The sequence below is a fragment of the Oncorhynchus keta genome, chromosome 25 (genome assembly GCF_023373465.1).
Source record: "Oncorhynchus keta strain PuntledgeMale-10-30-2019 chromosome 25, Oket_V2, whole genome shotgun sequence".
Classification (NCBI taxonomy): domain Eukaryota; kingdom Metazoa; phylum Chordata; class Actinopteri; order Salmoniformes; family Salmonidae; genus Oncorhynchus; species Oncorhynchus keta.
The window spans coordinates 6,281,661-6,353,749 of NC_068445.1; the positions used below are offsets into that span (position 1 = coordinate 6,281,661).

The window sequence follows — 72,089 nt, forward strand, 5'->3', positions numbered from 1 at the left end:
TTGTTCGTTTTTTTTATTTTCATTACATTTTTATTTAATTCCATATCTCGTTAAATTTAGTACATACAACGTTTTCTCTGTAGTAAACCAAGTATGTATGTGACATGAAAGCGTGTAAACCCTAAGATGTTGCATTTTAAAAGGTGAAAATAAAATATTTTCCCAAATTGTTTTTGGTGTGCCGAGGACTTGTTTCATGCTGCTTATGTTTGGGATGATGTCACATCCGCTCATGATACTGTTGAATGTGTTAGGTCCACTCTGCACTCACCATAGGGAGACAGCCTGAGTAGGGCAAGACAAGTGTGGCACACCCATTTGCTCGCATAACACTGAACCAAGCCTATTTTAACCTTTCAGGCAATAAAAGCGAAAATGGAGGAACTTAGACCATTGATACCAGTGTTGGAGGAGTACAAAGCTGATGCAAAATTGGTATTGCAGTTTAAAGAGGAAATCCAGAATCTGACGTCTGTGCTAAATGAACTCCAGGAGGAGATTGGAACCTATGACTACGAGGAGCTACAAAACAGAGTGTCAAATCTTGAAGAGAGGCTTCGTGCGTGCATGCAAAAATTAGGTAGGCTCAGATAACACCGAAACACCCCCATTTGCTTCCTTGTGCAAGGGGCCAATCAGAGCTACAGTAGTTATTCTTCTCACACCAGCAGATCTCTATCTATCTACCACACCTACATGTTCTACCCCTACAGTATATCAGCTTTAACATACTCAGTTATTCTCTCATGTTAGGGAATCAAAGATGCCTTGACTACACCTATTCCTATTCATACTCCTACATGTACTTACATGCCTACTGCAAATCAAATCAAATGTTATTGGTCACGTACACATGGTTAGCAGATGTTAATGCGAGTGTTGTGAAATGCTTGTGCTTCTAGTTCCGACAGTTCAGTAATATCTAACAAGTAATCGAACAAATTCACAACGACTACCTCATACACACAAATCAATGCATCAATGCTTAACAATATTGTTGATGAAAAAAGAGATTGTCCTCATACAGTATGTCAAGTTAGCCACTATTTAAATACGTTAGGATTTAGAGTTGTTAACGAGTGACTTGAGTTACATTTTGCTAATGTAATCCTATTTAGTCAAAATTACATCACTAGCACATCATGTTATGCGTGCCAGAAATGAGCTAATGAGATTATGTTCACTTCTTGACTAAAAGCTACACACCATTGTAGCGGCAGTCATCTAAAAATAGTGACAGGATATAACAACTGACAGATGACCTATTTCAATAATATCCTTGTTGCATTGGGTTGTTCACAGGAAGGAATATAGATACAAAGCCTACCTGTCACCATGTTTCTTTGATTGATGTCAAAAATAAGTGAAAGGCTGAAAGTACAGATGTAGGATCTTAATTTGAGACCGTTTGCAACAAGACATTTGAATTATTATATGGATTGCAATTTATTTACATTTTTGTAGGGGTTGATACATTTTTGGTAAAGGAATATTAAGTCTGAAACTTCCAAGTGGACATTTGGTTACTACAAACAGGAAATTACAAACTTCAGAAGCCTTTTTAAACATCAAATACACAACAATGTTTTTGTAGGAAAGTTATTCTGCGACAGGGTGATCAAATCAAGATCCTACATCTGTAGATGAAAGGCTGAACAACAAATCAATGAATGGTACAAAATGCATGTTTAAAAAAACATTAGGAGGTCAAATGTAAAAGAAATAGACTGGAAAGGAATGAGACCGAGGGAAGACAACATGCATTGAAGTCAGTTTCCTTCGCGCAACTATATGATTCCATTATCAAGCCAGCTACATGCACTGTTGGTAGCATTGACTGTTAGGATGCTGAGTGTACCAATAGGAAAACATAGACCCTGTAGGGAGGGAGAATAGCTAATGTGCCGGCAAATTCCTAGAAATTTAAGGATGTCTCACTCCAATATGAGAGGATTATCCACTTTTGTTTCAAGTGCTCAGCTTTAACTTTCCATGTACTATAGCAATGGGAGATAGTGTTCCGTACTATGTAACTCTTGCTATCTAAGAAGAATGGGGGCTGCTACTTTTTTCTGGATGTGAAGTGAGGGGGAGGTGTGAGTGTGAATTGACTCAAAATGTAATATTGCACTTACTGTGCCTGTTTTTAATATAGCATTTGTAGAGGAGAGTAATTGAGTGTGTGCTTTATGTAAAAACAAAAAAGTATGTTTCCATTATTCATAGTTATCATTTATCTATGCTGTTGAATTGATACTGTTGTACAGAGACCACGAGACCAAAGTTAGTGCGCCAACGTTGATTCTGAGGCACAGAAATAGATTGCAGGAGGACTAGATTCTGGCATACACATGTATACAGTATCTACACAGTTCTTGCTAGAGAGCCCTTCAGCTAAAACACGAATGACAAAACCTGAAGAAATCACTGAACTGATCACTAGAATGCAATACTAAAGCTGGATTTGTCATCATAAACAAGTCATATTGAAAATGTAATTTTCAACATGATTATATATACAAGTATAGTTGGTAGATCAAGGTCAATGACCTATGCAGGCAGACACACACACACACACACACACACACACACACACACACACACACACACACACACACACACACACACACACACACACACACACACACACACACACACACACACACACACACACACACACACACACACACACTGGTTTCCAACCTATAGACAGCATTGATAGTACAGAGATAAATGCAGTATCTTGCATTGTGTCTTTGGCTCTTGCAGCATGTGGGAAGCTGACAGGAATCAGCGATCCAATCACAATTAAGACGTCTGGATCAAGGTTTGGATCCTGGATGACTGACCCCCTGGCACCTGAGGATGACACTAGGGTAGGTCTGCTTCTGCAATACCTATCATATTTATTATACAGTATAAACATAAAACATTGTCAGCGAAAACATGTTTTGTTAATTATGCAATTGTGAGGAACCCCAGGAAAGATAAAACATCAGATGTAAGATGCTAGCTAGCAATGTAGCATAAATCATGTTTGAATTACCCAATTACTCAAGTTTTCACCAAAATGGATCCCATTAGAACCTCACTAATGTGTTTTCATGCCTCACTGTCTGGGATTAGATCAACGGCACCACAACAATGGGAGGTATTTACATCTCCGGGTTGTCATTGCAGTAAGATAAGTCATTCTATGGATAATTGGTGTCTGATATTATTTATACTATGTGGTGTCTGATATTATATATACCTTATGTCTGATAAGAGATGAATCCAAGGATTGGATGAGCATTTTGTTTTACTAAAATATCACTCGATATCATGCATAACTTTTATTCTTGTGTTCGTTAAGGAATACCACTGACATTCATTCTTTCCATGAATCCAGATGAAAGCTATGATCCCTTATTGATGTCACTTGTTAAAGCCACTTCAATCAGTGTAGGTGCAGGGGAGGAGACAGGTTAAAGGAGGATTTTCTTAAGCCTTGGGACAATTAAGACATGGATTGTGTGCCATTCAGAGTGTAAATGGGCAAGACAAAAGATTTAAGTGCCTTTGAATGGGGTTTGATAGTAGGTGCCGGGCGCACCGGTTTGTGTCAAGAACGGCAACACTCCAAATCTGAGAGATCAGAGATAAATTGAGTCATCCGCACTGGCTCTCAATGATTGATAAGGGTCGAAGCCCCGGCTTTGTAGAGAAAGTCTGTCTGGGAAAACGTTGATATCCTTAATTTAATCTCAGGGTTACAGCAGAAAGACCACAAGCGCTCCATGATTTGATATTACAGGAAGGTTTTAGAAGAACATTTGCAATAACACACTGTACCTGAGAATGACTAATCTTTAATGCTGTTGTAATTCCTATCCAGGTGTGGTACATGGACGGCTACCACAACAACCGATTTGTGCGGGAGTACATGTCCATCTACGACTTTATGAATTCCGACAACTTCACGTCTCACCGCCTCCCCCACCCGTGGTCGGGCACGGGTCAGGTGGTCTACAACGGCTCCATCTACTTCAACAAGTTCCAGAGCCACACCATCATCAAGTTTGACTTCAAGACCTCCGTCATCAGCAAGTCACGCCAGCTGGACTATGCCGGCTACAACAACATGTACCACTACTCCTGGGGAGGCCACTCGGACATCGACCTCATGGTGGACGAGGGCGGGCTTTGGGCCGTCTATGCCACCAATCAGAATGCGGGGAACATTGTCATCAGCAAACTGAACCCCAACACCCTGCAGATCGTCAAGAGCTGGACCACCAATCACCCCAAGAGGAGCGCAGGAGAGGCCTTCATGATCTGTGGTACGCTATATGTCACCAATGGCTACTCCGGTGGGACCAAGGTGTACTATGCCTTCAGCACCAACTCATCCACCTATGAGTACATTGACATACCGTTCCAGAATAAGTACTCTCACATCTCCATGCTGGACTATAACCCTAAAGACAGAGCGCTGTATGCGTGGAATAATGGTCACCAGGTTCTGTACAATGTTACCTTGTTCCACGTCATTCGCTCCGAGCAGGAGCAGTAGATAGCTAGCCATGCTGTGACCTTCTAATTCTACGGCAGACCTGGGTTCAAATACTATTTGATTACGTTCAAATATTTTTTAGCATTTGCTTTAGCCTGCTTGGAGTGTAAGATGGGTGGGGTTTGTAGTTTTGCAACAGTTACATTGGTTCCATTGCACCAGGCAAGCTCAATCAAACTTGGCTAGATCAACTGAATTTGAACACAGGTCTGGTCCACAGAATATTTCAAATGTACGCAGATGGAAATGTACGCAGATGGAAATGTACGCAGATGTGCAGATGTAATCGCAGGCGCAGCGAATTACTAAGTGCTTCTAGCTCAGGGTTTCCCAAACTAGGTCCTCGGGACCCTAAGGGTTACACATTTTGGTTTTTGCCCTAGCACTACAAAGCTGATTCGAATAATCAACTAATCATCCGATTTGATCATTTGAATCAGCTGTGTAGTGTTAGGGCAAAAAACAAAACCTGCACCTCTTGAGGTCCAGAGGACTTGAGTTTGGGAAACGCTGTGTAACGTAAACAGTGTAGTAATACTTAGCAATAAAAATAAAAAAATCACACATAATCCAGAAACATTTAAATACATGAAGAAATTAAGAAACATGAGAACGAGCAATGTCAGAGACCGGAATATAAATATATATATATATATATATATATAATGGTGTCTAAAGACAGTACGGGCAGTATATGATTAGAAAACGTGTGTACAGCAGTAGTTATATAGGATGAGCCATGACTAGAATACAGCATATACATATAAAGTGGGTAGAACAGTATGTAAACATTATTAAAGTGACCAATGTTCAATGACTGTATGTACATAGGGGCTGTAGTCTCTAAGGTGCAGGGTAGAGTACTGTGGAAGTAGAGAAGTATCCTGTATGTTACTCAGTAACAATAAATAAAGTACATCATGATATATAATGTGTAGAAGGTATAGAAACAGAATGTAAGAACAGGTACCGAAAAGGTAATGCCTTTCTTGATTTCGATGACTTCAAAAGTCTTATATTGATTATGTTTTTATGGAATTACCCACTCTTGACTTCTTTCATCACAGAGGAATAGTGCAGGCTAATGTATCGTAGTGTAGAATTGAATTACTCTAGAAGCTGAAGGGATATGAAATCCTGGGCCTTGTTTATCAGACTATATTAAACCAAACTGTGGGACACAACACACAATCATGACCACTTTCCCCAGGGGGTCACGTTTCCCCCAAACATCTGGAAAAGCTCTATATAACAATACATTTATGTATTAGAGTGAATTAATTCAGTATTTATAATTACTGGATCAGATAGTAAAGGTTGTCAAATGGAGCAGCCATTTACCATGTAACTCGATACCTGCATCTTTAAAGGTGGAGAGAGACTACTGTAGTGATCATCGTAATGCAGAGCCATGTTTCTTTTTTTGTTGAATTTTTACCCCTTTTTCTCCCCAATTCTTTGTGGTATTCAATTGCTTTAGTAGCTACTATCTTGTCTCATCGCTACAACTCCCGTAATGCCTCGAGAGGGACGAAGGTTGAAAGTCATGCGTCCTCCGATACACAAGCTGTACTGCTTCTTAACACAGCGCGCATCCAACCCCCAGAAGCCAGCCGCACCAATGTGTCGGAGGAAACACCGTGCACCTGGCAACCTTGGATAGCGTGCACTGCACCCGGCCCGCCGCAGGAGTCGCTGGTGCGCGATGAGACAAGGATATCCCTACTGGCCAAGCCCTCCCTAACCCGGACGACGCTAGGCCAATTGTGCGTTGCCCCAGGAACCTCCCGGTCGCAGCCGGTTACGACAGAGCCTGGGCGCGAATCCAGGGTCTCTGCTGGCGCTGCAGTACAGCGCACTCAACCACTGCGCCACCCGGGAGGCGAGCCATGTTTCTTATTTATATTAACATTAACCCATAATGGTATCCCAATGCGTCGGTAGCAAAATATCTATTTGGAACAGGTGTAATGACACCTCATAACACACCTCAAAGTATTCTGTCTTTCCTGCGCAATACGTCCTCTCAGGAACCAACACAACACAACCACTCATTTGCATGGGATCACCTGTAGGTACATTGTAGGATCTGAGTATGATTGATAAATGAGGCCCAATGGACCACAGTGTAAAGAATCTAGTCAATGACAATACCGTATATCTGGGAACACAGACTACAGACAGTTAAGGCAAAGACTGTTGGAAGCACCCGGTTTCATTCATGTTTCTTTGTGGTGTGTATTTTCTCTTTTCGATCTTCTTTTTGCATGGGCATTTTTACCAACCAAAATGGTTCCCTTCTCTGGATGTATTTTGCAACATTATGACGCTGTTGTACAGGAGACTAGTCTAGCATTGCTAGGAGGCAGGCTTTTTACTTTCTTATTGTCATTGGGGTTGATATATACAGTATGTTATTATTGTTGGTATTGATATTTACTGTGATAGCCTGTCTTTGTAGATTGTATTGTATTTGACGAGCTTGTATATTTCTGTCAGGCAACAACAACAAAAAAACGACACTAACGATCACGAGAATGTGCAAACAATGTACCTATGAGCCAGTGAAGTATCCATTGGCAATTTTTTTTATTTGACATCACAAATCTTCTGTGTGTTTCTTCGAGTGATAAATTGTAACATTTTATTCTGTTGAGCTTGCATATGTATCTGCAACAACATTCATATGAATAAACATGAGCTTTGTTCTACAATCGAGTCTTTGTCCTAGAAAATAAACTTCTGAATAAGATGACTTTCCTCAATCAAACCCATTTCTACAATGCATTTGAAAAAATGCAGATTTTTTTTGGTCTCACAGATTTTGAAACAAGTGCTTCACATCTCATTGCATTATCCAAACGACGTATGCAACAGGACACAAAAACGCAGTTTTAACAACCCAGAAGATGAAAGGAGAGGAAAGAAAGCACATTAAAGTAATTTCGCTATTGTTGCTCATCTGGATCCACCATTCCCTCTCCATGGCAACAGAGGTACACTGCAATAACCTCTTCCCTCTGGCAGCACGGAACAGCTGGTCTGGATACAGCGCCGTACATCGCTGACTGAGCTTCAGCCACAAAACACAACACACTTAATTAGCTCTCCACACTTCTCCCAACGCTGAGAAAATGATTGGTTTCCCTCCGACAATAATGATGATGAACAATGCAGAAGCAACAAAGGCCTGTAAAAGAAGACATCACATACCAGAGTCTCTAGCTCCAAGTTGTTGCACACCATATGGGAATGAAGAATCTGGAGGTAAGATGTTTATCTTGACGGAGGTAGCCCACTTTGGTTAGTACAGTATTATTCCTGATGCTCCATGAATTCAGTGCAATCATCTCTTTCTCTAGTAGGAATACTGTGATGCTATAATCCTTCTGAATATAATCATTGTACTCATTCTTTAGCTACTGCATGCTGATTGAACTCCAACGGGCTATTCTAAATTTGCTGTTCTGTACAGTACTATACTATTCCACATCCTCATATTCTGGCTTGTGTCCACTACATATCCTATCTTGTGGTAGTAGTTATGTTTTAGTAACATAGTGCAGAGTGTGGTGTGGGATGCACTTGAATTTGACGCTTCCCCACAGAGAGAATCAATCCGATTCTCAGTCGAGTTTTGACTGATTGCTTTCTCAGCTATCTCTCACATCCCTTTTGTGCCTGTAAATGTGTTGTATGCACAGTTTAATGCAATGAACCAATATTTAAGCTGGAACCAAATCATCAATCAATGTTTCCTCTACCGAACATTTCCCTGTTACACATGGATTTTAAAGGGATATCCTTACACCTTGTGAGTGTCCCATTGCCAGTGTTCTAGTCATTTAGTTCTGAGTAATTACATCAGCACAGATGGTGCATTCACAATAACCACAGCAGGCCTACAAAGGTATTTCCCAGAAATGTTCAACATTGTATTCTGAAGTCTAGTCACTTGTGGTTATACAAATGAAAACCATTCATCCTTCTCTAGGCTTCAAATCAATCTCAATCCAATGTAACATATTTGTCAACGGGATTAAGTCTTGCATCTGTGAAATTCTAGAATTGAATTTGAAATAGATTCTGCTATCGAGATATATGATTGTCAGATTGCCCACAGTGTAAATGAACACGTACATTAGGCGTTCATATAATCAGTAAAGGTGTTACATACGTAGGATCTTAATTCGAGCCGGTTTGCTACAGCAGGAAAATAATCCTGCAGCAACAGCAAATGTTCATTATTATGTGGATTACAATTCAATTACATTTTTGTAGGGACTGATACATTTCCTCGTAAGGGAAAATCAAGTCTGAAATTTCAAAGTGGAAATTACAGACCTCAGAAGCCTTTTTAACTTAAAATACACCACACGTTTTAAATGTCCTCCATTGCAAGAACATTCTCCAATAACACTACGTACAGTATGTATGAATAGAGATGACATACGATACAAAGATGTTATCAATGCCTGATGTACAGTATATCCCCTTCAAGTAAAATGTTACTGTTGTTTTGGAGATGACATATCATATTGTATTCTACAATATGGTGTATTTAAAAGACTTGCCCAGAGAAGGTCAGCACAAACCATAAATCTGTAAAACAGAGTGAATATCTACCCAGAATTTCAAAGCATAATATCCTAAATGTTAAATTCCTAACAATTTACGTATAACTTATAAATGGATATATACCTTGTGTGTAATCTGAAACATCCCATTTTAAGTTATGCACACCAGTTCAGTTGCAATGTTCTCCTGCTTTTATTTCTCAACTATATTCTGCCTCGTGTGTACTTTCTCCAACACTTCAGTCATCCTTCAGCTATCACCTCGCTCTTCGTCAACGTGGTAAAGTGTTAAAGCATATCTCTGTGCCAGTCTCCAGAGCCACACCTCAGATACTACTCATAATGGCTTCCGGGAAAAAAAGAGCATCTGCTCTGTCTATTTTTACCTCATCCACAAATCCCCCTGTGCTGGCTTTGAGGGGGGGGCACAAAGCCTTCTAGACGAGCGGAGAGGCTAAACCAGCTCCAAGAGACAAGAACAAAACAAGAAGTAAAGTCCTCTAGCCACGAACAAAGGAGCTCCATGCAAATTCACCCCGGAATTCACAGTCAATGTCATGGCTTCCCTGAAAGACCGTAACATATTATTACAACTGCTTTGAGGGTGTGTGTGATGCAAAACAGGGGGATTGTGTCTTATGCAGATTTTTGGGGGGTGTCACATTGATGTTATATTTCCGACACAGCGCGAGGAATGAAACGCCTCGGCAATCTTTTGTTCGGGCCTTTACTGTACTTGTGAAAATGTCTGTGCTCGTATATGATATCTATAAAGGTTTGAGTGAAAATCTCAAGAAAGTTCCAATGGTGATATTAGTACAGTAAAGAGCTGATTGATGATGTCTTGTGAGTCAAAGCACTAAGACGACAAAGGCATGCCGACGCAGGCAAGAATGCTAAGGATTCTCATAGAAGAGGAAGTACTGTATGAGCTGCATGCTTCCTGCGCTTAATCTTCGTAATAGCCGTGAAAGCTCCTGCACCAACATGTAACAAATGTCACGCGCGACAATTGAGAACATACCTACCTCTCTCTGTCTGCCACCACATCTCTCGTGATTCTAAACACGGAGTTGGCATCTAAAATAATGTTTCTCTTTTAAAGTCTTTGCTCTTTGTATGTGTAAACATTATGCAAAAAGTGACATGGGACTTCAGACACTGAAGTAACACATCCTTACGAATTGCAAATGTTGGTATTTTGCTGCACTAAATGTTGGCTTACATCTTTAATTAGCAGTCGCATACAAATCATTCATTTTCGAAAATAAGACAACCCAATGCATATTTTATGTTTGTTTCCTACAATATACAGCACGCAATCTTTTCTCCCATTCCTCAAGTCCACACTAAGGGCAAAACGATGCCATGATTGCCTCATTCACTGCCATTTATCAATACCACCGGCTTTTGGTAATGCAGGTCAACAACAAAAGCATGATACATGGGAAATCTTTATGACAGTGGCCTTTACAGTGGCATTAGGAAGCTCAACAGAAGTGACAGCTGACGTTTTATACCTTAGGTGGACGTCCTGTTCTGATCTTCAACATTATGGACCACATCAACGGGGAGTTGTGCAGTTTTTGTGACTACGCAACATTTTGGCCAGGCCACGTCTGCACAGCGGCAGGAAACAAGGCAGCAGTAACTCATTAGACCTCCCCATTGCCTCTCCATTGACTAGGCTATTTGGAACCCCCCCAAGAGCGACAGAGAACATAATATATCATAGCATGAATGGAAATGAACTGATTAAATAAACATGAATTAAACACTGAAACGTTGGATAAACATCTGTCCTGCATCTTTATCAGGAGTTTGGTGAAATACTTTATTAAAATGCATATAGGGATATTCTAATCAGGTAAATAGACAGATCAGTAATGACATTACAGTAGCTCAAGGACAATAATTGTGGTGCACCTTGCAAATATGTACATTGTGAGACAAATGAGGGAGAATAAAGAGTTTTCAGTGAAAGTGAGGTGTTTGATAAGCTTATCTTTCTCGAATGTGTGTGTGTGTGTGGGGGGGGGGGGTTAATGCATCACAAACAACATCAACATGGTAATGTGGTAGGTACTTGGGTGAAATTAGAATGCTAAGATAATGCGAGAATGGGTTAGACCGAAGAGGGTGGAATTTAGGACTCTACAATTGAGCTCAACTCATCTCATAATACACAATTACAGCTTGGACTGACCAAATGGACCCAGTTGGACTAGATGCAAAATGTGATCCCCTCCAAAATATACAAATATGATTGAATACTGAGTATTACAAACAGGCAATACAAGCAGTATTTCTGTTTTGGCCAAAGTCTGCTCATACTATCTCATTTGGTGTGGCTTTTGGATGACATTCTGGTTGAGGCCCAGTATTTGCCTCGCTTAGGCGAGGAGCAGGGCAGTGTGCCATACAAAGGCTAAGGCCCAGATGGTCCCTGGACTTCAAATGCCATATGTCAGAGACTCGAGTCCTGTGGTATGTGCTGGTTGGCACTCTGTATCACTGGTGAGTAATAGGATGAAAAAGGAAAAATGTACAAAAGGAAGAAAGAAAATAAATGTACAGATGGTCATATTATTAACACATTATCTGTTGATGAGAAACTGCTTGCTAAGGCTATAGTGAGAATTAGGTTTAGAATAAGGGTTAGGGTTAAAGTTAGAGTTAGGGCAAGGGTTAGGGTTAAGTTTAGGGTTAGGATAAGGGTTAAGGTTAGGGCTAGGGTTATGGTTAGTAGATAGTTCAAATGTTACTGATAGTCTGTAGACCATCCAAATAAAGTGTTTTACCGTATGTCCTGCCGCCTAAGTAATATCACACATTGTTATAAAAACTGCCAGTTGAGATTATTTTCACACTATTCCATTCAAGTGTGTTTTTACACCTATTTATAAGGTAGGCCATTCCACCAGTATTTCCATTGAGCTAATGTGCCAGAAAAATATCAACAAAGTTTCCAAGCTTCAAACAATGAAAAGGGTTAGGTAATACAATATAATCGTACAGTCTTATCTGTCTTTTGCCACAATGTTCACTCAGAATACAGTGCAGTGAAAAAGGGGCAAATAACAATAGCTAATGCACTTTAGTACACTGCGCTGTTCCATACATTTGACCTTATTTTAACGCCACAAAAACGTAATACTTCCAGGTCAACTGTAATATGAATACCATTGTAAAGCACAATTTCTCCACTTTCCAGCAAAATCAATCACGAAACCTTCATACTGCCCGTCTCTACATGATTTAGGAAGGTAATGGAGCTTTGCCAGGTCTTTAAAAAAATTGCGTAATCACTGCCAGCCATCATGGTTCTCAAAAACCCTAACAGCCACAGTTTAATTGTGACGATAAAGGTAGCACCACCCTAAAAACTCAATTTCAATTCAACACTAACCATGAAATAGGTATGTCATGAGATATTATATAAACTCTTCATAGTGTTTTATTTACATTTTAGAGGAGATTGGAGTATCTGTCCAAAGGACCACTTTAAGCCATACACTCCACAAAGCTGGGCTTTACGGAAGAGTTGCCAGAAAAAAGCCATTGCTTAAAGAAAAAAATAAGCAAACACATTTGGTGTTTGCAAAAAGGCATGTGGGAACATATGGAATAAGGTACTCTGGTTAGATGAGACTAAAATTGAGCTTTTTGGCCATCAAGGAAAATGCTATGTCTGGCACAAACCCAACCCCTCTCATCACCCCGAGAACACCATCTCCATAGTGAAGCATGGTAGTGGCAGATCATGCTGTGTGGATGTTTTCATCGCCAGGGACTGGGAAACTGGTCAGAATTGAAGAAACTGACGGGTGGCGCTAAATACAGGGAAATTCTTGAGGGAAACTTGTTTCAGTCTTCAAGAGATTTGAGACTGGGACGGAGGTTCACCTTCCAGCAGGACAATGACCCTAAGCATACTGCTAAAGCAACAGTTGAGTGGTTTAAGGGGAAACACTTAAATGTCTTGGAATGGCCTAGTCAAAGCCCAGAGAATCTGTGGTATGACTTAAATATTGCGGTACACCAGAGGAACCCATCCAACTTGAAGGAGCTGGAGCAGTTTTTCTTTGAAGAATGGGACAAAATCCCTGTGGCTAGATGTTACCAAGCTTATAGAGACATGCCCCAAGACACTTGCAGCTGTAATTGCTGCAAAAGGTGGCTCTACAAAGTATTGACTTTGGGGGGGGTGAATAGTTATGCACGCTCAAGTTATTTTTTTGTCTTATTTCTTGTTTGTTTCACAATAAAAAATATTTTGAATCTTCAAAGTGGTAGGTATGTTGTGTCAATCAAATGATACAAACCTCTCAAAAAATCTATTTTAATTCCAGGTTGTAAAGGCAACGAAATAGAAAACATACCAAAGGGGTGAATACTTTCACAGGCCACTGTATCTCCACCTTTCACTAATACGCAGTAGCTTTTGCTTTTCCACCCTCCATTATTTTAAAGACCCGGCAACGCTCCATTGCCTTCTTCAATCATGCAGAGAAGGGCAATATGAAAGTCTCGTCATTGATTTTGCTGGAAAGAGGAGAAATTATGCTTTACAATGGTATTCATATTACATTTGATCTGGAAGTATTACGTCTTTTGGGCCTTAAAATACGGTCAAATGTACGGAGCAGCGTGAGGTGTGTTAGCTATCGTTATATGCTCCCTTTCTGATTTTCTCTACTTTTATATATGTTTGATACTGAATGATATCAGATCTTCAACCAAAACCTAATATTAGATTAAGAGACCCTGAGTTTACAAATACAAAAAAATATATACTTCACCATCACACTACACTACCACCACCATGCTTGACTGTTGATATGAGATTCTTACTGTGGATTGCAGTGTTTGGTTTTCGCCAGACATAATGGGAACCATCTCGTCCAAAAGGTTGACTCAAGTTTGCCAAAAAGCACCTGGAATCACCTGGATGATCATCAAGACTCTTGGAAGAATGTTCTATGGACAGATGAGTCAAAAGTATAACTCTTTGGGTGACCTGAGTCCCGTTACGCCTGGCGAAAACCAAACACTGCATTCCACAGTAAAAATCTCATACCAACGGTCAAGCATGGGGATAGTAGTGTGATGGTTTGAGGATGCTTTGCTGCCTCAGGACATGGACGACTTGCCTTAATAGAAGGAACCATGAATTCTGCTCTGTATCAGAGAATTCTACAGGAGAATGTCAGGCCATCCGCCTGTGAGCTGAAGCTGTAGCGCATCTGGGTCAAGCAGCAAGCCAATGATCCAAAACACACAGTCAAGTCTACATGAAAATGGCTAAAAAGCAACACATTTGAAGTTTTGAAATGGCCTTGTCAAAGTCCAGACCTAATCCCAACTGAGATGTTGTAGCAGGACTTGAAATGAGCCGTTCACGCTTGAAAACCCACAAATGTCGCTGAGTTAATAAGACGGTTCTTCATGGAAGAGTGGGCCAAAACTAGACTACAAGACTACTGGAACAAGACTACTGGAGCATTTGGTTGGAGTCATTGCAGCTAAAGGTGGCACAACCAGCTACTGAGTGTAAGTGGGCAATTACTTTTTCACACAGGGGCATCGCATACTTATTTCATTTATTTCTTAAACAAGGGTATGTAACTGTTGTGTTATTTGTTCACTCAGATTTCATTTATCTAATATTAGGTCTTGGTTGAAGATCTGATAAAATTCCGGAAAACAAATATGCAAAAGTAGAGAAAATTAGAAAGGTGGAAAATACTTTTTCACAGCCCTGTATATTAACAGAGAGATGGCAAACAATGCCTTGAGGTAGGAAACACAGTCATTAGTGTTTTAAGGCTTTCAAGAGAAAGGAGACAAATACCTCGGAGTGCGCTCTCATTTTTCTCTAGCTGAGGCCAAGAAAATCAGTGCTAAGAACACTTCAGGCACATAGAGACTACCCTGGCATGTGCGCTATGTGTATACCCAGCCTCTATACTCGGGCGTCAAGAGACTTACCGAGTTCCCCTCAAACAACGTAGTAGACAAGCGCTGCACAGAGATGAGCAATACGGTTCTCAGTGGGGGCAATTTGCTGATAGAGACATTCTGTACTACGGCTTTGATGGGTTTTATTCAAAGCTATGTAGCCTTAGGGTTTGGCATGAGAACAAGGCATGCATTTCCCTTGTTAGTCTACTCCGTTGCGTTCATGTTATGCTGTCCAACATTGTATAAATACTGAACCAGAACAATCATGTTGTCAATATATAACTAGTGTCTCCACAAAGTTGGTTTATTTTTACAGGTTACATGTCATCCATTCTATAGGTTCTGTCAAAGAATCTGATCAAAGGACAGAAAAACCTGCTTTGAAGAAACCCTTGCTCTTTAAATAATGAAAATAGTAATACAAATGAATTGATCTGACTCCAATCCCATTTGCAGGTCATTAGCTTCAAGACAGATCTCATTATCTGACGGATGAAGTTCAATACAATTCATACTCACAGAATGCCTTGACGGACTCACATTTCCCAGCCATATCAAAGAGGCATTCCATCCACATATTTGCACAATGCAGCTCGCAGTTCTGCTCTTCGCATTTCTGTATCTAAATGATAAATGTCATATCGTAATGGCTTTTTCAGTCACTCCAATTTTTTGGTTTCATCCCAGCGCAGATTTTGGATTCTGCATCTTCTAAATCCATATCAAAGGGTCAGAGGTCAATAAATTAGACCTTTATCTAAAAATAACAATAATTAATATGAGCCTATTATAGTTATATATATAATATTATAATAGTAGTGTACTGAAATATTAACCTATTGCTTGTATAGTTTTCCTTTCTTTAAAGGAGCACTAAAGTTCTCTCATAAAATGATCTAGTCTTGAGCAATTAATAGCAATAACTTAATTATAGCAACGGCTCCTTTTGCAGGTCAGGACAGTGCTCAAATGAGCTTAACTCCAAGGACTTTTCAGTGCTCAATTGAAAAGCCAAATGGTTAGCCATACTGTATCCTCATTTTCACAGAATCTGCTCGATGAGATCCAAACCCTAACTAAATCTATGAAAACTATGGTAAGCACTGGTGTAGTGAGCAGCTATGGTGGAATGTCAGGATTAGATTTTCAGGAGATTAACTGTGCATGGAGGAGAAGCTGACAGCTCCATCTGCTTCTTTATTGGAAAACACACACATGCCCATGCACACACACACACACACACACACACACACGCACACACAAACACAAAGTAGGCCTACGCAAGATTGACTGACAAAATAAGTGTGTCTACCATAGAACAAAACAAATAAACACACTGAAAACATCAAATATACTTCAGCTGTAGAATGTTTTACTGACTTGTGAAAGTGCGGTGCTTTACTTGGTCCATTTTGGTGGGAACGGTTGAAGGATGTCAGAGGAGTCTCTAGCAAAGCCATGCTGAGCGTATGGCTCAGTGAGTGGTGGGTACACAGACAGATTTCACAGGTCAGCCACAAAAGGTTAACGAGATGTCAAATGAGGATCAAACCTGAGGTGAGTAGATGCCTGGATGCATTCTTCCAGGGCACATTCCGCCTCACTTCTTTAGTGCTACAGTATTTAACTCGCCTGCTGCTTCTCTGGGAAATGAACCTTGCACCATTACTTTCACTGATGTGTTTATAAAATGGCATAATCTGTAGTCCAAATGGTACATCTTATCTGTAGTATAATCAAACTCCTGGAACCCATATTGGGTTATAGTCAGCAACCACCGTCCATTGACGTTGTAGCGGGATACCAAAGAATCTAAGAGCAGTATATGCTGGAGGTGACATCTGTTTCCGCCTCCACTTCCATATCTACTTTTTCTAATTTTGACTTCAAGTTAGCACTGATATGGCACTGTCCATGGTGCTGGATACATGTGCACCCGGTTTTAGGGCACGACAAGAGATTCCTGTTAGCTTGTTAGATGTTATCATCGTAACCTGCAGCTTCTACAATGGAAGTTACAGCAGATGTGTTAACCAAGGATTGTCTTACATTGCTTTTCCTTGTTGTGACTGTCTTGGCAGCAGAATGTAACCAAGCTGAATGTAACTCTGGCTATTTTGGCTGCCCAGACATCAATTGACCCACTTCACCAACTCTCCACAAGAGCCTCACAACTCATTAGATTACATGTAAATAATCACTCTTTCTGAGTGATAATTCGTTTTGGAGCCATACTATGTAATGGAGTACAATTACTTCACAACAGTCAGCAAAAACATGGTAAACCTAATGCACTCTATGGGAATATCGGCCTAGCCGTTAAGTTATTCATGGTGATTATGGGGGGTGAAAAATGGGAACACGCATGTTTTCCCCTTTATAATTAAGAAATAAGGCACAAGGGGATGTGGTATATGGCCAATGTACCATGGCTAAGGGCTGTTCTTAACGGAGTGCCTGGATACAGCCCTTAGCCATACTATATTGGCCATATACCACAAACCCTCGAGATGCCTTATTGCTATTATAAATTGGTTACCAAAGTAATTAGAACAGTAAAAATAAATGTTTTGTCATACCCGTGAACCACGGCTTTCAGCCTATCAGCATTCAGGGCACGAACCACCCAGTTTATAATGTAAAATATATAATACTATTGTGTTTCAATGTTGACCTTAAAAGCTCTAGTCTATGCTCTGTGAGCACCAAAACACGCTTTTTTAAGGCCAATGAAATCCAGACAAGCTCTGAAAACCTGTCACGCACTTACAAGCCCCAATACAAAGAGACAAATTAAAGCAGTATTAGAGAAGACAGGTCTGACAATCTAGGGAACCTGTCAGAGCTCTCGTGCATGCCTCTCAGTGCCTCACCAATACAGATAGGTCCTCAGATAAGGCATCACCAAACATGATCTGGTGTTGAACACTTACCTACTGTGTTCACATAGGGATCACACATACCAAGAACGGTCTATTTCAAGATGTTTCGATAACACATAACTCGATATGATCAGGTAGTAGAAGATTTTGGAAACACCTCTTCACCCAGGACGAGGAGTACATGCACAGTGCATTCGGAAAGTATTCAGACCCTTTGAATTTCTCATTTTGTTGCATTAAAACCTTATTCTAAAATTAATGTAATTCCCCCCCCCCCTAATCAATCCACACACAATACCAAAGCAATACATTTTCACAAAAACTGAAATATCACATTTACATAAGTATTCATACCCTTTACTCAGTACTTTGTTGAAGAACCTTTGGCAGTGACTAGAGCATTGCGTCTTCTTGGGTATGACGCTACAGGCTTGGCACACCTGTATTTGGGGAGTTTCTCCCATCTTTCTCTGCGGATCCTCTCAAGATCTGTCAGGTTGGATGGAGAGCATCGCTGCACAGCTATTTTCAGGTCTCTCCAGAGATGTTAGAATGGGTTTCTGGCTGGGCCATTCAAGGACATTCAGAGACTTGTCCCGAAGCCACTCCTGCGTTGTCTTGGCTGTGTGCTTCCTGTTGGAAGGTGAACCTTTGCTCCAGTCCTGAGTGCTGTGGAGTAGGTTTTCATCAAGGATCTCTCTGTACTCTGCTCTGTTCATCTTTCCCTTGATCCTGACTGTCTCACAGTCTATGCTACTGAAAAACATCTCCACAACATGATGCTGCCACCACCATGCTTCGCCGTAGGGATGGTACCTGGTTTCCTCCAGACATGACGCTTGGCATTCAGGCCGAAGGGTTCAATCTTGGTTTCATCAGACCAGAGAATCTTGTTTCTCATGGTCTGAGAGTCCTTTAGGTGCCTTTTGGTAAACTCGGCTGTCACTTGCCTTTCACTGAGGAGTGGCTTCCGTCTGGCCACTCTACCATAAAGGCCTGATTTGTTGGAGTGCTTCAGACATAGCTGAACTCTGGAGCTCTGTCAGAGTGACCATAGGATTCTTAGTCACCTCCCTGACCAAGGCCATTCTCCTTCGATTGCTGTTTGGCTGGGCGGCCAGCTCTAGGAAGAGTCTTGGTGGTTCCAAACTTCTTTAATTTAAAAATGATGGAGGCCACTGTGTTCTTGGGGACCTTCAATGCTGCAGAAATGTTTTGGTACCCTTCCCCAGATCTGTGCATCGACACAATCCTGTCTCGGAGCTCTGAAGACAATTCCTTTGACATCATGGCTTGGTTTTTGATCTTACATTCACTGTCAACTGTGGGACATTCTATAGACAGTTGTGTGCCTTTCCTAATCATGTCCAATCAATTGCATTTAGCACAGGTGGACTCCAATCAAGTTGTAGAAACATCCCAAGGATGATCAATGGAAACAGGATGCATCTGAGGTCAATTTCAAGTCTAATAGCAAACGGTCTGACTATTTATGTAAATAAGGTATTTCTGTTTTTATTTTTAATACATTTGCAAATATTTCTATAAACCTTTTTTCATTTTGTCATTATAGGATATTGTGTGTAGATTGATGAGGAATTGTTTTTACTTAATCCATTTTAGAAAAGGGCTGTAAACGTAAGAAAATGTGGATAAAGTCAAGGGGACTGAATACTTTCCAAATGCACCTTACATAGAGTAACTGACTTTAAATACAATCAAATCCAAATGCTTGCCTGACAATCGGTTTCTAAGCAATCCGAAGCATCTGTTAACCACAATTCCTAGCATCACCTTTTGTCCCTACAAAAGTTACAAAGACAGAACAAAGGAGGAGACGGAGAAAGAACAGACCGCGCACGGCCGTGTAATTCACATCTGATAGCACTAACAGAGCCTGCCAGATGTAATGTGGATTCCATTCAGTGCCAGGCTATTGCAGGATCTCAGCCCCATTGCCAACCCCAGCCTGTCAGATTCCTGAGAGTCATTACTGAGTTGAAAATGGGTCTAGTCTCCCTGGAGAATGTGAGAGCTCTATACTCTAAAACAGAGGGAAATGTGTCTGTGACTGTGCTAGGGCTTTTTTGGACACCTAATTTTAATCCATAGCTGACAGGGTGAGTGTTTGATTTGAGATGGTCAAATATGCCCAGAAATAAGCATTTGATGGATACACATGCAGTAGTTATACCTCTGACTGTTTCTGTGTATTGGGGAACAGGTGGTTGGTTATGTGTGAGGTTTAAGGAGGAATGACAATTGGAAACTTGATCGTACACTGCAAGGGATAATGACTATTGCAGACATAAAAACATGCACCCTGGCTACACAATGTGATATACAGTGTTGGGGAAGCTACTCTGAAAATATAGTTTACCAAGCTACCGTTATTATCTACCTCACCCATATTGTATTTTTTTTTTTAAGTAGTGTGTATTTTAAGTCGTTAGCTACAGCGCTAACCAAAGTATTTAACTGCTTAAAACACGACTAATATTTGAATTTAGTTTAACTACCACCAAGCTACTGCAAAATGTAGTTCAATTACTAGTTTAACTACACCACTCCCCAACACTGGTGATATGCTGTATTGCATAGTAAGAATATTGATATATTGTGTAGACATTAAATATTGAGTGCACTTTTTCCTCTTAAATATGTGATGTAGGGGGTCCCCGGATTTTTCAGTGGTCCTCAGAAGGAAAAGGGTTGAGAAACCCACCTTTAAGTAATGCAAAAAAAAATAGAGGGCTATGGCTTCACACATAGAGGCTGTATGCTTTGATTCAAAGTATAGGGTGTACAAGCATTACTCAAAGGAGCTAACGCACAGATATACCTACTGTATTCTGCTGTACACATCACTCAACATAACCCTGTGAGGAGGGCATTTCACTACTATTCTCTTATTTTAACATTTACACCATCAATATTAGTTCATTCATGTCCATCAAAGAAAATATCTAAATATCGACGAATCAACACAGATTTCTTTCTTCTAATACTTGTCTTGGGTTCACTAGTTTCCTAGCAACCACCGTAAGACAATATTTTAATAGTTGCATTACCATGACCCATTTTTCTGGAGCAATCCAAGGCGGTTAAATATCATTTGCAGGATCAATTTAAAAGTAAATGGAATATCTAAAACTCACATAAACCTTCTGTTTAAAAGGGACTGGGAGTTGGATAAATGTTTATCCTTTTCAAAATGTAAGTGTAATAAATCATGAACTATATGGCCAAAAGTATGTGGACAGCTGCATGGCGAACATCTCATTCCAAAATCATGGGCATTACTATGGAGTTGGCCCACCCTTTGCTGCAATAACAGCCTCCACTCTTCTGGGAAGGCTTTCCACTAGATGTTGGAAAACTGCTGCGGGGACTTGCTTCCATTCAGCCACAAGAGCATTTGTGAAGTCGGGCACTGATTTGGCCGATTAGGCCTGGCTCGTAGTAGGCGTTCCAATTCATCACAAAGGTGTTCAATGGGGTTGAGGTCAGGGCTCTGTACAGGCCAGTCAAATTCTTCCACACCGATCTCGACAAACCTTTTCTGTATGGACCTCACTTTGTGCAATGGGGCATTGTCATACTGAAACAGGAAAGGGCCTTCCCCAAACTGTTGCCACAAAGTTGGAAACACAGAATCATCTAGAATGCTGTAGCGTTAATATTTCCCTTCACTGGAACTAAGGGGCATAGCCCGAACCATGAAAAACAGCCCCAGACCATTATTCCTCCTCCACCAAACTTTACAGTTGGAACTATGCATTCGGGCATTTCCACTGCTCCAGAGTCCAATGAAGGCAAGCTTTACAACTCTCCAGCCAACGCTTGGCATTGCCCATAGTGATCTTAGGCTTGTGTGCGGCTGCTTGGCCGTAGGAACCCATTTCATTAAGCTTCCGACTAATAGTTATTGTGCTGATGTTGCTTCCAGTGGCAGTTTACAACTCAGTAGTGAGTGTTGCAACCGAGGACAGACGATTTTTTACTTGCTACACACTTTAGCACTAGGTGGTCCCATTCGGTGAGCTTGTGTGGTCTACCACTTCGCGGCTGAGATGTTGTTGCTCCTAGATATTTCCACTTCACAATAACAGCACTTACCGTTGACAGGGGCAGCTTTAGCAGGGCAGACATTTAACAAACTGACTTGTTGGAAAGGTGGCATCCCGTTGAACGTCACTGAGCTCTTCAGTAAGGTCATTCTAATTACAATGTTTGTCTATGGATATTGCAAGGCTGTGCGCTTGATTTTATACACCTGTCAGCAACGGGTGTGGCTAAAATAGCCGATTCCACTCATTTGAAGGTGTGTTCACATACTTTTGTATATATAATGTCTCCCCCGTATCCTCAATGCATGAGCCAGCAACATGCGCTGCAATTTGTTGTTAGATCACCACCTTGTGGTCAAGATTGATCTTGAGGCAAGGCTTTTATTGAACTAATCATCCATGGTAGGGTCTAATAAATATGATGTTTGATGTTTTAATACTAATGAAAGGAATTAGACTTACTGTGTAACAGGCAAAGATAATGGATGGCATACAAATGTAACAATGAAGAACAATTAGCCTAGGTTGAGTAATGGTTTCAATTATTCTGACCATTCCCATTGTCGTTTGCATAATGAAAGTTGATCCTGTCTTGGAACATGGCGGATGGTTTCAGGTCTTGTGATTTTGCTCTTCTCAATGGATGTGTTGAAACTGTTATCTCTGAACATCCCACTTTTCATATTGGGTTCTGAAAACTGCCATTAAAAGTTGCCTAATGGGATATTGAAAATTGAACAGAATCAAATTTTATTTGTCACATACACATGGTTAGCAGATGTTAATGCGAGTGTAGCGAAATGCTTGTGCTTCTAGTTCCGACAATGCAGTAATAACCAACGAGTAATCTAACTAACAATTCCAAACTACTACCTTATACACACAAGTGTAAAGGGATAAAGAATATGTACATAAAGATATATGAATGAGTGATGGTACAGAGCGGCATAGGCAAGATGCAGTAGATGGTATCGAGTACAGTATATACATATGAGATGAGTATGTAAACAAAGTGGAATAGTTTAAAGTGGCTAGTGATACATGTATTACATAAAGATGCAGTAGATGATATAGAGTACAGTATATACGTTCAGACAGATTCGTCTATATAATCATGTTGTTTTCCACATTGTGCGTTTTTTAGATTGTCATGCTGTTTATGGCACTTTTATTTCATGAACGGTTGGGTCTCTTGCCTCCATATTTGGTTTGATGTCTATTAGAATGGGTGGTTTGTCTTTATACTGAAATAGACAACCAATGGGTCAGTGCTTTGATAATCAAAAACAAAATGCAAACATAGTTTTGGGGTGTATAACATTTATTTGCAATGTGGTTAAAAGAAAGGTACATTTAGTTGGAAACACTAAGGCTATCTTATTGAAATATTAGGTTACTTATTATGAATGTCTAGTTTCAGGCTACTGAATTGTTGCTGTGAAATTACAAATTGCTGCAATTCAATCAAACCTACCATGGCAATGTTGCACACACACATACACCTTCCCTGAAAACTGAAAGCATAGAGGCTACCGGTACCCTGTGAGTAATGACCATGGGAAAAAAGCCACCATGCATAACCACATAGCGGGTTCAATTTAAATGATCCCCATAACAACCTGAGGAAGACTCACCCAGAGACGTTATACCCACAGAGGGCACAAGGGCATGTGCCCCCTCAGAATTCTAATAATTTATTACATATTTCAGATGTTTACTAAATTATTTATGATCATAATTATTTATAAAAAAATATCTGTTAACGGTATTTTACAGAGGGGGCACATTGACTGGAGAAGGCAAAGCATACCCCATATTCTCCCAAGTAAGTGTTCCTTCTTTGTTCCTTCCAAAGTGCAGCACAGAGGCAGGACGCTAGATACTCTAGTGCAGTGGTTCCCAAACTGTGGGTAGTGCATCATCAGTTCATCTTGTCATGTTAGTCATTGCATAACTTAGAGCAATGGTTCCTAACTTTCTTCGGTTACTGTACCACCAACTGAATTTAGCTCTGTCCAGAGTACCCCTGAAGTACCCCCTCATGTACAGTTGACCAGTATGCCTATGATCTCATTAGTCTTCTCAAGTACTCCCAGTGGATTAGGCCAGGGACCACCAGAGGTCCTAGTACCCCTGGTTGGGAACCACTGCCTTAGAGAGCTATTTGTAACTTGTTAGAAATGTCCGGATCAACTAGCCCATGTCAGCTAACTATTTGTTATTTAGGTTTTTTAGCACATACAGTGTGGAGAACAAGTATTTGATACACTGCCGATTTTACAGGTTTTTCTACTTACAAAGCATGTAGAGGTCTGTAATTTTTATATCATAGGTACACTTCAACTGTGAAAGACGGAATCTAAAACAAAAATCCAGAAAATCACATTGTATGATTTTTGAGTAATTAACTTGCATTTTATACATAAGTATTTGATACATCAGAAAAGCAGAACTTAATATTTTGTACAGAAACCTTTGTTTGCAATTACAGAGATCATACGTTTCCTGTAGTTCTTGACCAGGTTTGCACACACTGCAGCAGGGATTTTGGCTCACTCCAGATCCTTCAGGTTTCGGGGCTGTCGCTGGGCAATAGGAACTTTCAGCTCCCTCCAAAGATTTTCTATTGGGTTCAGGTCTGGAGACTGGCTAGGCCACTCCAGGACCTTGAGATGCTTCTTACGGAGCCACTCCTTAGTTGCCCTGGCTGTGTGTTTCGGGTCGTTGTCATGCTGGAAGACCCAATCACGACCCATCTTCAATGCTCTTACTGAGGGAGGGAGGTTGTTGGCCAAGATCTTGCGATACATGGCCCCATCCATCCTCCCCTCAATACGGTGCAGTCAACCTGTCCCCTTTGCAGAAAAGCATCCCCAAAGAATGATGTTTCCACCTCCAAGCTTCACAGTTGGGATGGTGTTCTTGGGGTTGTACTCATCCTTCTCATTCCTCCAAACACGGCGAGTGGAGTTTAGACCAAAAAGCTCTATTTTTGTCTCATCAGACCACATGACATTCTCCCATTCCTCCTCTGGATCATCCAGATGGTCATTGGCAAACTTCCGATGGGCCTGGACATGCGCTGGCTTGAGCAGGGGGACCTTGCATGCGCTGCAGGATTTTAATCCATGACGACGAAGTGTGTTACTAATGGTTTTCTTTGAGACTGTGGTCCCAGCTCTCTTCAGGTCATTGACCAGGTCCTGCCGTGTAGTTCTTGGCTGATCATTGATGCCCCACGAGGTGAGATCTTGCATGGAGCCCCAGACCGAGGGTGATTGACCGTCATCTTGAATTTCTTCCATTTTCTAATAATTGCACCAACAGTTGTTGCTTTCTCACCAAGCTGCTTGCCTATTGTCCTGTAGCCCATCCCAGCCTTGTGCAGGTCTACAATGTTAGCACTGATGTCCTTACACAGCTCTCTGGTCTTGGTCATTGTGTAGAGGTTGGAGTCTGTTAGATTGAGTGTGTGGACAGCTCTGGATAAGAGCGTCTGCTAAATGACTTAAATGTAAAATGTAAATGTGTATTTTAAACAGGCAAAGATTTCAAACAGCTGCAGTTAATACAGGTAATGAGTGGAAAACACGAGGACTTAAAGAAAAACTAACAGGTCTGTGAGAGCCAGAATTCTTACTGGTTGGTAGGTGATGAAATACTTATGTCATGCAATAAAATGCAAATGAATCACATAAAAATCATACGTGATTTTCTGGATTGATTCCGTCTCTCACAGTTGAAGTGTACCAATGAGGGGGGGGTTGGCCAATGCTGGAACCCCTGCTCTAGTGCAGACAGACTCTTAGGAGGTTCCCCCAAGATTCCTCCTTGATGAATAAATACAAGTTTTTGGGGGGTTTCTCTGTAATACTAGCCACCTAGCAATTTTATGAAGTTGGCTTTAGCTAGCCAACTCGATAGGTTGCCAATCTCCCAACTCCATAAATAGCTACTACCAAGCCATTTCAGGCTATCAAGTTAGAGTAGCTTGTCTAACTCACTTAGCTGGCATGCCTGCTGGCAAGGTTGATAGACTTTAGAAAAGCAAGTAATTACTAAATGTACAGAATAAGACATTCCTTTCAATCGTTTACGGATATGTTAGAGATGCAGAGAAGCATATTCAGAACCACTGGTCAGGATACAGACAGCTCTAGATATGCAGAAAAATACTTCATTTAAATGTAATCTGACACCTTATATAATTATATTTCTGTATTAATTATGCCATGATAAGTGACTATCGATAAGTGTTATAGAATTAGGCATATTGATCACTACAGACCTGGGTTTGATCCCAGGCTGTGTCACGGTCGGCCATGACCAGGAGACCCATGAGGCAGTGCACAATCGGTTATTATAGGTAGACATCTGAGTAGGAGAAGTGGCTATAATATTTCTGAACATTATTCAATTAGGCTATTAGACATACGCAATCAAAAACAGTCACAAGGCTCAGGGAATTTATTCTGCAGCTCTGTATAACATTTTAGTCATTTAGCAGAGGCTCTGAGCCTCCAGAGTGACTTAATGCAGTCATCTTAAAGCAACTGACATGTTTCCAGATTTCTATGGAAAATGACCTATAATTACTTACAATACGAGAAATATTTTTCCTTCAAAATTGTTTTTATTAAGTAGGTTAAAAAGCAGCTTTTCTGCATTGGAACGGTGTTGGCATACCCCAACAACAGAATGGTGTGGGTGTACACTGGTCATTCAAATTATGAATTCAAATAGACCATTGACTGGCCATCTCATCCTCTGGAGTGCTGATTGGCCATCATCCTCTATGAGGAAGTAACAAGCATTTTTTAAACAGTCCGTTTGAGATACACGATTGAGGTGTTTTTTTTTTAAGTGCTAGTACTCCAATGTATGCTTTGGCCAAAAATACAAGCATAGGATGAAACATTATTTGGATAGGAGTTACCAGAATGTACTTTTTAAAGTGACATTTTCACAGGCCAGTTACTTTAAGATTGGTGAATTCTAAGCATACCCCCCCCCCCCAATCAGTGTAAAGGCAAAGCAAGTATTGTGGTGCTCAAATCACAAACAAAGCTCAATGTTGGGGTATTTCAACTGAAGCCTTGGTAGATGCACAAGGCCTACAATGCTATCGGCTAAGCTAAATTCAAGTATTTTTATTATTATTCATTCGCATATAGCTTACAATCACAAGGTACAGAAAATTCAACATATTTCATGTAAACAACTCAACAATAATATTTAAGTAAAATGAATAATCTGTTTATGAAAGTAGACAAAGGATTATATTAAAATTCTGTCTTTCCCCACACAAGCAAGGCCTTAGAGTTTCAAACACTGTTTATGAATATATCACATTTCTTGCTTTACAACAACGACATGCATAGGAATATGGAGAACAGTGAAAGTAAAATATGGTGGTGTGGTCTGTCCCCCGTTGGCAGTGACAGCCACAGTGCATTATTACTCACGGTACGAGTTTGAGACTGGCCTAGCGCGTACCAAAAGTAATAATGGACCGTAAAGCAGGCAGATACTCTTGATCTTGTTTTTCTGTGGGACGAAATCCAAGGTTTGGTCTGGTTTAGAGGAGTCAACAATCCCATCCCACTTTGAAATTACTGCAGGCCTCCAGGTTCATTGGCTGTTGAGGTTAGAGGTAAGGGAAGCTTCCATCTATGTGAAACAATGGGATATTAGCCTACACAACTTGATGTCAAAGTAGGCCACGTGATATCAAGGGCTCATTTTGAATAGCAGAACAATAAATAGGCCTAGAGGGCAGCTTGCAATGCGTAAAATAATAAACCAAGGCATTTGTTAGAGCATTGATCAGCACAAGACATGCCTAATTGAACATTTCTTTACTCAAATGTAGAAACGAATTCAGGTTTCATAGGCTATCGTTAGAAAATGACAATGAACATAATTTGGCCTGTTTTGAATTGAATAATTGAAACTAGTGCTGTCAATTGCACAATTTGAAGTCGACTTCTGATCCTGGGTGCGTCAACACTAGCCTTGCCAGCCGCTTAATCCTGCGACTTTAAAGTGAACTATTCATTTAACCTCAAAAGGATCAGGTGGCTTGCGAGGCTAAATCAACACACCGTGATGCAACAAAAAAAAGTTTGCGATTTTAGGCTTCATGGGGAAACATTTAGGTGTTTCAACTAATCAATTGACATAATAAATAGCATCTGATAAATTAAACTACCGATAACTAATAGTTTGATTATGAACGTTTTATCCTTGGTTACTTTTGCGTATCATACGACGTCATCATGATTAGCACATTATCAAACAACTGCATACTGAAGTTTCTCCTGGGAAAAAAAAGAAGTTATTTTCTAAATAATAAATTGTCCTCACAACTTACCATAGAATAGAGAACACAATGCCAAGCGTCTTGAGACTCCGTGGTTGCAGCTGCCACCTCACCTCTACTCAATTGACTGACTTCAGGCCTATCATCTAGGCCATCTCCCAATTTGTTTCATCAATATATACAAATGTGTACTTCCCTTGTGTTCCCTCGCTGAATGGAGAGGACTGGTAGAGGCTGCCCGCTCTGGAAGTGCTTTTTATGCACACCTTCCTGTAGTAGCCAGGAACTTGATGGTCATTCCCAAGCCGGAATTCCTGTGTGTGTTTCCAACTGATAAAATAGTTGTGAAGTGCTAACACACTCCATCCTGCAGAAAATGCTCCATGAATGACATCTTCAAAGAACTACGTGCTGTGTAGCGTCCAGGTGTAAAGCAGCATCAATGGACGTTTTTGTAGGGCCTGATACATTTTTCGTAAGGGAAAATCAAGTTCAACATTTCTAAAGGGAAATTACAAAGGTCAGAAGCCTTTTTAACTAGATACATAAAGTGCTTCCATTTCTAAATGGTAAAATAGATATGTATAAAAAATACCCTCAAAGAAAAGGTGACATTCTGTACTGTCACATCATATCAAACATTTGATCTCAAATCCAAAATCCTGGAGTATAGAGCCAAATATATTTTTTAATGACTTCACTATCCAAATACATATGGAAGGGAGTATATAGTTAGCTGCCTACAGTCATTGTTTCGAAGGGATATTTTTAATTCAAGACTGGGGTATAAGTCAAAGTGTGTGGATTGAAAACAGTGATTTATCCTGCCTCGTTAGGGTCTTTGCCGTTGGCCTTTATAAAACTCTGTTAGGTCCACTTTGACGCAGATCCGTTTCCTGTGTGAGGGAGACTTTGTATTGTTCTGAGGGCCCAGAGTGCAGTATCACCATCCTCCAGTCACTTCCCGCTTCCTCTCAAACAGGAAATGCTGTCCTGCTACTTTCCACCAATATTACAGATTTAAATTCAAGTATGCTAGTTGTACAATTTTGTATTTTGAGGAGAGGACTTATTGGAACCTATTGACAGTTAGATGAGTTTCACATTGTAAGCATTCCACTGGGCACAGACATCAATTCAACGTCTATTCCAACAACGCTGATTAAACCAGTTTTTGCCCAGTGGCATTGGTCTGTTGATACAGGTGTAGGATCATCATTTTACCACTCTGTTGTTGTTAAGAATTTTCCTGCAACGCATAAATTCACTATATTGCATTTTTCACGTAGCCTAATTATGGCTAGCTAATAGCCTAACCACTGAATAAGCAACATTGCAGTGGCGAGAAAAGTGTGAATGGACTAAACATTCAAGTCCTGTTTCAGCAGGATTATCTTGCTGCTACAATACTGGTCAAATCAATATCCTACACCTGTACACCTGGGACGAGAATTACTAAGTGTTCCACCTGGTGAAAAGTTTATCCTTTGCTGAAAAAACTGGTGCAAACACCTAATTAAAAGTGGAAACATCCCACTGGGCACAGACATAATTTCAACATATAGTTTTGATTTACATTTCTACTGAACAAAAATATAAACGCAACATGTAACAATTTCAACGATTTTATGGAGTTACAGTTCAAAAAGGAAATCTGTCAATTAAAATAAATAAATTAGGCCCTGATCTATTGATTTCACATGAATGGGAATACATATGTGCATATGTTGGTCTCAGACACCTCCCCCCAAAAAAGGTAGGGGCGTGGATCAGAAAACCAGTCCGTATCTGATGTGACCATCATTTGCCTCATGCAGTGCGACACATCTATTTCACATAGAGTTGATCTGGCTTGTGTTGGTTGTGGCCTGTGGAATGTTGTCCCACTCCTCTTCAATGGCTGTGCGAAGATGCTGGATATTGGCGGGAACCAGAACATGCTATATAATACACGTCAATCCAGAACATCCCACACATGCTCAATGGGTGACATGTCTGGTGAGTATGCAGACTATGGAAGAACTGGGACATTTTCAGCTTCCAGGTGTTGTGTAGAGATGCTTGCGACATGGGGCTGTGCATTATCATGCTGAAACATGAGGGGATGGGGGGCAGATGAATGGCACAACAATGGGCCTCAGGATCTCGTCACGGTATCTCTGTGCATTCAAATTGCCGTTGATAAAATGAAATTGTGTTCGTTGTCTGTAGCTTATACCCATTCCATAACCCCACCGCCACCATGGGGCACTCTGTTCACAACGTTGACATCGGCAAACTGCTCTTCCACACAACGCCATACAGGTGGTCTGCGGATGTGAGGCCAGTTGGACGCACTGCCAAATTCTCTAAAATAACGTTGGAGGCAGCTTATGGTAGAGAAATTAACATTCAATTCTCTGCCAACAGCTCTGATAGATATTCCTGAAGTCAGCATACCAATTGCATGCTCACTCAAAACTTGAGACATCTGTGGCATTGTGTTGAGTGACAAAAATTCACATTTTAGACTGGCCTTTTATTGTCCCCAGCACAAGGTGTACCTGTGTAATGATCATGCTGTTAAATCAGCTTCTTGAGATGCCACACCCGTCAGGTGGATGGGTTAAAAATCACAGAATTTGAGAGAAATAAGGTATTTGTACGTACATTATAGAACATTTAGGTGATCTTTTATTTGAGGTCATGAAACATGGGACCAACACTTTACATGATGTGTTTATATTTTTGTTCAGTGTGTTTATGTTGTCAACAAACGTGAATTCGATGTGAAATCAGCATAAAAAGCTAGCATGTCATTGGATGTAGGTTAAACGTTGGATTATAAGACGAAATTCCTTTATGTTGATGACTTTGTGCAAATCCAATCCAAAAAATGTCTCATTGGTCCTATATGGTTCAAACTAGGCTGTTCATATCATTTCTTGATGAAAACAAAATGATTCATATGATATTCAAAAAGTAAATAGGATATTTTACTGAATAATGAGCTAAGAGGTTTTATAGTCTGTGCAAATGTGTTCGATACATTGTTTTTGCAAGGTCTTTTCCGTCTGTGACCTTAGTAACATGACAACTTGTCTGTGGGAGTGGTCTTGGTCATTTTTACTAACGCCACAGAGACACGTCTCCAATGCATGAATCCATTGGAGTCTAAATAAGTATGCAGTGTTAAGGCTATAACTGAAGTCCATCAATGACCAAAGTCCAACATAAATGGTTCCCACATATTTCAAGGATCAAGAACTACTGAATGTTTTAACACATTGTCTTGTATGGCTTTTATTTTCCGATGTTTTTCATTCTAGACAGTGTTAAAGATGTGTATGAGGAGGTGTAAATGATCCCTTTCAAATAAAGAGGGGTGGTGTCTCAATCCAGAGCAGTGACATGATTTCCAGCACTGGGAGCCAAACAGGAATTCCTGGCTCCCAAGGGCAAGGCTCCTGTTACTCTTCAGAGAACTAGGAACGACCGTTTATGGGGGTTGGCTGCACATTCCCCAGCTCATCAAACATTATGATGCCTAAATTACTGTCAACACACACACACACACAGCAGTGTTCCGGAGGGGGATTCTTGCCCTAGGGCTGAATCTGCTTGAGAAATACAGCTCAAATAGCACAGCTTGTGTTACAATGGCTCATTTCTGCTTGGCGTCTTTATGATCGTACATCAGTAGAACAAGCAGGCATTCTAGAATGGTCTACTGTCTAGTGTATTAATGATCCACATCATTTAGGACCAAAAAACACAAAAAAAGTTAATAATGGACAAGATGGAGGGGTAGCACAGGATGTATAAGGGGTGGGGTGCAGAAACAACCCAATTGTCACACACAAACAGAACGCCAGGGCTGCTGGCTAAAGCATGAGTTACTAAACGTGTTTTGAATTACTCTGCTCCCATTCCTGAAGCCCATTGCATTCCCAAACATTCAAATCTAATCGAGAACAAATGAAGGAAGTGATGTAAGAAGTTCCTAACTTTATCGTGGCCGAGCAGTTGTCACCTGCTGAACTAATTACTGACCAATGTGATAACATACACACACACACACACACACACATGGATTTTGTGTTGTAGATATGTGGTAGTAGAGTAGGGGCCTGAGGGCACACACTTCATCTCTTGTGAAATGTAATGTCATGTTTTTAATTGTATACTGTGTAACTGCCTTAATTTGGCTGGACCCAAGGAAGAGTAGCTGCTGCCTTGGCAGCAGTTAATGGGGACCCATAATAAAACAAATACAAATGCGAAAACTAAATATCCAAGCCAGCACAGTATGTATGGTTCAGCCATAATAGTGTGAAAAGAGTATCCAACGAGAGAATTGACACATGAGAACTATCCGCGTATCCGTCATAAGATACTGTACTAACTGTACAGTATGTGATGTGCATGTTGAGCAAATTTGTTTTTTTTTTGGTGGCAAAATAATTAAGCAAGAACGTAAGCATGCAATTGAGCACACACACTCTCTCGCAAGGAAAGCACCAGCAACTCAGAAGAATTTCCTGTGACAAATATGCCATCTAGTGGGCTGAAGTGTTAGAACGAGTTGTAATGACAGAAAGATGTGATGGTAATGTATGTATCTGTAACATTCATCATTTAGTCTGCAGAACCTCACAGTGCACTTACTGTATGTCAGCAAAACATCACTACCGCAGCCGTTGTATGCTTTTCGACAGTAACACGTCCCTTTTTCCCCCACTTCATATTTAAATTTATTTCCAAACTCCAACAATGGTATATTAGACTTCAGATAACATTTCCAGGAGAAACAAAGCCCAACAATAACAAAGAGGTATTGTTCTTCTCAAAAGAAATAAACAGGCATTATTTTACTATAAAATAAATGAAAAAAAGAAGACACGATTCCAAGCTTTAGCATATAGTTATCACATATCACACACACCAGAGTATAATCACATCATTACTGTCAACGGTCAAGAAACAAACTTTGCTTTCACACCAGTTATATACAGTATACAGGTACGTTTTCAAAGGAACAGTACACAGTGAATTCAAAGCACAAAATACTTACAGAATACACTGTGACTTCAGTTCGCTAATATGTACTGCATCTCTTTATCAATGGACGTACGAATACCTCAATTTGTCAGTTTGAGTTGGTAACCAGCTAATATAAAGAGAAGCCGCTCCCAGATTAACCTCAGTTAAAAGAAGCTTTAAAACGTTTAAAAAAAACAAACAGAAAAGAGATATGAAACTGTCAGTGTCTCTCCGGAAGAGAAACGGCATGGACATATCAAGAATTCGAGGGGAAAGCAAAGTGGTCATGCATTGACAAAAGAATAATACCCCCCAAAATATAAAATCACAAAACCACAGGCACAAACACAGGGTAAGAAGGAAAGAAGATAACACACCACAAATGATGAGTTAATGTAATAGAGACCCCCCAGGACTGGCACAGGCAAGAAGACAGGGCAAGCATGCATGCGTAGAGAAACACAGCGCCAACCGAAGAGTAGCTACCTCCACCACAAGTAGCCAGAAAAAGAGAGAAAAAGTACAGAGAGAAGGGTGAGAGACGGAGAGAGTTGTGCGACAATCACCATGGCTACTGCCTGTGTGGGGGTGTAGCCAGAGGGAGGAGCTGTCACTCATGTGCATATTGCAAGACAATAGGAGAGAGCAAAGGAGTGAGATCTTCGTTCAGATTGTATGCCAACCTGTAAACCTGCACTGAGTGCTCCAGTCAGGCGATTACACAATGCACTTCAACTAAAAGTCAAAAGTCAAATTGGTGCTCAACAAATTTGTGCAGATGTGTTTCAAGCCAACAATCAGTGTAATTTATGTGTGATCAGAATATAATCTATATACCCCAAAATACATACATGGGTGTGTACAGTAATTGTGAGGCGTTTACTGTGTTGAATCCAACTGGAGAAGCAGCAACATCACTCCAGTGCCAAGAAAAATGTATCCTTTATAATGAGCTTTGTTTTCTTCCGTTTTGTCTGATTGACATTACTGTGAACATGCTTTTTCGTGACGTAGACACAATGGCTTTTTTTCCCTTCACCATGGGAATTAACCAATGGAATTTCAGCCAAAGTGTTGCGGTATTTTCCATAAGTAAAGTTTGTTGTGACGATAGATTGAAATGCATGTTTAGAATAGCCACCAATGTGTAACAAGGCTGTCTCAGACTCCTCTCCCCTGAAACAAGTACCGCCCCTGGGGGCCAAGGTACAGTAGAACAGCAAGCAGCCCACAACATGATACTTATCTCCAGTTAGAAAAACAAGAAGCAAGCTTGCAGAGACAATCAAGAGGAAAATGACTAGAAATGGTAGTAGCCCCGCAATGTGTGTTGTTTTTGATCCATTCAATAGAAACCCGCAATGGATTTCTGTACTGGGTCGCAAATTGGACTGCCTTGCAACTTTGTCCCTTTAGTCTGTCGTCTCTCTGACTACAGTTTTAAGAGGAGGGCTCTTTTTCGCAAGGACCTGTGCCCTGCCATCCCTGTGCGAGCCAAAGACTTTTAGGAATCTGCAATAAGAAAAAAAGCAAACAAAAAAGCAAACAAACAAACAAAAATCACACAAGACATGTTAGTGGTGATGCATTAAGAGAAGCGAAAGTAAACCCCATGACATTCCTTCACATTCTGACAATCATCCTGGCAGATTACGTGTGCATACAGTCGAGTCTATGCTGCTCGAGGGCGTGATTCTGAACGTCAATGGCAAATTAAAGACAGAAAACTCGAGGTTTACACGTGTTAATCATTTTCAAAACAGAAATACTACCTGGTTACAATACTATGCTCATCTGATTTGACTTAATTTTGTCTTGTCAATTGGTTCAAGCATGCAGAACAACTCAGTATCAAATAAAGAAGGGATAGATTGATCATTATAAAACAATAAATCAATATCATGCCAATGATGGAATGGCGGGTGCATCACCATGCGTCTCAGAATGAAATGACTGTCTATCTGTCGAGAACACAACTGTAAACTTAGCGCGACATTCAGTCGTTTAGGCCCTTCAATGAAGCCCCTTTGTCAGATTTTGGAGGAGGGCCAACAGCTTGTAGAAGGGAATACACTCGTATGTCGTACTATTGCTAATCAAGACAACGTGCAAGCAGTGTCCTTTTCTAACTATCACATTGTTTTTTTTGCTTTACTGTGTAAAAAGTCATGTCCTCTCTTTGATACTTGGAAACATGTCCACATGCAACAGCTGATTTAGTTTGCCTCTCTGCCTCGCAAGCTTACAGCAATGATGGTCGCTGCTCAAGCGCAGATATACTATGTACTGTGCATGCAACGCAGTGGAGGCTGGAAGAGCATAACCTGCATACCATGAGTCTGTCTTTAGGCATGCAATAATAGCTATTCCAAAGAGGAATTGATATGTTTAGATGCAATGCTTTCTAATATGAGAAGCCTTACTGTACATATCTAAATTTGTTGGGTCAAATAAATCAAGAAATTGACGTTTGGTTATTACTATTAGTGCTAGAAGCAAGGTGTAGCTGATATCGACAGCGGTGTCGAGTTGGTTCTGACAACTTATCACATCCACACCTGTTCATACACACAAACAAAGACTTCTCCAAAATGAGTTTGAACGGGTGCCAGATGGTAGAAGGTAAAAAGCACAAGTACAAATGTAAATACAGTCCGTTGTTCTGCGAGTTCCGTCTCCAAAATGATTCTTGGATATTTCGGAAAACTTCAGTGGGGGTTGAAATGTCAAAGAGATTTTTGTATATGTTTGTCCACCCATTGCCCATCTCATAAAATGACAATTATATGTATGTCATAGCACCTTTGGCATTTGTGTCGAAAAAGACCTTGATGTAAGATGTGGGAACGTATCCCTCTTCATCCTCGTTCCTGCGCACCCGCGTCCACCCGTCACCCTTATCCTCCTCGATGACATACAGCAGCTCCCCCTCGGCCATGGAAATGGTGCCTTCGTTCTGACCTGAGAAGGAGAGACGAGAAAGTAAAACGCAGAGTCATTGTTATTTTACAGTTGAGTGTGTTAAAATATTACGTTCACAAAAAGCCTATGCTGCACCAAGTTTGTTTGTAATCATCTAGCAATAACCTACAGTTGAAGTCGGAAGTTTACATACACCGTAGCCAAATACATTTAAATACATTTTTCATAATTCATGACATTTAATCAGAGTAAAAATTCCCTGTTTTAGGTCAGTTAGGATCACCACTTTATTTTAAGAATGTGAAATGTCAGAATAATAGTACAGAGAATGATTTATGTCAGCTTTTATTTCTTTCATCACATTCCCAGTGGTCAGAAGTTTACATACACTCCATTAGTATTTGGTAGCATTGCCTTTAAATTGTGTAACTTTGGGCAAATGTTTCGGCTAGCCTTCCACAAGCTTCCCACAATAAGTTGGGTGAATTTTGTCCCATGACCTCATGACAGAGCTGGTGTAACTGAGTCAGGTTGGTAAGAACTCCTTGCTCACACACGCTTTTTCAGTTTTGCCCACAAAATGTATATAGGATTCAGGTCAGGGCTTTGTGATGGCCACTCCAATACCTTGATTTTGTTGTCCTTAAGCCATTTTGCCATAACTTTGGAAGTATGCTTGGGGTCATTGTCCATTTGGAAGACCCATTTGCAACCAAGCTTTAACTTCCTGACTGATGTCTTGAGATGTTGCTTCAATATATCCACATCATTTCTCTCCCTCATGATGCCATCTATTTTGTGAAGTGCACCAGTCCCTCCTGCAGCAAAACACCCCCACAACATGATTCTGCCACCCCCGTGCTTCAACGTTGGGATGGTGTTCTTCGGCTTGCAAGCCTTCCCCTTTTTCCTCCAAACATAACAATGGTCATTATGGCCAAACAGTTCTATTTTTGTTTCATCAGACCAGAAGACATTTCTCCAAAAAGTACCATCTTTGTCCCCATGTGCAGTTGCAAACCATAGTCTGGCTTTTTTATGGTGGTTTTGGAGCAATGGCTTCTTCCTTACGGACTTTCAGGTTATGTTGATATAGGACTCGTTTTACTGTGGATATAGATACTTTGGCACCAGTTTCCTCCAGCATCTTCACAAGGCCCTTTGCTGTTGTTCTGAGATTGAGTTGTACTTTTTGCACCAAAGTACGTTCATCTTTAGGAGACAGAACGCGTCTTCTTCCTGAGTGGTATGACGGCTGTGTAGTCCCATGGTGAAGATAAACGTGGTACCTTCAGGCATTTGGAAATTGCTCCCAAGGCTGATTTTATTATTTTCCCATGATGTCAAGCAGAGGCACTGCGTTTGAAGGTAGGCCTTGAAATACATCCACAGGTACACCGTCAATTGACTCAAATGATGTCAATTAGCCTATCAGAAGCTTCTAAAGCCATGACATCATTTTCTGTAATTTTCCAACTTGTTGGAAAGGCACAGTCAACTTTGTGTATGTGAACTTCTGACCCACTGGACTTGTGATTCAGTGCATTATAAGTGAAATAATCTGTCTGTAAACAATTGTTGGAAAAATTACTTGTGTCATGCACAAAGTAGATGTCCTAACCAAAATTATAGTTTGTTAACAAGACATTTGTGTCGTGGTTGAAAAAAAAGTTTTAATGACCTAAGTGTATGTAAACTTCCGACTTCAACTGTATGGAAATGGCATACATAGGTGAAATTTCAGAATACGCCTCAATGAGTCATATCCTCTTTACAGCACTTTATTCTTTACCTGCAGGGAAATGTTTTAACCCAACTGTACATGAACTCTACATGACGGAAGAAACCCCTTCCCTGTTATTTGAACCAGGTGAGACATATGTTCTGAACAGTACAACAAACCCCAATCTAACAACAACACGTATTTTTAGAGGGGGCATTGGCGTACCTTCGAAAGGGTAGAGCGATTTACAAGTTCCGATAGTGGGGAGTGGGTCCTCGTCATCAAAGTCATCATCAAAGTCGGTGCTCCGAGATTTGAGGTGATGCTCTGTGCTATGATCCTCTGTATAGCTGCCGTCCGGGCTAACCGCGTAAAGACGACAAACAGTTAAAGACCAAACAACATGGATATTGTATGTGCAAACCCAAATATCATATCATAAAAGGTTGCCTATATGGCCCTGGTGAGACGTGTGTCAAATCCATAAAACCAATCCATTTAGAGCTGTGTTAAAAAGCATACACTGAGTCAATAGACAGTCCTCGTTAGTTTTTTTTAGAGCATAATAAATCATGTGCAACAAGCCCCCAAGGAAGTTTCAGTCAAATCGTATAGTTCTCTGTTGTGACACACATTGTTAGCGAGCTAGTGCGAGGTTTGGTTGTGGTTTTTCAGTTTGCTGGTCCACTGATTCTGAGCTATAGTAATGAGCACATTTGTTCTACCTCTCTCGGTTGACAGGTGCACAGTTGTTGTTGACAGGTGTAGTAGCGTTGGAGTCGTACAATCCACTTTGTCGTCTGTGCGGGTCACTCTTTTCTGCTAACCTTGTCTCCACCTCCAGCAGCCAGGCCTGCGGACAGACATCAAAAGGTTTCGACTCAACAATACTTGATTTGCACATAAACTAGTGGGATATTTTTGATAGAGATCGGGAATGAGAACGAGAGACAGATCAGGGGAAAGACAGGGGTGAAAGTGTCAGACAAGGGATTCAAACCCAGATTTGAGTCTGGAGCCTGCAGTTGGCAGCACTACCCCAAGACAAACACAACATATCTAACCAGCATTGACATAAACCTTGTGTAACAGTTCAACTTACTTCATATTTCCTTGAATCCAGTTCTAACTTGTCAATATCTTGTCCGATCTCCTCTAATCGTGGGTCCACGCTGTTGGGGTCCCCCATGTGTGGGTTCCGTACGTACACGTCCTTCATTTTAGTCAGAGCGTCCCTACAACACAAAATGGAACAGCTTTGTCACATTCCGAATGAACAGGCATTCATACTGAAGAGTTGGTCCGTTTTTAAACAGACCAGGGTTAGTTTACAACTTCTCATATTGAGACACAATTGGACTTTCACACATTTACTCTACCTCTGATCCACCTCTTTTTGTAGCTCCTTGTTGATGTCATTGATTTTGGCCTGGAGCTTCTTCCTCCTCTGTTCAGGAGGCAGGTGACTACAATCTTCAGGGCCAGAACCCTATGGGAAAACAAAGAAACCACCAAACAAACAAATCAACACCCAGACATACATAACCCTATTAAAGAAGCCTAACACCATGGAGAAGTGACTTTATATTGTTTTATATATGGTTTTTTTTTAACGTCTTTATATTGACTTCATAGAGTTATCATCAACAATGAGATCTGAGCGAATCTGAGCAATTTTCCTCTATAGTGATCTAGATTGTACCTGTAATGTGTGCACTACAAAACAATATAGTCATCAACCATCTGAAGAGTTAGGAAACCAGTCATGCTTACCAGCTTGAGAGAAAGCTTTCCAAGTGAGGGGAGACAATGGGACGAAAAAGACACAATGTCAACATATGTTTGAAACTTTGAGACGGAAGTATGAAACTGTACAAGCACAAGCAGCAATGAAGGGTTGTGGATATTAAGATAGACGCCATGTCAGTCTGAACAGTTCATTCACCATTGGCAGCATTGTATTTCATCCACCTACAGTATGAACAAATGTTAAACAATGAACAAATTGAATACACACCATTCGTAGATTGGAAAAGAACACAGTGCCAGAATACACACAATTTTCTAATTATTGTCTGCAGGTAGTAGGCTCGGACGGATCCCATTCCAAGGGAATGAGCAATAGCAGGAGCCACTATCAGTAGCCCATAGTCACCACATCAATGTCTTAAGAGTCAATCTGCCCGTACAAAATCAACTTACCCCGCGTGTCAGACTCCTTAAACATTGCATTTTATGTTTGGAGGTCATGAACTCATTGAGGCGGTGGGAGAGGGGCTCCTTGGGCTGCTGGGGAGACTGGGGGCCGTTGGGCACGGCACCGGGTGATGGGGAGGTAGGGGGGGGAGGAGGTGGTTGGCGTGGGGAAGCTAACAAAGACATGAGCTATGGGTAAGGGTCATGGAGCGGTATGGAACAAAACAATAAATGAAATTAGGAAAATGAACACACAAAAATGATTTAAAATAATAATAATAATGAAACGAAGGACAACAGAAAGAATCTGGTTACTAACACTTAAGACAGCAGCGATTAAAAGAGCATGTACAGAGTATGAGCACGTCATTGTGCGACGACGAGAGAACACTGCTCGAGCACGAGTTGAACGTTTAGATAAATTGTGCTTCCAAACAAGCATTTATTTCATATTACAAAGATGTACACTCTCCAGTTTAGGCAGACGCCTGTGCCCCGTTCAGTACACATTGTGGAACATTTCAGGTAGAAATGTCATGAAGAGAGCGGACAGGATTCCTTATTTTTCATGTCAGAGAGACGTGTGCTCTATCTATAACATGTATTTCTGTCTGAACCTTCCACAACGCGGTGCCCTGCCGAACTTGGCCCTGGCTATTACAGTACAGTAGGTAGAGGGCAGTATTGTGGACTGAAGGTGTTGTTCTTACCTTGTTTCTCTTGAAAGGCCATAGTTTGCCCCTGCTGTTGCTGCGGCTGGGCTTGCCCTCCCCCCGTGAGTTCAGATAGCTGGACTCTGACACGGTCCGCCTCATAGACAGACTATAGTCCTCAACTTCTACGTCGCCAGGTGGCTCGAAGCCAGACTTGAAGGATTCCACCACCTGCTTGGTATCCTGTTGGGGGGAAGTGATTTCATTCATGTATAATGGATATTATGAATATTCACCAAATGTATTTCAGCTTGAAGGCACCAAACTGAACCAAATAGAAGGAAATAATTAGCACTTTAAAGTGGAAGTATTCCTCTCGAATGCCAATGTCAAAACTGCGACATGCAAAAGGGCGATTCCACCCCAGCGGGAGCAGGAAATATTTTTGGTATCTCAGATTGTTCTGGCAATACTCACATAGAAACTTCATGGGACTTGAAATAGTTTTGACATTTGCATCACAAACCAACATTATGATGGAATTGGCCATTTTAGGCCCTTTTTAGACCTAAACATGCCCTCTGTAAGACTGTGAAGTGTACATGACACAGGCAACACCTTGGTGTCATTATACTCCTTTTAGTGTGCTCTTAAAGGAGTATGTCTAGGTTATTTTATTCAACAGGAACTCCTTCTGCTGGTGATTTGTCCAAACCCAAAGGAGGGCTATGATCTGTTTTGAAGAGTATATTGTTGCAAACAATATGTCTAAAAATAAGAAAAAACTAAAATTGTAGTTTTGAGATATTCCTATTAATATTTTTATGTTTAATACATTAATGTTAAAATGTGTATTATCAGAATCTAGACATACATGCTCTCGCCATATGTTAGAGCATGTATCAAGTTGTGTTTGGGTCTAAAAAAGGCCTAAAACTCCCACTCATCATGATTTACAAAAAAATTGTTTGTGATACATACAAATATTTTCTGCTCCCGCTGAAGTGGAATCGACCTAAACTCCCCTTTTGAAGCGCAGGAAGACACAATTATAGCAAAGGCATGGCTCTTGAAACCCACCACAGAAAGCGTCTCAGAGTAGGACTGCTGATCTAGGATCAGCTTTACCTTAGTTATAATCAATAGACAGGGGGACCTGATTGTACATCAACACTCTTAGTCTGAGACACTTTATACAGTCCAGACTACAGCATTTATTGTTGACACGAGTAAAGCATATGTCAATGAATGCCCAACATCTTGATTCCTTTGCGGTATAGGATAAAACTATCATTATCGGTGACTCCGCTGTCACTATCGGTGAAAACACCCAATGACACCTGTATGCGACTTTGCATAGCAACAATTCTCATTCATGTGAAAGTGGAGACCATTAATAAAACTGCCAAAGTAAGCATTTTGAAGGTGTGAATAATTTATGTCCTCCTATGGGCTGCTAACCCTTTGCTGCTTCTGCAAATAGAACAATGGATGACGGCAATCACATTCTCTCCACACTTTGGTATAGAAATAATGTCACAAAAAATGTGCAAAAGATTTGTCTGTGCACGTTCCACACAGTTTGTCACTATGTAAAATGACTGTACATAACAAGAACCGTGTTGTGCACAGGCACTAGGCTACTCACCATTGTTGGCTCGATGGATGCTGCTGCATTGGTCATGCCATCTAAACATTTGCTAACAATAGGTAACACTTTCCGATTGACCTCTGCGTAAGTCTTCATAGACTCTCCCACTTTCTCGATCCTTTTCTCCTCCATCTCCTGTATTTTCTGCAACAAAGAAAACATTGTTTGATTACTGTACCTTCAAATAGAATTATGAGTTGCTAATCACATACACATCAGTTATATTGTAAATAGGGTGGATGTGAGTACTGGTAAATAATGTTTTCTCCCTGAAGCACTTTGAGTGCCTGCAAGTGCTACTGTATAACTACAGTGCCTTCAGATAGCATCCATACCCATGGACTTATCACACATTTTGTTGTGTTAATGCCTGAATTCAAAATGGATTAAATATACTTTTCTTACTAATCTACACACAATACCCCATAACGACAAAGTGCAAACATGTTTTTAGAATTTTTTCCAAATTGATTTAAAATTAAATACAGAAATATGTAATTTAGATATTCACAACCCTGAGTCGTTACATGATAGAATCACATTTGACTACGATTACAGCTGTGAGTCATTCTGGGTACGTCTCTAAGAGCTTTGCACACCTGGATTGTACTAAACTGAACATAAATATAAAGGCAACATGCTACCATTTCAAAGATTTTACTGAGTTACAGTTCATAAAAGGAAATCAGTTAACAAAAGCCAACATCATCCACGACAGAGAATGGTTGATTGAATTCCATTATCTTGGCGTTAATGGATTTCGACTTTGAGTTGTCTCGCTCATATGTTCTTACTCTTTCAAATGACTGCTCGACTTGAACTTGTTAAGTTGTTGGCATGCTTAGTATTATTCTGCTTTTGTTCTGTGTTGTGCTATATTTCATTTACCTACGTTTATATAAATATGCACCTCAGCTTTGACTTCGGTTTTGCACATCGGTGTTAAACTAGATACCAATGTTGCCATTTTAAGCTAATATCGTCCGATTCCGATATGCTTACTGATGTATCGTGCATCCCTGATTTACATGTTGCGTTTATATTTTTGTTCAGTGTATATTTGCCAATATTCTTTTAAAATGTCTTCAAGCTTGTGAAGTTGGTTGTCAATCATTGCTAGACAGCCATCTTCAAGTCTCGCCATAAATGTTCAAGTCAATTTATGTTGAAACTGTAACTAGGCCACTCACGAAGATTAAATGTTGTTTTGGTATGCAACTTATGATGTGATTTGTTAAGCTCATTTTTACTCCTGAACCTATTTAGGAGTTAAATACTTAAATACTTAAATACTTTAAATACTTATTGACTCAAGACATTTCAGCTTTTAATTTCTTTATGAATTTCAGAAATTCTACTTTGACATTATGGGGTGTTGTGTGTAGATCAGTGACACAAAATTGACATTTTTATCTGTAACACAACAAAATGTGGAAAAAGTAAAGGGGTGTGAATACTTTTTGAAGTACTGTATACAAAACCAATCAAATAGTACTGGGAGGTTCAATACCTGAAAGATGTGAGGTATAAGGCTATAATAATGTTCATTCTGCTCCTTGTTAAACTTCTGCAGGTAGGTGAGGTATTCATTCTTGCTGTCCTCTGCCACTTGGTGTTTCAACTGGGCCTGCTGTCTGGCCTGTATACAGAGAGGAGGTTCAGAGATGGATTAACGATTCACACACCAACAAGTGGGACTGTAAACCCTGGAAAGATCAACAGAACTCGAAACAAAGCACATTTCCTGTTAACACGCATAACAACATCCGGATGATTCCTCACAAAACTATAACAAAGACATTTTTTTGGGGGGGGTGGGGGAAGTCAAAAGTATTGGTTAGTGTCAAGTAGTGCGACACCTCAATCCATATTGAATGTTTACAATGACAAAATGATGGAAACATCGACCATAACAAACAACAACAAGAACAAAAGAAAAACACAACAGGGCTCATTTTGCATGCACATAACCCACAAACATACAGTGTGAGCACTGAGACACACTATACACTGACAGGACAAGATCTAGGTGCTGCTTCCAGCAGACAGTTGAAGACTGTCTTCATAACACAAGACTCGAAGTAAGCAAACAAAACTGAAGGGTAACATTTTGTATGCCTAACAGTATTCGTTGCAATCTTAATAATCTTGGTTAACCCTGAACTAAAATCTCATGTAATTGGTCAGCTGCTCGAATAAATTCTGGTTCCATACATGTTAAGAGAAGAGATGAAGAGATGCTAGAACGAGGAAGGGAACCATAATGAAGAGCTCCATTTGCTCTCTTTGCAAGTTACGGGGCCCGAATGTGCCCTCCTCTTCCAAAATTCCAAAGATGATAACACCGTTGAAATCGCGATGTGTGCAAATAGCCTGTGATGAAAAACACAAACACTGGAACTACTGCTGCTCGTTATCTCACCCATCCCACTCCCTTCCAGTCAGATTCTAAGGTATCAGTTATTTTTACATATATATCTGTCCACGAGAGATTACAATCTCGGCGATTATGCATTTTGATTTGTGTCTATATTTGTTATTTGTGTGCAGCGCCATGAAAAAGTATTGGCCTCCTTTCTGATATTCTCTATTTTTGCCCCCTTACACTCAATAACCACCTTTAGCTGCAACGACTGCAACCAAATGCTTCCTGTGTTTCATGATCCGTTTCTTACGTCACTTTGGAGGAATTTTGGCCCACTCTTCCATGCAGAACTGCTTTAACTCAGCGACATTTGAAGGTTTTCAAGCATCAACTGCTTGTTTGAGGTCCTGCTACAATGCCATTCTAAAAATTAGAATGTGTTGCTTTCAAGCCATTCTGACGTAGACTTGCTTGTGTGTTTTGGATCATTGTCTTGCTGCATGACCCAGCTGCTCTTCAGCTCACAGACAGATGGCCTGACGTTCTCCTTTAGAATTCTCTGATACGGAGCAGAATTCATGGCTCCTTCAATGATGGCAAGTCATCCTGGTCCTGAGACAGGAAAGCATCCCCAAAGCATCATACTACCACCACCATACCTTGGCTGTCGGTATGAGATTCTTTCCGTGGAGTGCAGTGTTTGGTTTTCCTCACTGATCCAAAACACACAAGCAAGTCTACATCAGAATGGCTGAAAAGCAACACATTTAATGTTTTGGAAAGGCCTACTCAAAGTCCAGACCTAAACCTTACTAAGATGTTGTGACAGGGCCTGAAATGAGCGGTTCAGGCTCGAAATCACACAAATGTCGCTGAGTTAAAGCAGAACTGCATGGAAGAAAATTAATCCTCAGCCACGTGAGAGACTCTTTAACAACTACAAAAACGTGTTTGGTTGCAGTCATTGTAGCTAAAAGGTGTTAAAACCAGTTATTGAGTGTAAGGGTGCAATTACTTTATCACATAGGGGCATTGTTTATTAAATACATTAAATAAGTATCCAAATGTTGTGGTATTTATTCACTCATGTTCCCTTTATCTAATATTAGGATTTGGTTGAAAATCTAATAACATTCAGTGTAAAAAAAAGATGCAAAATTCGACAAAAATCTGAAAGTGGGCAGATACTTTCTCACGGCACTGTATACAATACGAGTCAAAAGTTGGGACACACCTACTCATTCAAGGGTTTTTCTTTATTTGGACTATTTTCTACATTGTAAAATAAGAGTGAAGACATCAAAACTATGAAATAACACATATGGCATCAAGTAGTAACCAAAAAGTGTTAAACAAATAAATATAGATTTTTGATTCTTCAAAGTAGCCCCCTTTGCCTTGATGACAGCTTGGCACACTCTTGGCATTCTCTCAACCAGCTTCACCTGGAATGCTTTTCCAACAGTCTTGAAGGAGTTCCCACATATGCTGAGCACTTGTTGGCTGTTTTCCATCACTCTGCGGTCCGACTCATCCCAAACCATCTCAATTGGGTTGACGTCGGTTGATTGTGGAGGCCAAGTCATCTAATGCAGCACTCCATCACTCTCCCTCTTGTTTAAATATCTCTTAAACAGCATGGAGGTGTGCTGTGTCATTGTCCTGTTGAAAAACAAATGATAGTCCCACTAAGAGCAAACCAGATGGGATGGCATATCGCTTCAGAATGCTGTTGTAGCCATGCTGGTTAAATGTGCCTTGAATTCTAAATAAATCACAGACATTGTCACCAGCACAGCATCCGCACACCATCACACCTCCTCCTCCATGCTTCACAGTCGGAACCACACATCCGGAGATCATCCATTAACCTACTCTGTGTCTCACAAAGACACGGCGGTTGGAACCAAAAATCTCTAATTTGGACCAAAGGACAGATTTCCACCGGTCTAATGTCCATTGCTCGTGTTGCTTCACCCAAGCAATTTTCTTCTTCTTACTAGTGAATCGACCATGAAGGCCTGATTCATGTAGTCTCCTCTGAAGAGTTGATGTTGAGATGTGGCTGTTACTTGAACTCTGGGTCTTCCATTCCTGTGGCGGTCCTCATGAGAGCCAGTTTCATCATAACGCTTTATGGTTTTTGCGACTGCACTTGAAGAAGCTTTAAAAGTTCTTGAAATTTTCCAGATTGACTGACCTTCATGTCTTAAAGTAACGATGGACTGTCATTTCTCTTTGCTTATTTGAGCTGTTCTTGCCATAATATGGACTTGGTCTTTTACCAAATAGGGCTATCTTCTGTATAACCGCTACCTTGTCACAACCCAACTGATTGGCTCAAACTCATTACGAAGGAAAGAAATTCCTCAAATTAACTTTTAACAAAGTACACCTGTTAATAAAAATGCATTCCAGGTGACTACCTCATGAAGTTGCTTGAGAAAATGCCAAGATTGTGCAAAGCTGTCATCAAGGCTAAGGGTGGCTACTTTGCAAAATCTCAAATATAAAATATATATTTAGATTATTCTCCCAATGTTTTGGTTACTACATGATTCCATATGTGTTCGCTCTGGATAAGAGCGTCTGCTAAATGACTTAAATGTAAATGTAAATGTATATAGTTTATGTCTTCACTATTATTATACAATGTAGACAATTATTTATTTATCCGTTATTTTACAAGGTAAGTTGACTGAGGACACGTTCTCATTTGCAGCAACGACCTGGGGAATAGTTACAGGGGAGAGGAGGGGGAAGAATGAGCCAATTGTAAACTGGGGATTAAATAAAAAATTTAAATAAAGAAAAACCATTGTGTCCAAACGTTTTACTGGTACTGCATATGAATATGTTTAGATGTGTCTTCGCTCAATTATCATTTGGAAATCCTGTACACACTAAAAGACCCCAGCAGTTTCTTACTGTAAATACCCATTCCAAACCATAACAAGCCTTAGAAGATCTTTGGAGATCTTAATTTGAAATGATGCTCCGAGTGAAACAGACAATGTTATGTCTATGGGTATACATTGAACACAGAGACAGATCCTCACAGACCTCGTAAACCTACCTTGAGAGAGCACCGCTTTAAGACATGTTAGAAAACAAAAACACTGAGTTAGTTTCAGAGCACTACAGACAGGTTTTAGACGTTCTAATTATGTGAAAGTATTTTTTTTTAATTATTATTTATGTACTGAATAAATTACTAGACTGCAAAAAGGCTTGAACTGTAAGGAACATAGTGGTTACAGTGCATTCGGAAAGAATTTACAGATTTTTACAGATTTTGTTACTTTACAGCCTTATTCTAAAATTGATTAAATACAATGTTTACCTAATTAATCTACACATAATACCCCATAATGACAAAGCAAAAACAGGTTTAGAAATTTGTGCAAATTTATTAAAAATGTAAAGCTGAAATACGACATTTACATAAATATTCAGACCTGCTATGAGACTCGAAATTGAGCTCAGGTGCATCTGTTTCCATTGATTATCCTTGAGATGTTTCTATAACTTGATTGGAGTCCACCTGTGATATATTACATTGATTGGACATGATTTGGAAAGGCACACACCTGTCTATACAAGGTCCCATAGTTGGCAGTGCATGTCAGAGCAAAAAAACAAGCCACAAGCCAAGGAATTGTCCTTAGAATTCCGAGACAGGATTGTGTCGAGGCACAGATCTGGGGAAGGGTGACAGAATGTCCCTAAGAACACAGTGGCATCCATCATTCTTAAATGGAAGAAGTCTGTAACCACCAAGACCCTTCCTAGAGCTGGCCGCTCGGCCAAACTGAGCAATCGGGGGAAAAGGGCCTTGGTCAGGGAGGTGACCAAGAACCCAATGGTCACTCTGATAGAGCTCCTCCCATCTCCTCTGTGGAGGACAACCATCTCTGCAGCACTCCACCAATCATGCCTTTATGGTAGAGTGGCCAGACAGAAGCCCCTCCTCAGTAAAAGGCACATGACAGCCCGCTTGGAGTTTGCCAAAAGGAACCTAAAGGACTCTCAGACCATGAGAAACAAGATTATCTGGTCTGATGAAACCAAGATTGAACTCTTTGGCCTGAATGCTAAGTGTCAAGTCTGGATGAAACCTGCCACCACCCCTATGCTACGGTGAAGCATGGTGGTGGCAGCATTATGCTGCGGGGATGTTTTTCAGTGGCAGGGACTGGGAGACTAGTCAGAATCGAGGTAAAGATGAGCGGCGCAAATTACAGAGAGATTCTTGTCGCTCTGGATAAGAGCGTCTGCTAAATGACTTAAATGTAAATGTAAAACCTGCTCCGGAGCGCTCAGGACCTCAGACTGGGGCAAAAGTTCACCTTCCAACAGGACAACAACCCTAAGCACACAGCCAAGACAATGCAGGATTGGCTTTGGGACAAGTCTCTGAATGTCCTTGAGTGGCCCAGCCATAGCCCGGATTTGAACCCCATCGAACATCTCTGGAGAGACCTGAAAATAGCTGTGCACCGAAGCTCCCCATCCAATCTGACAGAGCTTGAGAGGATCTGCAGAGAAGAATGGGAGAAACTCCCCAAATACAGGTGTGCCAGGCTTGTAGCGTCATACCCAAGAACACTCTAGGCTGTAATCGCTGCCAAAGGTGCTTAAACAAAGTACTGAGTACAGGGTCTGAATACTTATGTAAATGTGATATTTATTTTTTTGTTTGTTTTTATAAATTTGCATTTTTTAAATAAAAACTTGTTTTTCTTTGTCATCATGGGGTATTGTGTGGTGATGAGGGGAAAAAACAATTGAATCCATTTTAGAATAAGACTCTACCGTAACAAAATGTGGAAAACGTCAAGGGATCTGAATACTTTTCTAATGCACTGTAAGGAGAAAGTTGAAGTCTCTACCTATCCACTGGTGTAAATCCCCTTTCTGATTGCCAGTTCATCTACTAGATAGCATTAGGAGATCACAAGACGTCGCTTGGTCTGGTTTGGGGTAGAATCGCTGAACGGATTGTCAAGCCTGACATCTTAAAATTACCCTCGCAATCATGGCTTTCAAGTTACCGAGATTTTTTAAACAAGACACAGACAGTTGAGGACATTTCCAACTTCTTTTCCCATTCACTTTTCCTATTGTAAACGAGTAGATCCACGGCCCATGTGGAGGATGTGTACAAGGTAAAGTGGCTCGACAAGGAAACACATTGCTGTACAATGACCGTCAGGGTGTATTCTTTCCAGGCATATTACATGTTTGCATTTTTGGTGACTTGACCCACATTGCATACTCTATGAATATGACCATACCGCATTGGTTATGCCCTTTATGGAGGGGTGGTGGAGGGTTCTTATGACATTGTCAGCAGTAAGATTTGAGTTTTATTTACAAGCAGACAAAGGCTGTAGCTTTCAAATGATATGTCACTTTCTATTTACTGCCACGTTTTTTCGTTGGGGGTCCAAAACAACCAGAGTTTGGTTATTTGATTTGGTTTATTTTGGTTCATATTAGCTTCATGAGATTCTTGACTTGTGTACAGTAGGTGGTGCATTTCACAGCGCGAAGTCAATTGCGCCTGAGAAGGTTTGCAAACTTTTTGCATCTTTATACAGATACAGGCAACCGTGCAATATCATGGCCAAATGAACTGAAATCAACTCAATGACCTGGTTTGAAGTTACTTAAATGTGATTTGGCCAAATATTTGTAACATTGCACATTTGCCCCCATCTGTCCCATATATTTTTGGTTAGTGGTGTGTTAAATTAGCTGGATTAGTAGTGGTTGATTAATAAACTCTAGACAGTGGATTACAGTCTCTAGACTACTGTCTGGGTAAGAAATCATCAATCTCCTAAGGTCTAAAATACCAAACTTATCAAAGTAACAACTTTCTAGGGAAGTTCTTTCACGACTGGCAGAAAGCTAGGGCAATGTTGATGTCAATCTTCCTGAGCTCAGGGATGTTGCATCTTGACACTACTGTACATTGAGTTACCTTTGTTTCTACAGTACACTGGACAGATCGGATACCTGATAAACATGTCAAAGTACTATCACTCTTTTTTTGCAATCAATACCGAAATAATAGTACAGATTTTGGAATCAGCAGTACACTAGGACAGTAACACAGCTCGGTTACCATCTGAGGCATTACATTTAGAGGGAACAATGAGAAAAAGCCTATAGCTGGAGCTCCATGAAGCACTGTACCACTGTCTACCAGCAGTGATTCATATTTGGCTCCAACCCAACTTCCAACAGGGCCACAGCACTCTCTTGTCAGTGAAGCTGTTGCCACGCAAACCATGCTTACAGCTTAATGAGTGGGTGAGTGGTGACTAAGAGTAGCTGCACTTTTACACACACACACGCACACGCACAGACACACAGAGACAGGCAAGGCATTCGCAGTCACCCACCCACCCACGCACACACACACACGCACCCACACACACTGCTACCCATTGTCAGTCAATAACTTACTTTTTCGACGTCTGCTTTGGTCACATTGATGTCAGCATCAATCTTGTCAAAGTACTGCTGGGCTCGGTCCGCCTCCTTGCAGTCTCTCTCAAATCTCCGTTTACTCTGAGGAGAGGCAATTCACAAGTCAAGTTGGAATGGTTCAGTCGCATATCGTTCATCTCTTCAATTACTCAAACCTACTCGTCAGGAGGACACTTACGGATTCCAGTTGTTTCCAAGAATTCTCAATGTGTTGCTGAGCTCTGCGGCCATCATGGAAATGCTGGGTTTAAAAAAAACACATAATAAAATAAGTTAAAACACTTAAAACAGTAGTAGAATCATTTCTGGTTTGACCTCTGAGCAATATAGTATCTATAACTAGACAGTCAAGAGACTTGTCGATCTCTTACGGCAGCTCTTACGATACTCCTTATGATGAATAATAAAGCTAGACAAAACACACAATATCCACAACAAAAAGGCATAAAATCCACTACTTAGCCTTTGCATTGAAGTGAAACTACTGAGCCAAAACTAAACTAACTTGTGACTTGATGATGTGCATATTCTTGACCGATTCAATGCTGCTCACAGCGTATAATACGACTTTCAAGGGCATTCACAGACGAAGACTCAAAGGCACTTCTGCTTTTGTTTTAAGTTCAATTCAAAATATAGGAGCAGTAAATATGAATGTGATGTACAAAGCTTATGTTCAATGCCTGGTTGCATGACCTCATTTAACTTACACCATGTTCTGGTTGGGAATTGAATGAATGAAAAAGCATACATTGGAGTGAGCTAGCGATGGAAGCTACCTTTACTACACGTTAGAAAATAACAATCCGACACGAACGGCAGTCCAGATTATTATTATTTTTTAAAATAAAAGTAAGAGGTATTAACTCTTCTCGCACTGAGCTGAGCCATCGTCAAAGACATGCTGTCAGACAAAAGGCCACAACCAACGCCTTACAAAACTATGTGTGTGGGGGGGGAGAAAAGAGCTGTTGTACATTCCACCCCCCCACCCCCCCATCATATTAGTTCCAGCCACCAGCTCCAGACAGAGACCTGGTTGAGGCTACTATGGATTGGTGGGGGGAGTAGGGTCAACATGTTCCCAATCCATTGACCTGGATACTTGACCCAGTTCCATCCCTGGGATGTATTGGATGTGGCGGCATACAATTGTGAGCAACATCATAACAGATTCTCAGCTTGATCCCTGGCTCTGTGGTACAGAGTAATGACAATCACCAATGACATATTTGCATCTGTTCCAGCAATTGCATTTGCTGATTTGATTTTTGGGAGTGGGGATAAAGAAAAAATGTTCAAACATTTTTTTTGGAAGCATCGAGCCGCCACTGGTTGACCAGGGATTGGCTGGTTTGGCTCAGATCATGTGATATCAATAATCTCTGCATATTCTAGCCTCAAAATAGTTTTGAGACGCCAATGAGCATGATCCGGGAGAGTACAATTCATGACTAAGTGAGCGATGCGCAGGAAAGGGGATTTTTTTTTTACCGATTTCCTCTCTGCTTTCAGCTCCTGGATATAGCGTGTCAGCTCACAGATGATATGAGTGGTGAGATTCTCAGCGATGACCTCGTGTTGTCCGGCATAGTCGTTCAGCTCATTCAGGGTCATCAGGAAGGCCCGACAGGACGTATACCTGGGAACAAGACGAGAGGTGACCACAAAATGTGTTTAAAAACACTCACTTATTTCACATGTAATTACTCTAATCACAACTGCAGCCTAGTGGTTAGAGCGTTGGGCCAGTAACCGAAAGGTTGCTGGATCGAATCCCCGAGCTGACGAGGTAAAAATCTGTCGTTCTGCCCCTGAACTAGGCAGTTAACCCACTGTTCCCCGGTATTATGAAGGATAACATCTTGATGAAAAGACAATCCTCGTGGAAAAACCCTTGGCTTTAGCTACACAGTGTTCTCCGGGCAGAATGGAGTGTTTCGCTGCAAGCCATGAAAGTGCAGCCTTGTTAATCTAAGACAGCTATTTTTACCCACTAACAGCCGGTAATGAGTGGAGATGGTATATGAATTACATGACTGTACAATCATCACAAAAATAATAGCCACATTAATGTGCACGGTCAACCTGATACTGTGAACATTAATCCTTGATGCATTTCACTCACTTGTATTCGTCTTCCTCTCTTGAGTTTTTCTTGGGCTGATATTTTTTAGAGAGGTTTCTGTTAGGGAATGGGAACACATTTCAGTACAGGCGTGGAAAACATACAGTACACTGTAAATCAGGGACTGTGGAGAAATACAGAGGGAGGTGTGTAAACACAAATATTGTATGTTTGTGGACTCATGGGAAAGGGACGCCCAGTGACAGGGTATCAAAAGTACAAGCTGATTGGCGGATAATCATCTGTGTACCTCTGCATCTGGGCCTCATATGTACACATCTCTAAAAACAACAGAGTGATTTGACAAGAAAGAGCAGCATTAGAGGGGCAGTATCAGGAAGTCATCCCTTAGCTGTAATGTAAATCTCAGGATGATTCATCCAACTGGAGATAGAGCCTACACTTACTATGAAAGCATTAACGGCAAGATTCCCCTTTGAAATATCATCATACTATCTGTACAATGACGCTTATGAAAGAAGAAACGATAAATATTACATTTGTAATTATACAGCCTCTGAGTGGACTATCGTGAGCAGAAACTGAGGCTAGAATAATGACACAGCGGTAAAAACAATCTCCCCCTCTGACTGGTAGCCTCCACTGGTAGCCTCCACCCCCTGTGCTCTGATCCACACCATCTATTCTGATGTGTTGCTAGGCAGATTGCCAGCCGCGCCAGCCGCCTCTTTTTGTCTGCTTGCAGCCACGTGACAAATCTGGATCCTGACACCACAGCACATGGCACAAATCCCATACGCCCAGATTCATGTTAACACTTTGAAAATAAAATGACTAACAAGTCCCTAGCTGTCTTGTTTGCTCTAGTCTTTTTAAGCACCTGCTTGTCTTTTGGGGCTTTTTGCATCATTTGGAAGGCTTAATTCCTCCATTCAGTGTCCAATCTGTGCGTTCCATAGTCTGGTTTGTGTAGTCTACGGTTGCCATAATCAATATACTACATCAACTGTACTATCAACTAACATATATAGAGAAATTAAATCTATTATGGTTGGTGATGAAAAAAGCGCAATTTAACAAAACACTTCATATGCAACTTAAAATGGCGCCATTATCAATGATACTGGCTGGAGAACAAAACACACCCAATGAATAATCCAGTCCAGAGCTGATGGCTGCACTATTGCTGAGGCAGAAAACCTCTTGATATGATCTCCAGAAACAAGGTTGATGATTATGCATGCAGGGATTTGCTGCTGTGTATTCCTTGGTGAGTGCACGGCAGACAGTGATCCAACTCATCCACTGTCCCCGGGGACTGCTCTGTCAGAGACTATCACTGTCTGGCAATACCCCCCCGTATTATACAGTGGGAAGCTCCCAAGACCATTGGAAGAAAACAAATGTGGGTCATTGCTGTGGATAACCCAGTAACCATGGTAACGCGTTGCCTACCCGGCTTACACTTCCGGTTGCACGTAGTTGAAGGCCTGTATGTATCTGTATTAATCTACTTCACTTTGTTGCTACTTGCTACATGAACTACCACCTTTGGGTAGGCCTGGTGACATTCACCTCTGAATTTAGAAGTTTGCTTTGAAGTGGGCTGAACATTTTTTACCTTTGTTTAACCCGGGGGGTTATTGAGAAGGCATTCTCTTTAATTACGACAACCACCGGAACAAGACGGTGCAGTGATACACTAGAGAGACAGCTGACACATGTACCACTGGACCCTCTTGCTCTGGTGTATGCATGTCTGAAATGTATATGAAAAATGTGGATACCAGAGATCATTTTGTCACTTGTGAGCATCACCTTATGACATGCGTTGCACTTGAGTGTGGCATGACTTGGATGACATTGGTGATGCAGGCTCTGTAGTCTTTTTATCAAAGTTACTGAAATCGACAAAGCATACCGAAACATATGTTTTAGTCGTACGGTAGGCTTCTCCTACTGCAACGCCTCAGCCATGAGAGACATGACAATATCAAAATGGGAAGTGAAGAGGATAATGTTTTCCCAGCCTTACCTGATTTGTTTTGCATAGCTGATTTCAATTTCAGATCTCTCTTTAACAAACTTTGTATACCTCTCCACAAACTCAATGCCCCAGTGGGTGTGCTTTTCCAAGTTGTCAAACTGGTCCTTTAAGAAAAGAGATTAAGAATAAAATAAGAATACATGATCAAAACAAAGCCATATCCTCAATTTAATTCCCAAACTCACATCCAGTAACTAGACCAGGTTACACCACCTCTGATATGTATTTTCTTCCTAATTTATTTTGCAGCCAAGAGGCAATGTTTATGAAACATGTATAGAAATGAGCTATTATGGTTCAATTAGAGAGGGATATAGTCTAGAACAGTTGGGAATATAATAAGACTATTGGCATTCAGTTGGTGAGGTGTAATAGTATATGTTGTGAACTCAAATTAACATATGTGGTGGCGGGTTACGTTTGCATCTCTGCAATGCATAGCCTATTTGTGCACACCTGTAGGCATAAAAAAAAAAAAATTAAACAGCCCTCTTCAACTATAGGCATTGTTTCCATTTCCAAATAAAAAATAATTCCATGACGTTACACATATTTAATGCATTATTTTAGACGTCACTCTCTCTGATATTTGCAATAGGCCCTTCTATGTGCGGAAAAAAACGTAGTGTATGAGGATCCGTTCAACCTGCTGGCCCTGTTCGTCATTGTTCTTGCTTTAATAGCTATTTCAGCTATAATGTCAATTAAGGCAGACAACGGAGGAAACCCATTCCCAAATGAATAGCCTACAACACCGCTCTCGGGGGCAATGTTTCAAATGAAACGTTACTAGAGTCGCTGTGAAGCTGTACGTGCACAGTATGGACCCCATTTGCAATGGCTTAGTGATTGTAATAGGCTAATGGGGTAGGATATTGAAAACAACTAGCCTATTTCTTCTAACGTAGGCTGTATGGCGGGATAGATCTTGAGGTTAAAAACAAAAGTACGCTATATAAATTAGTGACTGTAAAATCAGATGGAGTAGCCGACCGTGTCGTCTAACAGGCGACCCAGTATAGAATCGGCCACTATGCCTCCGATAATAAAGGCTGCATGCACGCGCAGAGAAGCATCATGGCAGCAGGACCTTGTTGCAAGACAATGCCATCCACATGTCGTTTGTATCGGAACAGATCAAAGGTTGTCCATCAAATTAAAGCAATAGTTAAAACATGTTTCATATACTAATATATTTGCGCCGCTATCACTCGGTCGTGCTTCCGCGGTTCTACTTACCCACAGCTCTGTCCCCCATCTGCAACTCATCGTTTCAGTGCAATTTCTTCCAAATGATCCACGATTTCTATGCATGCGTCCAATGATATTATTCAGGCCTGTATCTGAGTACCAGCGTATGTCATAAGATCCCAAAATGTTTGTGTAGCTTTTCACCGACGCATTCACTCATAACAAACGGTGTTTTGTCCTCAGATATTGGGTTGATTGCTGCTCCTACATGTGGGGCATCCACCCGCCTAGCCCGATGACAGCGTGCTTCACATAGAAATCTCTGCGAGAGCCTCTGCTCACGCGTAGAGTCTGGAGCGCTTGCTGTGATGGACAATGAAATGATAGGCTTTGTGATACTCAAAACGGTGGATATGTTTTCGAACAGTACGTGTATACGTGGAACTATTACGGGTTCAATTCCAGCAAGGCACGCCAAAAGTTGCAGCTTTGTAAATTGTAGACGACATAACTAAATACAGTAGAACATAATTATAAATAACAAACATATGATAAGGCCAACATATCTATGCAGTAGCCCTTCAACTGGTAGGCTATAACAACGTAATAACAATGGATACTGTAATAACTTACTGTGATGGTTTTATTTGATAGGGTAATGTAATAAAACTGGATAATGTGATGAATCACTTGGATAATGTAATAAAACTGTTGAATGGATAAGGTAACCATTTTCTCTGAATAAGGTTGATAACAGCTTTTTGTTGCCCTGTGGAGTGCATGTTTGGCCAGTTGAACTATCTCCTGTGGGATCAGAGAGGTCATGCAGAGGTTGAGCTGATCAATTACCTTGAAAGAGTTGAACTATACAATAAAGCAATCATAATAATCAGACGTGTAGTAGGCCTACATCTGAACCCCCAAAAAACGAATGTTTTGTATTTACCTGCTAATCAGTCTTAGCCCACATTAATAGCATTTTAGGCACTATCAATGACTTATCTTATTTAATTCAAAGGGACTCTCGATCTGCTTCAAGACATCTGGTATCTTCTCAGAAACTAACTCAGGTATGACATCACCTGGGAAAACAGTCACACACACAGTAGCGGTGTGTAAACAAAGTCACTTTTTTTTTATTTTTTATAATTGTGTTGTTTGCTCTGTAACCAATTAATTCATAGGCCACCGTGATATACAATAAGGCCGTGACAACAAAAAGGCAATTCACTCAGTCGCAGAATAAAATCAACAACACATACAATTTGTTTCTGCACAAAACCGGAAAGCAACATCTGTCCGGTGAAGTTCACAATGCAAATATTATATATACAGTGCCTTGCGAAAGTATTCGGCCCCCTTGAACTTTGCGACCTTTTGCCACATTTCAGGCTTCAAACATAAAGATATAAAACTGTATGTTTTTGTGAAGAATCAACAACAAGTGGGACACAATCATGAAGTGGAACGACATTTATTGGATATTTCAAACTTGTTTAACAAATCAAAAACTGAAAAATTGGGCGTGAAAAATTATTCATCCCCTTTACTTTCAGTGCAGCAAACTCTCCAGAAATTCAGTGAGGATCTCTGAATGATCCAATGTTGACCTAAATGACTAATGATGATAAATACAATCCACCTGTGTGTAATCAAGTCTCCGTATAAATGCACCTGCACTGTGATAGTCTCAGAGGTCCGTTAAAAACGCAGAGAGCATCATGAAGAACAAGGACACACCAGGCAGGTCCGAGATACTGTTGTGAAGAAGTTTAAAGCCGGATTTGGATACAAAAAGATTTCCCAAGCTTTAAACATCCCAAGGAGCACTGTGCAAGCGATAATATTGAAATGGAAGGAGTATCAGACCACTGCAAATCTACCAAGACCTGGCCGTCCCTATAAACTTTCAGCTCATACAAGGAGAAGACTGATCAGAGATGCAGCCAAGAGGCCCATGATCACTCTGGATGAACTGTAGAGATCTACAGCTGAGGTGGGAGACTCTGTCCATAGGACAACAATCAGTCGTATATTGCACAAATCTGGCCTTTATGGAAGAGTGGCAAGAAGAAAGCCATTTCTTAAAGATATCCATAAAAAGTGTCGTTTAAAGTTTGCCGCAAGCCACCTGGGAGACACACCAAACATGTGGAAGAAGGTGCTCTGGTCAGATGAAACCAAAATTGAACTTTTTGGCAACAATGCAAAACGTTATGTTTGGCGTAAAAGCAACACAGCTCATCACCCTGAACAAACCACCACCACTGTCAAACATGGTGGTGGCAGCATCATGGTTTGGGCCTGCTTTTCTTCAGCAGGGACAGGGAAGATGGTTAAAATTGATGGGAAGATGGATGGAGCCAAATACAGGACCATTCTGGAAGAAAACCTGATGGAGTCTGCAAAAGACCTGAGACTGGGACGGAGATTTGTCTTCCAACAAGACAATGATCCAAAACATAAAGCAAAATCTACAATGGAATGGTTCAAAAATAAACATATCCAGGTGTTAGAATGGCCAAGTCAAAGTCCAGACCTGAATCCAATCAAGAATCTGTGGAAAGAACTAAAAACTGCTGTTCACAAATGCTCTCCATCCAACCTCACTGAGCTCGAGCAGTTTTGCAAGGAGGAATGGGAAAAAAATTCAGTCTCTCGATGTGCAAAACTGATAGAGACATACCCCAAGCGACTTACAGCTGTAATTGCAGCAAAAGGTGGCGCTACAAAGTATTAACTTAAGGGGGCTGAATAATTTTGCACGCCCAATTTCTCAGTTTTTGATTTGTTAAAAAAGTTTGAAATATCCAATAAATGTCGTTCCACTTCATGATTGTGTCCCACTTGTTGTTGATTCTTCACAAAAAAATACAGTTTTATATCTTTATGTTTGAAGCCTGAAATGTGGCAAAAGGTCGCAAAGTTCAAGGGGGCCGAATACTTTCGCAAGGCACTGTAACAAACAGTTATATCATCTGCAGCATGGGCAAGCAAGTGAAATGTTTTCAACTGATTTAGAACCATGGATTTACAGCAAGTTAGCACAAAGACAACAGGAGCACTGCCTCCGCTATTGCAGCACCATTGAAACTTTAACATTTAAACATCAAAGCAACAAGGCTATACTGTATATGCTTAGTTTAATACACTGAAAACAAACGTAAAGATACCAAAAAACACTTAGTCCAATCAATGTTGCTACATTTCTTGTGGCTACCCCTAGAACTGATTTCTGTATGTATGTGATTGTGTGTGTGTGTGTGTGTGTGTGTGTGTGTGTGTGTGTGTGTGTGTGTGTGTGTGTGTGTGTGTGTGTGTGTGTGTGTGTGTGTGTGTGTGTGTGTGTGTGTGTGTGTGTGTGTGTGTGTGAGTGTGCAAGTAAAACAAACAATGTTGACTCACCCTACTTGTAGACTAGTTGAATGCCATCTTCCTCTATTTCATGCTGGTAAAACGATCTATGGCTCTGTTACACGGTACACTTTTCGTTTTTGTTGTCATAGCCTATAGCTAAAATAATTGCTAGCCTAAATTCCTTGCATGGGCAACGATGAACCAGTGAAGTTACCTAGCCAGTTAAACAACCTCTTAAAGGATCGAACCGTTTTTTAAAATTTTAGCCTAAAATGTCAAATCTAACTGCCTGTAACTCAGGACCTGAAGCAAGGATATGCATTTTCTTGATACCATTTGAAAGGAAACACTTTGATACTAGGTGAAATGTGAAATTAATGTAGGAGAATATAACACATTATATCTGGTAAAAGATAATACAAAGAAAAAAACATGCGTTTTTATTTTTGAAATGCAAGAGAAAGATCACAATGTATTATTCCAGGTTAGGCAGAATTTCGGCCACAAGATGGGAGCAGTGTATGTGCAAAGGTTTAGGCTGATTCCATGAACCATTGCATTTCTGTTCAAAAAGTTTTATCAGGACTGCCCAAATGTGCCTCATTGGTTTATTAATACACATTCAAGTTCATAGCTTTGCACTCTCCTCAAACAATAGCATGGCATTTATTTCACTATAATAGCTACTGTAAATTGGACAGTGCAGTTAGATTAACAATAATTGAAGCTTTCTGCCCTCATCAGATATGTCTATGTCCTGGGAAATGTTCTTGTTACTTACAGCCTCATGCTAATCACATCAGCCTACGTTTGCTCAACCATCCCGTAGGGGGGGACATCGATCCTGTAGAGGTTTAATGTGAGCCTACTAGGTTACATCTAGCCTACATATTGAACTTCAATCGTCTCAGGCCAGTGGCACAACATTAATTTATGGTTAAATCAGAATCGCCATCATAACCATTGCCCTTTATGCAAAACCACAAGTCTAAATCCCCATCTCCATCCATGGCTTAGGAAATGGCCAATTTAGCAATCTAGCTAATGCAGGACATCAACACAAGCAGACCTGAAGCAGACACGTTTTCTGAAAATTATGTTTTGCTTAGGAAGTGATTGGATTGGTTTGAAGACAATTCCAAGCTGGCCTTCCTTGGAGGGCGTTTTTCTGCACCAGGACAACCCACAGTTGAGCTCAGTGCAACGCTGATTGGCTAATTATTTTATATATTTTTTTATCAAGGGAGGCCAAATGCTTGCTGGCGTCAATCAAACAAATGCTATGGCGCAAGGCAACATGTTATACTCTTTTAGTCCAGCCTGTCACGCCTTGGTCATAGTATTTTGTGTTTTCGTTATATATTTGGTCAGGCCAGGGTGTGACATGGGTTTAAAATGTTGTGTTTCGTATTGGGGTTTTGTAGGCATTGGGATTGCGGCTGAGCAGGGGTGTAGCATAGGTTTGGCTGCCTGAGGCGGTTCTCAATCAGAGTCAGATGATTCTCGTTGTCTCTGATTGGGAACCATATTTAGGTAGCCGGGGTTTCACTGTGTATTTTTGGGTGATTGTTCCTGTCTCTGTGTTAGTGTTCACCAGACAGGCTGTATAGGTTTTCACGTTCCGTTTGTTGTTTTGTATATTTATAGTTATTTCATGTATCGTTGTTTTTTCATTAAAGAACATGAGTAACTACCACGCTGCATTTTGGTCCGACTCTCTTTCGACAAACGAACGCCGTTACACAGACAGCATCAGATGCATGGGCTGCACATACTGAGACAGAGGGGTGCTGTTTCCCTCGCTAGTTTGATTTCTCCAGTGAGATTCAGCCACATGCGAATTTACAGAAAATTGTGATAACAAAGTAAGACGAAAAATGTATTATTTAATCATTTTTATTGGTCAAATATTTGGGGAAGCCTGGCTTCGTTTGGCATCCATGAATACACGACCACTGCATATACAGTGCCAGAATTGTTTTCCTGAGGGGCAAATTATGTAAATACATACAAGGTAAGTGGGTGTATGGAGTGACTCGAGTTTCCTCAAGTTTCTTTTTTGTGAAGAAGAAGGAGGGAGGTCTGCGCCCGTGTATAGACTATCGAGGTCTAAACCAGATCACTGTGAGGTACAGTTATCCGCTACCTCTCATAGCCACAGCGATTGAGTCAATGCACGGGGTGCGCTTCTTCACCAAACTAGATCTCAGGAGCGCTTATAACCTGGTGCGTATCTGGGAGGGAGACGAGTGGAAGACAGCTTTCAGTACTACCTCAGGCCATTTAGAATACCTCGTCATGCCGTATGGGGTGATGAATGCTCCACCAGTCTTCCTAGCCCTTGTAGACAAGATTTTCAGGGACCTGCATGTGCAGGGTGTAGTGGTGTATATTGATGGGATCGGTAGGACGGTGCGATGTTTGAGTGGGAAGTACTGGTGGCCTACCTTGGCCAAGGATGTGAGGGTTTATGTCTCCTCCTGCTCGGTGTGCGCCCAGTGTAAGGCTCCTAGGCACCTGCCCAGAGGGAATCTACACCCCTTACCCATTCCACAATGGCCTTAGTCGCACCTGTCGGTGGAATTTCTTACCGATCTCCCCCCGCACAGGGAAACACGATGATCCTGGTCTTTGTGGATCGGTTCTCTAAGTCCTGCCGTCTCTTCCCTCTGCCTGGTCTCCCTATGGCCCTACAGACTGCGGAGGCCTTGTTTACGCACGTCTTCCGGCACTACGGGGTACCTGAGGATATAGTGTCTGATCGAGGTCCCCAGTTCACTTCAAGGGTCTGGAAGGCATTCATGGAACGTCTAGGGGCCTCGATCAGCCTTACCTCTGGGTTTCATCCTGAGAGTAATGGGCAGGTGGAGAGAGTGAACCAGGATGAGGGCAAATTGCGGTCTTATTGCCAGGACCGGCTTGGGGAGTAGGCGGCGTTCATGCTCTGGGCCAAGATGGATCAGAACTCGCTCCGCCACTCCTCCACTAACCTCTCCCCCTTCCAGTGTGTACGGGGTACCAGCCGGTTCTGGCGTCTTGGCATCAGAGTCAGACCGAGGCTCCTGCGGTGGACGACAGGTTCAGGCCGTGCTGCGCCAAAAAACCAGCACAGACCGTCACCCCAGTGAGGCCCCGACCGGGTCTGGCTCTGCCCTGCCGGGAGCTGGGTCCGCGGTTTGTGGGGCCATTTAAAGTCCTGAGGAGAGTGAACGAGCTTAGTTACAGGTTACAGCTTCCCCCCGATTACCGTATTAACCCCTCATTCCAAGTGTCTCTCCTCAGGCCGGTGGTGGCTGGCCCGCTCCAGGAGTCTGAGGTGCGTCAGGGAGGGGGTACTGTCACGACTCCCGCCAAAGTCGGCTCCTCTCCTTGTTCGGGCGACGCTCAGCAGTCGACATCGCCAGTCTTCTAGCCATCGTCACTCCACCTTTCATTTCCATTTGTTTTGTCTTGTTTTTCCGCACACCTGTTTTAATCCCCTCATCACTCTACGTGTATATTATTCTCTGTTCCCCCCATATCTGTGTGTGTAATTGTTCATTACGTGTCATGTGTGACTCTTCATGCTGGTTTTTCACTGGGTCTTGTTTGGAACCCGTGGTATTGTATGCTGTACATTATTTGTGTGACGAGTGCGCTATTCGCTTTTGCCTTTGGCGGGAGTGTCGTTACGCAGTTGCGTCCGACTGTTTTCCTTCTTCCAAATAAAGTGTGTGTCACGACTTCCACGGAAGTCGGTCCCTCTCCTTGTTCGGGCGGTGTTCGGCGGTCGACGTCACCGGCCTTCTAGCCATCGCTGATCCACTTTTCATTTGTTTTGTCTTTGTCTTACACACCTGGTTTCAATCCCCCAATTACTTGTTCATTATTTAACCCTCTGTTCCCCCATGTTTGTTTGTGAGTAATTGTTTATTGAATTGCGGTCTATATTTGTGGCCTTGTATTTATACGATGTGTATTGTGATATATTTTGAGTAAAATTGCTTTCATTACTCATATCTGCTGTCCTGCGCCTGACTCATCTCACCAGCTACACACAGACACTTTACAGTATGCCTGTTCACTCATCTCTGCTCTCCTGCACTTAACTTCAGTTAACCAGTTGCACACACTTTTGACAACCCAAGGTGCTCAGAATGACAGAAATCACATTTAGATTATGGTAATGAATGTTAACAGAACATGCACCTCCTGTAATAGAGCAGCCAATAAAACATTATTTTCAAACATTTGCCAAAATGCAATTCGCAGGAAATCACCAGTCTAAACAGCTCACCTGATGCCATTGGCACATAACAGAGATGAAAATCTCAGTTACAAGCTTAGAAAGAGGGTGAATCTAAAGATGCAACAACTAGGATAGGTTTCTAATATGACTAGCATTGTGCCTTTGGCCTCTGGACAATGAAATAAAGTTGATATGAAAACAAATAGAACAGGAGAGAAATGGCATATGAGTAATTTTATTTAATTAGGCAAGTCAGTTAAGAACAAATTCTTGTTTACAATGACAGCCTACGAAGAGGCAAAAATGCTTCCTGCGGGGACCGGGGCTGGGATAAAAAAAATAGGACAAAACATACATCCCGAAAAGAGAGACACCAAAACACTACATAAAGAGAGCCCTAAGAGAACACAGTATGGCAGCAACGCAACATGACAACAATACAGTAGCGACACAACATGGCAGCAACATAACATGGTAGCAGCACAAACGTGGTACAAACATTGTTAGGCAAAGACAACAGCGCCACGGGCAAAAAGGTAGAGACAACAATACAATACATCAAGTGAGGCAGCCACAAGTGTCAATAAGTGTCCATGATTGAGTCTTGGAATGTTGAGATGGAGATTAAACTGTCCAGTTTGTGTTTTTTGCAGCTCATTCCATTCGCTAGCTGCAGGAACTGAAAAGAGGAGCGACCCAGGGATGAGTGTGCTTTGGGGACCTTTAACCGAATGTGACTGGCAGAACAGGTACTGTATGTGGAGAATGAGGGTTGCAGTAGGTAGCTCAGATAGTGGGGAGTGAGGCCTAAGAGAGTTTTTATAAATAAGCATCAACCAGTAGGTCTTTCGTCAGGTATTCAGCCATGGCCAATTTACAGAGGAGTATAGAGTGCAGTGATGTGTCCTATAAGGAGCATTGGTGGACAATCTAATGGCCGAATTGTAAAGGACATCTTGCCGCTCGAGAGCACCGTTACCGTCCAATCTATAAATTACATCTCCATAATCTAGCATGGGTAGGATGGTCATCTGAATCAGAGTTAGTTTGGCAGCTGATGTGAAACAGGAGCGATTGGGATAGAATAAACCAAGTCTAGATGTAACCTTAGCCTGCAGCTTGGATATATGCTGAGAGAAGGACAGTGTACCATCTAGCCATACTCCCTTGTATGAGGTGACTACCTCAAGCTCTAAACCCTCAGCGCTAGTAATCACACCGGTTGGGAGAGGGCCATTGTTTTTACTGAACCACATTACCTTTGTTTTGGAGGTGTTCAGAACTAGGTTAAGGACAGAGAAAGCTTGTTGGACACTAAGAAAGCTTTGTTGTAGAGTGTTTAACACAACATCTGGGGAGAGGCCAGCTGAGTATAAGACTATCATATGCATATAAATGGATGAGAGCTTCCATCTGCCTGAGCTATGTTGTTAAGGTAAATTGAGAAGAGCTTGAGGTCTAGGACCGAGCTTTGGCGTACTCCCTTGGTGACAGGCAGTGGCTGAGACAGCAGATGTTCCGACTTTATACACTGCACTCTTTGAGAGAGGTAGTTAGCAAACCAGGCCAAAGACCCCTCAGAGACACACATACTCCTTAGAATGGAATGGTCTACCCTATCAAAAGCTTTGGCCAAGTCAATAGAAATAGCAGCACAACATTGCTTAGAATCAAGGGCATTGGTGACATTATTTAGGACCTTTAAGGTTGCAGTGACACATACATAACCTGAGCAGAAACCAGATTGCATACCATAGATAACACTATAGACATCAAGAAAGCCAGTCATTTGATTATTGACAAGTTGTTCAGATTGTAATCTCTGCTCAGTACCGCTCTGTCGCTGGCTCCTCTCTCCTGTTCCACATCTCACCACCAACCACCTTGCTCTGGATATCACTCACCACCTTTACCTTGGATTCCCCTCAGGACCTGTTCCTCTGCTCTACTCAGCCAACTCCAACCTCAGTCTACACTTCTGTTTTTTGCACCTCATCTGAGCTACCCCGGTTCTGCACTCCCCATTTCTCTGTGATCAATAAACCTTTTTGTGCATTCCTCCCGGCTTCCTCTTCTGAGTCCGCTCTTGGGTTCTCCCCCCACCCCTCTTCACTCATCGTAACAGTGTGCTTGTTTAGGTCCAAGCATCTTCGAAAGAGGGGATCAAGCTGACTCTATACCAATTTAAAGGGGCCAGGTCATGAAGGAGGGCTTGCTCATTGAAATTTTTTAGCAAACGTCTAGGACAGGTCAATTAACTGAGCAACCATTACAAACACAGGCTATAAAACAGTGATAATTAAGGTAATTACAGAAAACCCCAGACTGACACCTAACAGGATTGTTTGTGAGGATAACATCAAGGAGAGTAGCCTTTTCTGTGTGTTCGGAGTCATACCTTGTGGGATTGTTAATAATCTAAGAGAAATTGAAGGAGTCCCATTGTTTTAAGACTTGGTCAGGTAGTTTAAACATGTCCCAGTTTAGGTCACTGAGTAGGACACATTCAGACTTAGTCTAAGGGGCCAGGAGAGAGTTTAGGGCAAATAGGGTACAGGCTGGTGCTGATGGAGGATGATAATACCCAGCAACAGTAAACAAAGAGCTATCTGAAAGCAGAATGCTTAAAACCAGCAAATCAAATTGTTTGGGGAAAGACTTGGTAGAGACAAATGAGCACTGAATGTGTTCCTTGATAAAGATTTCCACTCCATCACCTTTGGAAGATCAGAAAGGTTAACATCAGTAGTCAATCACCACCTTCCGGAGACACCTGAAACCCCACCTCTTCAAGGAATACCTAGGATAGGGTAAGTAAGGGTAAGTAATCCTTCTCACCCCCTTCTCACCCCCAACAAGATTTAGATGCAAGTGGCTGTTCCACTGGTTGTCATAAGGTGTATGCACCAATTTGTAAGTCGCTCTGGATAAGAGCGTCTGCTAAATGACTTAAATGTAAATGTAAATGTAATCAGTACTCAGAACACGTTCTTAACCACATCTCAGTAATGACCAACACATCTGGATTGAAGCTGTGATCCCACATTTTCAATTGATACATTTTAGGTAATACGCTTCTAGTGTTAACGTGCAGAAAAACCTGGCTTTTACAAGACCAGAAATCTGTGAAGCAGAAATCAGAGCACAAGTTAGAATTGGGGTTAGCGACAGTAGATGGGCCAGGGTGTACATGCACATTTCCAGATATCATCAGTAGTAATACAATCAGAGGACAGGGAGAGCTCTGCAGTGTTGATATTTTATTACATTTGAATGTGCATCAGTCAACAAGATCATATTGTACAGAAATTTCATCAGGTAACATGAATACAAAAGATGGCGAGAGGTGGTTAGATTATAATAGGATGGGAGCCAAGATTCTGTGTAAGCAACAGAGTCAGAATCTAGAGTGTGGGAACAAACATCATCTGAACAAGCAAGTTCAAGTCAACAAAGCGCGCAGGAGTCATGGAGCAAATAGCATATAAAGCACAAGAAAAAAAATTTAACAGCCATTGTAAGTTCAAGAGTCATTCAACACAACAAAATTACTTGAAACAGTAGCTCTCTAGTAGGCTATAAAAGTCCAGTAGTCTATAAAAGTCTAAACATAAATAAATGGTAGGCCTATGCTAGTTAATTCTGAGTAAAGCTCACAGAATGAACGTAAAAGTTAATTAGCCTACAAAACATTCAGATCTGTCCAAAGTCTGTAGTGTGTGTGTGTGTGTGTGTGTGTGTGTGCATGTGTGCTGGAGGTGAGTGAAAGCACTGGAGAGAGAGGGGGGGGGGGAGTGTGGCTGGAGTACCTGTACCAGACACAGGGAGAAAGGGCAGAAGGGGAGCAGATTATAATTAAACCGTACCACCGCGTGGCTGTCGCCTACCATTGAAAGTCTGACTGACATGACATGATACCAACGCCTTACTAACGTCTACATTAAGTAAGTAATAAGTAATGGGGATGCTTTATCTTGGCCAGGTCGCAGTTGCAAATGAGAACTTGTTCTCAACTAGCCTACCTGGTAAATAAAGGGGGAAAAAAAATTTAATTTAAAAAATGGAGTTAGGCTAGATTGGTAATGGTTACATGTAAGAGAAGAGATTAAGATGGTGTCCAAACTTTCTGTACTTTTTTTCAACAATGTTCTAGATCCAATTTGTTTTATTTTCTAAGAACAAAGGCTCAGTTTACTTTAGGTAATGTACATCTGTGCTATCACAACAAAATGTGTTAGTGTTAATATTTGTACGAAAATAGTGTTTAATAGTTTTCTAGCTTGATGCTAAACAAATTTAGCTTGGCTAAGCGTTCAAGGTTCAATTCTTGCCCGACTCTCTTCTCTGTATACATCAATGATACATCTTGCTGCTGGTGAGTCTCTGATCCACCAGTCTCTGACGACACCATTCTGTATACTTCTGGCCCTTCTTTGGACACTGTGTTAACAACCCTCCAGGCAAGCTTCAATGCAATACAACTCTCCTTCCGTGGCCTCCAATTGCTCTTAAATACAAGTAAAACTAAATGCATGCTCTTCAACCGATCGCTACCTGCACCTACCCGCCTGTCCAACATCACTACTCTGGACGGCTCTGACTTAGAATATGTGGACAACTACAAATACCTAGGTGTCTGGTTAGACTGTAAACTCTCCTTCCAGACCCATATCAAACATCTCCAATCCAAAGTTAAATCTAGAATTGGCTTCCTATTTCGCAACAAAGCATCCTTCACTCATGCTGCCAAACATACCCTTGTAAAACTGACCATCCTACCAATCCTCGACTTTGGCGATGTCATTTACAAAATAGCCTCCAATACCCTACTCAACAAATTGGATGCAGTCTATCACAGTGCAATCCGTTTTGTCACCAAAGCCCCATATACTACCCACCATTGCGACCTGTATGCTCTCGTTGGCTGGCCCTCGCTTCATACTCGTCGCCAAACCCACTGGCTCCATGTCATCTACAAGACCCTGCTAGGTAAAGTCCCCCCTTATCTCAGCTCGCTGGTCACCATGGCATCACCCACCTGTAGCACGCACTCCAGCAGGTATATCTCTCTGGTCACCCCCAAAAACAAATTATTTCTTTGGCCGCCTCTCCTTCCAGTTCTCTGCTGCCAATGACTAGAACGGACTACAAAATGATCTGAAACTGGAAACACTTATCTCCCTCACTAGCTTTAAGCACCATCTCTCAGAGCAGCTCACAGATTACTGCACCTGTACATAGCCCACCTATAATTTAGCCCAAACAACTACCTCTTTCCCTACTGTATTTATTTTATTTATTTATTTTGCTCCTTTGCACCCCATTATTTTTATTTCTACTTTTCACATTCTTCCACTGCAAATCTACCATTCCAGTGCTTTACTTGCTATATTGTATTTACTTTGCCACCATGGCCTTTTTTGCCTTTACCTCCCTTATCTCACCTCATTTGCTCACATCGTATATAGACTTGTTTATACTGTATTATTGACTGTATGTTTGTTTTACTCCATGTGTAACTCTGTGTCGTTGTATGTGTCAAACTGCTTTGCTTTATCTTGGCCAGGTCGCAATTGTAAATGAGAACTTGTTCTCAACTTGCCTACCTGGTTAAATAAAGGTGAAATAAAAAATTAATTTAAAATAGCGCTAGTTAGCTCTAGGCTAGTTGATTTTAGTCAATGTAATGGTTGTAGCATTGTTTTGCATAGGCCTCCAGTAATATTTTCGCTGAATGGACACTGATAGTACAGTGAGATATATATAATGTGAATGTGTAGATGTATGTTGACTCCAGGTTTAGATGAACGGACCAACGGGACTTGATGGGTACCAGGAATGGTGGGAGGACAATCTTTGCACACAACAGCTATAAAATATTGAATTTGAATATGCTAATACATTTAAATAAAAATGTAATTAAATTCAGTTTCAAACCAGGAAATACAAGATTAATTGATTAATTAAATGATTCAATTTGTGCATTACAAATGCAAAAATATTACACTTAAATGCATTATTCTTAAACAAATGATGAAATTGAAATACAATTTTGTTGGCACTGAAATTCACTCCATAGGGTGTACACTAGGGCTCTCCTATCCTGTTCCTGGAGAGCTACGGTCTACAACAAGTGTAGACCTTACTGTGAAATGCTTACTTACAAGTTCTTACCCAATAGTCCAGTTCAAGAAGAGTTAAGAAAATATTTACCAAATAAACTAAAGTAAAAAATAGATTTAAAAAAATAACACAATAACATGACAATAACGAGGCTATATACAGGTGGTACCGGTACCGAGTCAGTGTGTGGGGGTACAGGTTAGAGGTAATTTGTACATGTAGGTATGGGTGAAGTGACTATGCATAGTAATTAACAGTGAGTAGCAGCAGTGTACAATGTAATAGTCCGGTGGCCATTTGATTAATTGTTCAGCAGTCTTATGGATTCGGGGTAGAAGCTGTGAAGGAGCCTTTTGGTCTTAGACTTGGCGCTCCGGTACCACTTGGATGACTGAAGTCTCTGACAATTTTATAGTTCTTCCTCTGACACCACCTATTATATAGGTCCTGGATGGCAGGAAGCGTGGCCCCAGTGATGTACTGGGCCGTAAGCACTACCCTCTGTAACGCCTTACCGATGCCGAGATGCCGAGCAGTTGCCATACCAGGCGGTGATACAACCGGTCAGGATGGTGCAGCTGTATAACTTTTTGAGGATGTGGGGATCCATGCCAAATCTTTTCAATTCCTTGAGAGGGAAAATGTTTTGTCATGCCCTATTCACAACGTTTTGGTGTGTTTGGACCATGATAGTTTGGACCATGATAGATTGTTAGTGATGTGGAATACCAAGGAACTTAACTCCCGACCAGCTCCACTACAGCCCTTTTGAGGTTAATGGGGGCCTGTTCGGCCCGACTTTTCCTGTAGTCCACGATCAGCTCCAGGTTGTTGTCTTGGCACCACACTGCCAGTTCTCTGACCTGCTCCTTATAGACTGTCTCATAGTTGTCCCGTGATCAGGCACTGTTGTGTCAACAGCAAACTTAATGATGGTGTTGGAGTCGTGTTTGGCCACGCAGTCGTGGGTGAGCAGGGAACACAGGATCCAGTTTCAGAGGGAGGTGTTTAGTCCCAGGGTCCTTAGCTCAGTGATGAGCTTCGTGGGCACTATGGTGTTGAACGCTGAACTGTAGTCAATGAACAGCATTCTCATATATGTGTTCCTTTTGTCCAGGTGGAAAAGGGCAGTGTGGAGTGTGATTGAGATTGCTTCATCTGTGTATCTGTTGGGGCGGTATGACCAGCCTTTCAAAGTACTTCATGGCTACCGGCGTAGTGCTATAGGGCAGTAATCATTTAGGCAGGCTACCTTCACTTCTTACACACGGTTACTGTAAAGGCAGGCTACCTTTTCTTACACACGGTTACTGTGGGGACGAGGTCGTCGATGCCCTTATTGATGAAGCCAATGATTGAAGTGATATACTCCTCAATGCCATTGGATGAATCCCAGAACATATTACAGTCTGTGCTAGCAAAACACTCCTGTAGCTAATTTATGTTAGTATTGGACTTTTATCTACTTTCTCAAAACATAAGAGTCTACAGGAGTGCGCACCGGGCTACGCAATGAAAAGTTGACAGGCAAGTAAAAAAAAAATAATTCTGGAACGTTAGCCAACTAGTTAACTATCTAGTAAACACTTTGGATACGAGGTTGGTATCTCTTTTTTGAATGGAATTAAATGGATATATCTTGTAATTCAAC

At 41.1% G+C, this 72,089-nt stretch overlaps 2 protein-coding genes and 1 long non-coding RNA gene across 10 annotated transcripts in view; 1 reads left to right on the plus strand and 2 right to left on the minus strand.

The window, feature by feature from the left end:
- The window catches only part of LOC118358036 (noelin), a 14,122-nt gene extending 6,853 nt beyond the window's left edge, over window positions 1-7,269 (plus strand). For both annotated transcript variants that reach the window (XM_035735409.2, XM_035735408.2), the window contains exons 4-6: window positions 361-580; window positions 2,770-2,876; window positions 3,878-7,269. In XM_035735409.2, coding sequence (XP_035591302.1) covers window positions 361-580; window positions 2,770-2,876; window positions 3,878-4,555 — 1,005 coding nt within the window. In that variant the 3' untranslated portion in view covers window positions 4,556-7,269. The remainder of the gene's footprint in view (window positions 1-360; window positions 581-2,769; window positions 2,877-3,877) is intronic.
- A 19,914-nt stretch (window positions 7,270-27,183) lies between these two features.
- On the minus strand, window positions 27,184-29,040 carry LOC118358037 (uncharacterized). The gene is made up of 2 exons (XR_004820408.2): window positions 28,422-29,040; window positions 27,184-27,718 (listed from the first exon to the last, which is right to left on the minus strand). It is a non-coding gene; the product is annotated as an uncharacterized LOC118358037 (long non-coding RNA).
- Window positions 29,041-34,101: 5,061 nt separating this feature from the next.
- LOC118358038 (formin-binding protein 1-like) lies at window positions 34,102-57,077 on the minus strand. Of its 7 annotated transcripts, XM_035735411.2 has the most exons (18): window positions 56,779-57,077; window positions 55,528-55,643; window positions 53,532-53,588; window positions 52,898-53,045; window positions 51,582-51,644; window positions 51,380-51,484; window positions 47,979-47,993; window positions 44,048-44,176; window positions 42,535-42,681; window positions 40,944-41,129; window positions 40,240-40,422; window positions 39,811-39,825; window positions 39,417-39,526; window positions 39,140-39,272; window positions 38,763-38,890; window positions 38,263-38,399; window positions 36,195-36,353; window positions 34,102-34,904 (listed from the first exon to the last, which is right to left on the minus strand). In XM_035735411.2, exons 1-18 carry the CDS (start codon window positions 56,851-56,853, stop codon window positions 34,897-34,899), a joined length of 1,914 nt encoding a protein of 637 aa, XP_035591304.1. In that variant the 5' UTR covers window positions 56,854-57,077; the 3' UTR covers window positions 34,102-34,896. The 7 variants fall into 7 exon arrangements, with proteins under 7 accessions (XP_035591304.1, XP_035591303.1, XP_035591306.1 ...); XM_035735410.2 differs by having other exon boundaries at window positions 34,102-36,353; XM_035735413.1 differs by lacking the exon at window positions 56,779-57,077 and adding an exon at window positions 55,311-55,393 and having other exon boundaries at window positions 34,102-36,353.
- Between the last annotated feature and the right edge of the window lie 15,012 nt (window positions 57,078-72,089).

Excerpts from the sequence above, each read along its gene's own strand:
- LOC118358038 (XM_035735410.2), bottom strand. The coding sequence starts at position 56,853 with ATGCATAGAAATCGTGGATCATTTGGAAGAAATTGCACTGAAACGATG. Across the intron at positions 40,423-40,943 it reads GGCCTTTCAAGAGAAACAAG|CTCATGTCTTTGTTAGCTTC; the intron begins GTAAGAACAACA and ends CCTTACCCATAG. Across the intron at positions 38,891-39,139 it reads TGGATTCAAGGAAATATGAA|GCCTGGCTGCTGGAGGTGGA; the intron begins GTAAGTTGAACT and ends GTCTGTCCGCAG.